We start from the raw sequence: 72,089 nt of genomic DNA on the forward strand, positions 1-72,089 counted from the left end.
CAGCTTCTAATGAGCTTTCAAACCCAAAGGGGACTTTAAAAGAAAAAGGAGAGAACAATTGACTTCTGTCGAATCGCTTCTTGTTCTTAGTGATCACCAAAGGCAAACAAAATAAATCAAACCGCAGGTACAGTTTGAAAGATACTGACCTAATTAAATAGAAATTATAGAGAAGCCACACACAACATTTGAAATGCGCTAGCAGATGACATCAGTGTAGCAAAAGCCAACAGTGACTGGCTGGATTACTTTTGTTAAGGTAATGCAGGAAAGGAGATTTCTTATTCCCTTTGGTGTTGCTGCTTTGGGGAGCCATTCTGAGGCACCACCAGAAGTGCTCCATCGGAGAACCTCCGTGATTGAGGTGGAGTAATAATATCCACTAAAGGCATTTTTGAAATCCATTCGTCTCACAAACATAAGGTGTCAACCTTCACTTTGCCTCATTCAGGGACATATTAGCATCATGATAGCCTGACACATTACTAAAGTTTTAAAAAGACACTTTAATCAGTGATGTAATCCTGGGGAATTTTTGTATCTCATAACCTATTTATGTTGCTATCTACAAGACAAGATTTCTGGCTACAGTGAACCATAATCACCTTGCCAAGACCATGTTTTAACACTAACCTAATTGTGATATGCCATCCCTTCAGGAAATAAGAAGAAAATCCCCTAACAATAAGTGAATTGTAATCTGATCATAGAAAAGGCATTTGTATTTGTTTTTTATTATCTCATAAATGGCAGGAGACCTCACAGAATACCAAGGGCAAACAGTGCCGATTGTCTAGTTCACATGGATACTACAAAGCTTGGCTTGCTCAACTCCTCAGAAGCTGTGACGGTTCCCGGCTTAGTCTCTTGAGTTAAGTATCCAAAACACAGTTTGTTTCTGGTGTAGAGGGAAACCTTTTCTGCTTTTGAATATAAATGAGGGGAGATGGCTGAACTGAAGAATGGTAGCTGCACAACAAAGGGATATACCCCAAAGTTACCTGTCTCCAAAACTGCAAGAGGTAGGCAGAGGTGGCTGTTGATCTGGGATTGTGCTGCTAAGCGTTTTCAATTTTCGATATTGAAATTTGGCTTGAATTTTAAAATAAATCAGAATTGGAGTTGATTATAAAAAAAGAGCAGAAATAACCAAATTAATCAATCAATACACATTGTCTGTTATAACAAGGGGGAAGGAGGATTGAATGTCCTTGCAATCAATATTATTCCAAAATCTTTAGTCTTCCCCCCCCCCCCTTTTATGGTGTTATCAACTTGCTATGTTTAATATTTTTCATATTGTGTTCCCCCTCTAAAACCTCCCAAACTAACAAAAATCAGCTTGGGGAATGCATGAACTTGGATTATTTTTAGGGTTGCCATATTCCAAAAAGTAAAAACCAGGACACACCAAATGTTGTGGACAAACCACAAAGTGGTTTTACAAAAACTCCCCAAAAGAGTGATTTTTCTTGCCTAAGATCCAGGACAAAGCACCGCCTTTTGGAAATCCCACCCCCACCCGGACATCAATTCCGCCTTTGAAATCTCAGTAATGTCCAGGAAATTCTGGGCGGAGGACAGCCCTAATTATTTTGAAAGGAGGCAACCTGTGTAGCTGCAAGAACTTGAGATGCGATCCATAGAGCTTGGTCCAAATTACCGGTAATAACCCAGCAGCTGAGTTTTGCACTATCTGTTGTTCCTGGAAAACCTTCAAAGGCAGATGCACCTTCAGTACATTGCAGTATTCAAATCTGGAACTCTGTATAGTTTTGTCTTAACCCACCCTAATCATTTACCAAAATCCCTGCAAGCAATTATCCCATTCAAAACAACACTATTTGCCTTGCTGAGTATTTGTATGTAAGGCACATACTTGCAAGTGTTCTAAAAATAACACTAATTATCAGGCTTTCATGAATCAGGAAGGTACAGTCGATAAATTATTACTTGTTATAAGTTTGATTTTTTTTATTTAAAAAAGATTATATATAGACCAATAAATGACGAGCTCTTTCAGAGATTAGATCCCATTCATTCTGAGCTCTGATAAGTGACTGTCTTCCTCTGCGGCATCAGAGATGGTCCCAAGTAAATAATGATGGGTCAATCAATCAGCTGGATGGATGCTAAAGGACCACAACAGCTACTTCTCTTTCAGAGACTTGATGAATGGTTGCATTCATGCCCAACCATCACTTAAATTTATAGTAGGGAAGAATTTTTTTCCCTCTGGCTAGACTGACTGGCAACTCTGGTGTTTATTTTTGTGGGAAGAAAAATAGATACAGATCACCCATGTGGGGGTAATTAATAAAAGAGTGTGCTGGACGCCTACCATCCAGAAATGCAGGGCAAGCAAACTCCAGTAAGAAAAAGCCCCAGCAGCAGAGTTTTAAAGTCACAAAAGCAAACAGCATGGGAATATAGGCTGTTAAACCTTTTAAACATCCCATCCTGAGTCTCTACCAGCACTTCCCTGTTTTTAACCCTCTTGCAAGGAACAGATCACAACACTAGTCAGTTCCAACACTTTACTTACAAAACTTACAAAAATGTCAGAGTCATGCATTTATCTATGCAGCAGCAAGTAAACACAGTTTGAAATCTTGGGATACAAAATATAGTGAAATAGCTCTAAGCATATGGCCTGAGCTTATAGTGAGCAAGCTCAGGTATGTTCTATCTCAGTGAGTTCACATGGTGAGGAAAAAGGGCGAACAAAAGAGGAAACAAGAGATGAGGGCCTAACGTAGCTGAGTCTATGAATACAATTCTGTGGTCTTAACCCCTTCATGCATTAACTAGCCCTAAGCTTGCTTGTTATATTGACTACAATTTCCCACAATTTTTACCAGTGACTTGGATATATCTGGGTTTCACCACCTGGCCTTCCCTCCCCCCCAAAAACCCCCAAACTTCTGCTTTGTATTTAAGGCAGACCAAAGGATTTATTACTATAAACCAAAACTGGTGGAATTTATTTCACCTGCCAACAGAAGGACAACAAGGAGGGAGCCAGTCTAGCTTCTCCAGGAAGGAAGTTCCAGGGTCTGGAAGCAGCTACCAAACGTGCCCGTGAGGGTGTTTGGACTGAGAGAAGGGCCTCCCCTGTAGATCTCAAAACCCAGACAGGTTTGTATGAGGGAGTGCCGTCTTTCTGAAAGCTTGGACCTAAGCCGTATAGGGCTTTAAAGGTCATAACCGGTACTTTGAATTGTGCCGAGAAACAGACCAATAGCCAGTGGAACTGTTGTAACAAGAGAAGTCATATGCTCTCTATAACCATCCCCAGTCAGCAGTCTGGCTTCTCTGAGCCAATTGAAGTTTCTGAGCACTTTTCAAAGGCAGCCCCACAGAGAGCATATTACAGGAATCCAAATAGGATGTAGCTAAGGTGTTTGTCACTGTGTCAAATAAATAAATAAATAAATCCAAAGTGTTACATTTTATGGAGAAAGCACTGATGCTCAAAGTTTAATGTGCTTTGCACTTATCCAGACAATCTTGGGAATATTATTGGGATTTGATTTTTCTCAGGAAGCTTAATAGGACTCATTACATGCTTATAATTACATATACATATAAGTGCAAATTTGGATCGGGATCTTCATTAGCGGTTATTGTAAAGTTATTCTTCCTGTTGTTTTTGATCCTTTGCCATTACTTTCAGTTCAACATAACTTTGGTTTCTTTAAAATGGTCAGGTCTCCTGTCAAAATTGCCTTTCTAAGCTTAGGTATATAAGTGTGTGTGTGTGTGTGTGTGTGTGTGTGTGTGTACATGCTGCATATGTCAGTGTACATACACACACTGCTTAAAAAATGTTTTTAACTTTCAAAACTTTATTATGCAGTTAAATTAATAACAACCCAGTAAGGAAAGTAACTCCAAGTCATGTCTCTTATTATTTTTTTGTTGCGTCGAATATGGACTTTCTTTCTGTATCAGGTCGGTTTTTGTTGCAACATCTAATTCACTCCGTGGTCTCTTGAGAATGTTCTTTATTTTATGTGGTAGTGGCTGTGAACCCTGTGGGGGTTCCCCCCTTCTTTTTTAGTTATTTTATTTCACACTTCTTCCTGCTTTCAAGATCTGAGATGCAGCTAGCAAAGAGATAAGTGCTTGATAGTGACTTGTAACCTGAAGCCAGAGTGTCACTTTCCAATCACAAGGCTCTCAAGTTGGGACATGAATTCCATTGAACAGAGATTAATACCAGCTGTCAAAAATATGCCATAAATGAGGGCCCCAATCCCGGCAAATGTGCTTTGGTTTCACTGAACAGCACTGTGCAAGAAAAAATCCAAGTGATTTTCTTCCCGTAGTGAAAATACAAGATTTACAATACAATAGAAAGCATACACAGAACAACTGCATATATATATAGCTTCACTGCATATATATATAGCTGCATATATATATATATATATATATATATATATGCATATATATATATATATATATATATATATATATAACTGCATATATATATAGCTTCACTATATACAGTGGTGCCTCGCAAGACGAAATTAATTCGTTCCGCAAGTTTTTTCTTCTTGCGAGTTTTTCGTCTTGCGATGCACAGTTTCCCATAGGAATGCATTGAAAATCAATTAATGCGTTCCTAGGGAAACCGCTTGCCAGGCTGGCGGTGCGGAGAAGGGCTTTTCTCCCCACCGCAAGCCTTCAGGACAGGTACGGGAACAGAGGGGAAGGCGCGCAGCGCTTTCCCTCTGTTCCCGGGGCTTGCGTGGGAGGAGGGTTTTTCCTCCCCACCGCCAACATTCAGAACAGCATTCTGAATGTTGGCGGTGGGAAGGAAAACCCTCCTCCCACCCCAAGTCTTCAGGAAAGCCATCCGATGCCGGGCGGCGGGAGAAGGTGTCCCCCCCCCCCCCTGCCCGGCACCGGAGCTTCGTTCCGATGCCGGGCGGCGGGAGGAGGCGTTTTCCCCCCCCCCGCCCGGCATCGGAGCTTTGTTCCGATGCCGGGCGGGGGGGGGAGGAGGCATCCCCACCCCCGCCCGGCACCAGAGCTTCGTTCCGATGCCAGGCGGCGGGAGGAGGCATTTCCCCCCCCCCGCCCGGCATCGGAGCTTCGTTCCGATGCCGGGCAGGGGGGAGGAGGCGTTCCCCCCCCCCGCCCGGCATCGGAGCTTCGTTCCGATGCGGGGGGGAGGAAGCGTTCCCCCCCGCCCGGCATCGGAGCTTCGTTCCGATGCCGGGCGGCGGGAGGAGGTCCGAGGACAGTGGGGAAGACGCGCTGCACTTCCCCGCTGTCCCGGAGATTTCCCTATGGGCTGTCGTCTTGCGAAGCAAGCCCATAGGGAAATTCGTTTTGCGAAGCGCCTCCAAAACGGAAAACCCTTTCGTCTAGCGGGTTTTCCGTCTTGCGAGGCGTTCGTCTTGCGGGGTACCACTGTATATGTATATATAGTGAAGCATTTTCATATATAAAACAATTATATATGTAAAACAATTGTAAAATGACAACGCATGTAGAATCAATTCACATCCATCACAGATACAGATAAAAGTCTCCGCTTAGGATTGTTGTAAAGGGAACGTGTTGAAAGGACAATAGAAAAGCATCCAATAATTGGGCTATTGTCGTTTAACCATTTTTTGTTCAGTTCATTTGTATCTTTTAGTTCAAACCCCGCCCCCCAATTTCTCCAAATGGCTAACCAACAACAATTAACAAAATGCCACAAAACATGGTTTTAAAAACAGCGATATTAAAGCCAGCTTCAAATAACATCAGGTATTTAAAAAAATAAAAAATTACAGCTGCAGTTAAAGGAGGCCTCTCCAAAAAGTAATTTACAGAACTAAGTGTGCATTCTCACATCCAAAAAAGCTAAGTTAAGCTTTATACCAGGAGTGTCCATAACTTAAGCTTGTAGGGTCTACTTTGATTTTTACTAGATCTCTGACATCCACCAACCAGAACCAGTGTAAAAAAACATACACCAAAGCCGCAGTCTATACAGTAGTACCTCGGGTTAAATACTTAATTCGTTCGGGAGGTCTGTTCTTAACCTGAAACTATTCTTAACCTGAGGTACCACTTTAGTTAATGGGGCCTCCCGCTGCTGCCGCGCCGCCGGAGCACGATTTCTGTTCTCATCCTGAAGCAAAGTTCTTAACCCGAGGTAATATTTCTGGGTTGGCGGAGTCTGTAACCTGAAGCGTCTGTAACCTGAGGTACCACTGTACATGCTTACCTAGAAGTACAAGACCACCAACAGATGTGCCAACTGGGACCCTTAGACTTTCAGCTTTCTTTTTTTAAAAAATACAATAAAATATGTAAGTCTCTACCCTCCCCCCCCGCCTCAAAAGTTATGAAGCTAAATGTTTAGGTACTCTTCTAAACAAATTGTGTCAGTTAGTCAGCCTGGCTGCTCCCATCTAGCCAATGAGCGAAGGTAGAGCTGTGATTGACAGATGAATTCTGTGGGTTCCTAAAGAGCTGCTGTTTTGCCATGCCTTTTAGTGCAACACACACACCCCTTTCTGGTTTATTTTGCAGTCTGTGGATTTCTGTATTTTGCCCTTCTTTCCCCCTCCCCCTCTAACAACCAAGATGTATCTTTTCTGTGGTGGATTTGTCTGAGATAAGGGATTCCCTAAGAGTTATTTTGTGTTTAGCATGGCTTGCTGACTCCCAGGTTAGTGAGTGCAGGAATACAGCCTAAGCTTTCGTTTAGGTCTGGCATTGGGGCAAAGCATAGTTCCTGGGCATTTAACAGTAGTGTGGCAGGCAGAAATCCAACAGGTTGAGCATCTTCTTGTATGCACATTTATGCACATTTAACTTGCACACATTCAGCTTTACACGCTTGGCAATTAAAAAAAACCTTTTTTAAAAAAAGTAAATAAACAGGTCTTGCTTCTGAGGAGATAGCAATAGGATTGCACTGTTAGAATTACAGGATTTTGAGCCCAGGAATTTGTTGTGCCAGAACTGAACTGATACTGAACTTGTTCTTCCCTGCTTTGAACAGTGTTCAGTTAATACATCCTGACTCATGAAAGGCAAGATACCAAGCTACAGTTGACCTTGGGGCTAGAAGCTCAACATTGTCCATCATGCCTAACAATTAACTTCCAACGAAAGATACGAAATGCTTTCTTAGTACTCTTGTAGTTAAAGGAAACTATGGTGTCTGTTCTGTGTAACACAGCTGGATGTAAAATGATCACAAAGATGAATTTCTCTTTGAGGTAATGTTCCCCTTAAGGCTTAGATGAAGGTAATTTGCTGCCAGAACTCTAAACCTGTGTGCATGTGGCTGTAAAACGTTTGTCCAGAGTTGGATGTAATGCCCTGAAGTTCTATTTAAGGAGTCTGACCACATATGAAAGGTACAGTGTGGCTTCATCTAAAATAACACATAATTTTATTTAGGAGCATATGGTAGGTGGCAGTGGAGATGCGGTGTGTGACCTGAAGAATTACAAAGTTTCAGATATGCCTGTATTTTTTATTAATATACTGTGAGGAATGATCCAGCCCCGCCAAAGCACTTCTGTCACATTGAGAGAGTAATGGAAGAGATTCCATGGGGTCACGAAGAGTCGGACACGACTAAACGACTAAACAACAACAACAAATTCTACTGAAATTAATGCGTTGCAGAAGTGCTTAACTTTGGATAGATGATGCCTTGTCCCCTGTGTGTTTTCTGTTGATTGTGAAAGCCTACAGCTGAAACAGACTATTAAAAAGTTCCTTAGAAATAAAACATCATTATTTTTGCTGGGGTTGAGAAGAGCGCAAATCTGAAGCTATCACCCTAGCAGAAACCTAGAGGTGGCATCAAGTAAATGGATTTTTACACTCTCAGAGTTGATTGTCTGATGTTTATTTTGTTGTTGTTGTTAAGTCGTTTAGTTGTGTCCGCCTCTTCATGACCCCATGGACCAGAGCACACCAGGCACTCCTGTCTTCCACTGCCTCCCGCAGTTTGGTCAAACTCATTTTAGTAGCTTTGAGAACACTGTCCAACCATCTCATCCTCTGTTGTCCTCTTCTCCTTGTGCCCTCAATCTTTCCCAACATCAGGGAGTCTTCTCTTCTCATGAGGTGGCCAAAGTATTGGAGCCTCAGCTTCAGGATCTGTCCTTCCAGTGAGCACTCAGGGCTAATTTCCTTAAGAATGGATAGGTTTGGTTTTCTTGCAGTCCATGTAAAGTAAAGAAAGAACAAAACCCAAACTCCAGTTTTCCTTAATAGACATGACTCATTCTATGCTTGAAGGCTAACAAACAAGTTATGGATTAAGGTGTGCTAGAACCAAGAATGCTAATATTAAATAAATATATGATAAAAAGATAAAGGCAAAGGATCCCTGGATGGTTAAGTCCTGTCAAAGGCAACTATGGGGTTGTGGCACTCATCTCGCTTCAGGCCAAGGGACCTGACGTTTGTCCACAGACAGCTTTCCAGGTCATGTGGCCAGCATGACTAAACCACTTCTGGTGCAACAGGACACTGTGATGGAAGCCAGAGAGAACGGAAACGCCATTTACCTTTCCACCACAGTGGTACCTATTTCTCTACTAGCACTGGCATGCTTTTGAAATGCTAGGTTGGCAGGAGCTGGGACAGAGTAATGGATTTGAACCGCCAACCTTCCAGTCAGTAAGCCCTAGAGGTTCAGTGGTAATACCCTCTTGCGGGTGTCATAGGAAACTCTCTTATACTGAACCAGATCACAGGTATTGTCTGCCCTAATTCCAGGATTTCAGGAAAGTCTTTCCCAACCCAGCTGAAGATGCTGGAGACTGAGTTAAGGATCTTCTGAATGCAATGCAGGTCTTCTATGGCTGTGCTATGTCCCTTCCTCAGAGGAAGGTCAGTGTGGGATAGTGGGTGGTGTGTTGGACCATAGCTGAAGGTTACCTGTCAGAGGACTTCAGTTTCCAGAACCTGTAGCAAACTACAGTTCCCAGGATTCTTTGGGGGAAGCATATGCTTAAAATGTACTGTGTGGATGTGAATTTCAAATCACTGTAGGTGAATCTAGGCTGGTCACTTTCTCTTAACCCAATCGACTCCACAGGCATGGGCGTAGCCAAGAAGGGGCAGCTGCCTTGTCCCACCCCCCCATCAAGTAAAACAATTGAAATACTTAACTGACCAATCACATTGGTTCTGCCCCCCCAAAAAAAGTCCTGTCCCCCCAAAAAAATCTTGGCTACGCCCATGTCCACGGGGTAGTTGCAAGGATAAATTGGGGGTGGGTGAGAGCCAAGTCCTTTCTGAATTCCCTGGAGGAAGTACGGGATAAACAGAGAATTTTAAAAATCTTCACCCCCTGCTCGATTTAAGTGCTGCCTCTTGGTAGCAATTTCTCAGCATTTCCAAGGCCTTGCTTCAACAGGTAATGCATCAAAAGCAGGATGAACTTGTTGGGAAAAAGCACCAAGGCAAAAGCCAGCTCCAGATGGCTGGAATGCAAAACAGGATGTTATGTTTTGCAGATGTACTGTTGGAGAAAAGGTGGAGCCTATTCTCTGTACTGAGCACCGGATGTTAGCTCAGTGTGTCATCTGACCTGTGCTGGAAGTACAGGGGAGGAGTTGTGACTCTTCTGATGGAGACTGAAGGGTGCAGACGCATTTCTATGTACTGCTGAGTGACAGGAATAAAACATGTAAATAGGACTCCTGTCTGTCTCATTTCCCCTCCCTGGGGAGAATGCAGGGAGGTAGAGAAGCAGAGAAGCAGAGGGTGTGTTTTCCTCACATCTAATGAGGGAAATCGCCGGTTTATGATCTAGCCTGCTGGGAGACGCAGCGGAGAGGTCATCAAGTATCTCACTCAGTTGCCCGGGGGAGGCCAGTTTACCTCTGACTGTGAGCTGAGATACTAACAGAACTGTCCGTTGCCACGCTGTTCAGTTCTTTGCAAAGAACACCAAGGACTCAGCTGTACAGCTGCAAATAAAACATTTTAAGCGCAATGTGCAGTGTGACACTGGATGGCGATGGTGAGCCTTATGGAAAATTCAATGTATTTTTTAAAACACTTTTTAAAAAAAGCATTTTCAGAACTTTTTTTTAAATGTGTGTAGATTCCACCCAAGTGGGTCTTTGGAGAAATGGCTCTTGGGCCAAGTTGTGTTTGAAGGAGCACTTTCACTCTGTTTACATCTACTGAGATGTGTCACTGTTTCTCTCTCTATTCTGCTTCCACAATCACATGTACAGTGGTACCTCAAGTTACAGATGCTTCAGGTTACAGACTCCACTAACCCAGAAATAGTACCTCGGGTTAAGAACTTTGCTTCAGGATGAGAACAGAAATCGTGCTCTGGCGGTGCGGCCATTAGCTAAAGTGGTGCTTCAGGTTAAGAGCAGTTTCAGGTTAAGAACAGACCTCCAGAATGAATTAAGTTCTTAACCCGAGGTACCACTGTACTGTACTCCCAACAGCCAACAGCAATGGGAAATGGCAGAAAGCCAGGATCACACCAAAGCCAAAATCCTACGTGAAGAAGCACAAGCACAACTGAACTTGCCTGAGAACACATCCCACTGAATATAAATAAGACTGACACCTGAGTAAACCTATAGAATTGGACAGTATGGCTGCAATCTTATGCATACTTACATGGGAGTAAGCCTCATTAAGGACAGTAGAACTCTGTATGATACAAATAACAATCTTGCTGAAGCTTGTGTGAAATCTATTTAGCAGATGAGTGAAGAAATCCTAGCTAAAATCCTGCCTCACTCAGAAACTCCCCTCTCTGGGGTTGCATTTCCACTACACACTTACTTGGGAGCAAGTCACATTGAATTCAGTGGGGCTTACTTCTGAGTAGGCAAGTCAGTGTGTTATTGTCCCTCCCCCCACCCCCAGCTCGTCAGAGAGAGTGAAATATGAAAGTGATACAAACAGCATAGGGATAATACAGAAGGACAGATCACTAGAAGGACAGATTGTGAAGCTGAGGCTCCAATACTTTGGCCACCTCATGAGAAGAGAAGACTTCCTGGAAAAGACCCTGATGTTGGGAAAGATTGAGGACACAAGGAGAAGGGGACGACAGAGGGCGAGATGGTTGGACAGTGTTCTCGAAGCTACGAACATGAGTTTGACCAAACTGCAGGAGGCAGCGGAAGACAGGAGTGCCTGGCGTGCTCTGGTCCATGGGGTCACGAAGAGTCGGACACGACTAAACGACTAAACAACAACAACCTTTCAGGCTTGTTGTAGCAATTTCTGAGATAATGACTGCAAAGTGTTTTGAACACATAAAGTACTTGCAAGTCCTTCTTGGCAGCCAAAAGCCAAAGTAGAAATCATTTTAAACATAGAATAAAACAAAAGCTTAGCAGTATTATTACTGCAGAAGCAAACAAACACAGGTTCTTATACCAAGGTCTCTGGAGATATGAGTGTCAATGGTACAAAGCATCTTTCTTCCAGCACTCCTGAAGTTGCATTATGTGCTTCCCTAAAATGAAAACAGGGACGCGGGTGGCACTGTGGGTTAAACCACAGAGCCTAAGATTTGCTGATCAGAAGGTTGGCGGTTTGAATCCATGCGACGGGGTGAGCTCCCGTTGCTCGGTCCCTGCTCCTGCCAACCTAGCAGTTCGAAAGCACGTCAAAGTGCAAGTAGATAAATAGGTACCGCTCCAGCGGGAAGGTAAACGGCGTTTCCGTGCACTGCTCTGGTTCACCAGAAGCAGCTTAGTCATGCTGGCCACATGACCCAAAAGCTGTATGCCGGCTCCCTCGGCCAATAAAGCGAGATGAGCGCCGCAACCCCAGAGACAGTCACGACTGGACCTAATGGACAGGGGTCCCTTTACCTAAAATGAAAACAACTCAGAAAAATCCTGAACAGGAAGAGAAACATAAGTATCTGTAGCTCAGATGAGATACCTGGATTCCCCCCCCCCTATAAAAAGTATCCCTCTCTCCCCCAGTTTTTCGAAGGAATCTCATAGACTGAGTTTGGCACTACACATCTGCTGTTATTGCAGCTCTCCATCCTTCAAACCACAAAAGACTGGCACAAAACATTAATTACGAAGAGCAGCCCTGATGATCTCAAGCAGGGAGTCTTGAACAGCCTCTCAAACACACAGAGGGAAACCAAGGAAGGAGAATAATTAGATCCTCAAGACTTGGCTTTATTCGTTTTTTCCTTTAACTAACAGATAAATGGGAAAGCAGTACTGCTCTCAGATTTACATCTGGCATCAAGTCACAGTTTGAAATATTTGCTACAAAGCCTCTTGAGGATCTGTAGCAGTTTTCTTATGAGAGTGATAGGAATAAAGAGAGGAATGAGCAAGTTAATATTTACAAACATTCTGTTGTTTTGCAGTCTGTGTGTGCATTTTTATTTATTTTTTGGTGGTTTTGCAAACACCTGGGGTTACCCAAGCTTTCCAGTTGGGCTGCTTCCCGTTTCTGTTGGCAGTGAATACCTGACCTCAGAATTACAGGGAGTCAAAATGCTCACATTGCTGGGATCTTCTTTAAAAAGGTGCCTTCTATCAGCAACAGAACAGCTACAAGTAGCATGTAACCCTGTCAAGTTGCAGTCCTTTATCATGGATGGGTAGAATCTCTAAAATGTTTCGCCTTGCACATTATATAGGAATGATTGGGTATTAACCACACAACCCGAGAGGTGCTGAAAAGCAACAGTGCTTTTCATTTTAAAGCGCAAGACTGTGTACCTGGCCTGACCAGGGCCGGATTTAGGTTTGATGAGGCCCTAAGCTACTGAAGGTAATGGGGCCCTTTGTATGTCCAGCTGTCCTTTGTCAACAACAAATTGTTGCTGTTTTTGTGTGCTGAATATATGCTAATCTATGGACCTAACAGGTATCTGAAGCCATTTGCACATAACAAAATATGTATTTTTTGGAAACGTACATCCAGGGTTTTTTTCCTTTAAATTTTTTTTTGGGGGGGGGGCTCAAGAGAATGGGGCCCTAAGCTATAGATTGTTAAGCTTCTACGTAAATCTGGCGTTGACCTCCGCAGCGCACCAAGGCAAAGGCAGGAAAACGGACGGGGAGAGAGAGATCCGGCTTCCTCCTCTCGCCCGCAAGATCTCCGGTTGCCACGGGAGCAGCCTGCCGCCTGCGGGCGAGCGCGGTGCCTGCGCCAACTGGCCGCTGCTCCCAACAGTCGCGGGCGGCTTGAAAGTAAGCAGCGCGCACGCCGAGGCGCACCCGGAGGGGCGGCGCGACGGCGGTCTCCACTGATTGGCCGCCGCCTATATAGGCTCGGCAAGCGGCGCCCGGGAGCCACTTCGAGTCCTTGCCCACTAGTCCCCACCTGCGCTGCGCCGGGAAGGAGCAGGGCGCCCCCTTCAGGCACCAAGGAAGAACCGCCCGCGTCAGCCTCCGCTGCGGGTGGGGAAAGGCAGGTGGGCAAAGGCGCGGCGAGGGTCCGCGGGGGTCCCCGGGCAGAGTTCAGGGAGGCGCTGCCAGGGTGGCTGGGTGGGTTGGTAGCTTTCCTGCGGGTGTCTTTGAAGACCGGGCTTCGTTTCGGGGAGGGTCCGAGCGTTCACAGCACAGGTGCCTTGGGGCAATCGCTGGAAACAGTGGACTAGAAACTTGGGAAGTTGGAAACAGTGAACTAGAAACTTGGGACGTTGGAGACAGTGGACTAGAAACTTGGGACGTTGCCTTTGGTCCATGTAGCTGAACATAGTCCATATTTCTAGCATTTCAGATAAGGGAGTGTTCCTTCCCAGTCGTACCTGGAGGGGCTGGGGATGGAACCAGCGGTCTCAAAGCTTTATCATGGATGGGTAGAATCTCTAAAATGTTTCGCCTTGCACATTATATTCTACTCCTGAGCCACAGCCCTTGCCTCACTTAGTGATTCCCAAGTAGACCCGTCTGCAGTTATTGCCTCCAGCAGCCTGTGTAATTTGTAACTGGCGCTGCCTGCAGGCGGGCTGAGATGGGCCCAAGTCACTTGCTCCAGGGTTGTGTGACCACAATGCTATTACAGCTCTCTATGGGAGCACCTGCTCATCTTTCAGCTGCCACAGGACCAGCAGAAAAGGAGCTCTGTTTTTTTAGAAAATGGTGCTGCAGAGTGGAAGGGGGTTTGTGTTTTGAATAATAATAAAAAACTTGCTCTGTAATATCTCTTAATAGAGTTATCAAATCCCAGAACAGGCTTGTGTAAACTTAGTAAAGGTAAAAAAAGGGTAAAGGATCGCTGGATGCTTAAATCTGGTACCACAGTCCTATGTTATATTTGGCAGTAAGTTTCACCGAGTTCAGCAAGGCATGCTTCTGGCAAAGGTGATGCATCCCTTATTTCTCGACATGTTTACTTGGAGGTAAATCCAGTGGCACTTGGTTCTTAGCCTTAGAGTTTGGGGGACCTTCAACTGTGAGCTACCGTTGCTGATTTAATCCCTTTGGTTTCAGCGAGGTAAAGCTATTTGGTGGAAGGATGCCAGTTTTAAAGAAACATGTAATGCCAAGGTTGCTTTCATCTCACAAACCCTTTAATAACTTTCTGGGGGCTAAGGATACTGCAGTATTTTGTTTGTTACATTTATATCCCACCTTTTCCTCCATGGAGCTCAAAGTGGCACATGTGGTTTTCCCGCTCCCCAGTTTATCCTTACAACAACCCTGTGAGGTAGGTGAGACTGCGATGGCTCAAGGTCACCCAGTGAACACCATGGCTGAGTGAGCATTTGAACCTTGCATGATGGTTGTGGCCCAACTCTAATATTGCCAGGGTTTTGTTATTTTCAAACAAGTTGCTCCCCCTGTGCTTAGGGCTTACTGCGCCGAGTCTTGCGTCTCGCACACATTTCTCTGTGTACCTCAGTTGGTTTTATGGAGGGTCACTGAAACACTAGTGAGAGAGCAAAGATAAGAGAAGGCAGGCTTGTACAAACAAAGCTACGGGAAGATTTCCGTTTTCTAAGAGTCAAGTCAGAATCAACTTCAGGGTTGGGTTGCTCTTGAAGGGAGTCCATCTGAGGATATTGTCAGAAATTGGGTGCATTCAGGTATTACATTAGTTTTTCTGATTTTAGTGCTCCCACCTCTGTGCCGTTTCCTAACATACCTTTCACAATGCAGTAACTCTGGCTTTTTGACTGAGATACGGGCATGTCTCAGTAAACTTCATTTACACCAGTGGGGGTGGTGTGACACAACAACAAATGTCATTAGACAACGTTGCTACTCCTCACACTTCCTGCACATGCATGCTTCAGTTTTCTCATGATTCTCCTATGAAAACGGCAGGAAGGAACAACTGTATGCCGCCCCAAATCTTGTCACTGCTCTCGTGATTTTCTAGGTTAATTGGGCTGCAAATCTATTTTTTCCCCCTGGAAGCAATTAATACAGAAAGGGAGCACTAAAGTTCCACTGCATTCTGCCAGGTTTCTGGAAGTGGCTGTCATATTGGGTAGAAGCTCAAATATAATGCAGGAATTACCGTAATAGTTAGGGAAACGGAAAGGACTGCCTTGTGGGTACAGCCTCAATGTGTGTTTCTTTGTCTTTCCAGCATCAGCTGCTGACCCTGAGGAAATGCATTGCAGCAACAATGGTGATGAGAAGGCAAAAGATGAGCTTTGGGATGCCCTGCCGGCTGTTGTACAGCCTCGAACCAATCAAAATCTCCACCAAAGAGCTATTCTGGGGGAGCTGACGGAAAATGGGCAGTGTTTGAGACCCTCTGTCCAGGTAAATCAAGGAGGACTGGGATTCCTGGATAACTCATACGGAAGATTCTTTTATCACCTGGGCTTAGGAAATCAGAGATTTATTTTTTTGGAGTGGTAAAGGTGGGAATAAATGGACCAATGGTCTGTCTGTGTTAGGCAGCTTCCTAGGTTCAGTAGCTGTTTGCTACTTGTTTTGAGGCTCACTAACCAACCTAGCAGTTCGAAAGCACGTCAAAGTGCAAGTAGATAAATAGGTACCGCTCCAGCGGGAAGGTAAATAGAGTTTCCGTGCGCTGCTGTGGTTCGCCAGAAGCGGCTTAGTCATGCTGGCCACATGACCCAGAAGCTGTACGCCGGCTCCCTCGGACAATAAAGCAAAATGAGCGCCGCAACCCCAGAGTCGGCCACGACTGGACCTAATGGTCAGGGGTCCCTTTACCTTTACCTTTAACCAACTAGGAAGGGACAACAACCCTGCAGTTTCATGTTTATCTGCACCCGTGTATCTCTGAAGCACCTCTTCTGCTTACAACTCCACCTTTAAAAGGTTAGCTTTTTTTCAACTGTAAATGAGAACTGTAAGACACTTTCTGTGTTTAAAAAAAGTGTTATGGCACTTTAAATACTAAACAGATTTTCTAAGGGCGTGAGCGTTCATGGACTCTGGGCAAACCTACAGTTTATTGGGGTTAAATCTAGCCAAGTCACACCCTGGAGTATTGTAATCAAGGGACATAACCAACTTAAGTTGGTCATTCTATTGGGTCTGCTTTGAGCACCCAACTCTTAAGCTACAATTCTAATCCTGTTTACTTGAGAGTAAGCCCACTTGAGTTTATTAGAACTTACTCATGAGTAGACATGGCTAGGGTTGTGGTGGTGTTATTGCTAGCACAGCAACTCCTTTGGGCTTTGTATGTTAAAATGCTGTAGGAATGGCAGGTCAGAGAATAGTGTGACTTGAGGTCCCAGCTGCACTGTACACTTAAAGCAGTTTCGAAAAGGTTGCCCTTCCCTTTGGGGGACGCTATATTTGCTGTCAAACGGCATCCTCTGTAGGAGGTACAGAGCAGCACTGTGAGTTGTCGACTCTTCTTTTGCTCCAGTACTACCGACGTATGTTCTTTGGGCTCAACGGCACTCAACGAACTGGGCGACTGTTAAAGGGGTTTGCGCATGCCATGAGCTGTGGAATGTAGGACCACTGGAAAATGCATGCACTCTTTTTAACTGCCAGTGGGTCAAGTACTACTGAAAGGTTCCATCTTCAGTTTCTTGGAAACTTGAAGCGAGGGATTGAGAGGGACTAGAAGTCTTTCTCTCTGTGGTTTTCAGTGGGACTTAAGAATTCAGCATCTGCCCTGTTTTAGAGATATAGGTTTTTGCTGTTGTGCCAAGGAGGAGTGTTGAGCCACCAAACAGTTCTTTATGGGCTAGGCTTCCTCAACCTCGGCCCTCCCAATGTTTTTGGCCTACAACTCCCATAATCCCTAGCTAGCAGGACCAGTGGTCAGGGATGATGGGAATTGTAGTATCAAAACATCTGGAGGGCCGAGGCTGAGGAAGCCTGGTTTAGCATGTTATGTATCATGTTATCAACCATACACCTCTCTGTCTTTCATCCAAGCAAGCAAGAGGTAATCTCAGAGCTCAAGGACATATCCCCGCCAATCAAAAAACTCAAGGATGGTTCAAAGCAGGGCTTGTAGGGAGTGTGGCTGGACGGGTGGTGTCGCCTGGAGAGAGAGAGAGAGAGTACTGAAGGCTAGGTAGAGAGACTTGGAGGACTGCATTTGGCCCCTGGGCATTACCTCCCTATCCATACTCTAGGCCAGTGTTTCCCAGACTTGGGTCTCCATCTGCTTTTGGACTACAACTCCCATCATCCCTAGCTAGCAGGACCAGTGGTCAGGGATGATGGGAAGTGTAGTTCAAAACCAGCCAGAGACCCGACCCAATTTTGGGAAACACTGCGCAGTCTAGGCTGTTATCCTGCCTTTCAAAAGTTTGGCAATTGATCATAACCATGACTTTCAGAGGACTTTATCAGACGCATAGAGTGTTGTCTTCAGAGACATTTTAAGTGTGAGAGGTAATATGTATTATGCACATATGGGGGGAGAGAATTGTAAACTGTGGAGGGTCAAAACACCATGAAATGCAAGAGACTGTGAAAGGGGTCACTTGTATGCAAAGTAAGCAGAGCGTGATGGACTATGTTGAAATGGCAAAAATTAACTGGGAAGCTCAGAATTCAAGAAGCCAAGAACATTAAAAAAAAAGAAAAAGGGAAAAGTTTACAATTTATATATGAGATCATTGTAAGCAGGTTAAAACATTGGCAGGATTTTAACCACACTTGTAATGTAACGGAACGTATGGACAATTTAGAAAGACAAAAAATTGGAGAAGTATTGATACGCAATTGAAAATATTATCAACAGGACCCATGGAAGGGATGGGGAGGAAGTCAGGAGATTCAGAATAATCTCAATATTTGGATTCTGAATTGGTTTTTGTTGTATGTTTATACTTTTAAAAAATAATTTAAAAAATTATATAAAAAAAGTAAGCAGATCTGCCGTCCACAGCCATGTGAGGTTTGTGTAGAAATGCCACTGGCCCCCTTGGCCTTGTGTGGCCTTTTGGCCTTATTTTTTTCTCCCTGTGTGTGTTATAACTATGTGTAAAAGATAAGGTGTTCTGTTGTGCCAGAAGTGGTTTAGTCATGCTGGCCACATGACCCGGAAGGCTGTCTGTGGACAAGCACCAGTTCCCTCGGCCTGAAAGAGAGATGAGCACCTCAACCCCATAGTCTCCTTTGACTGGACTTCACCATCCAGGGGTCCTTTACCTTTACCTTTTACCTATAACTTTGTGTACCAACTGAGGGCAATGCTTCTGTATCGAAATTGTGGACTTCCATTTCCAAAGGTTTGTGCTGCGGTTAAATCCATGTCTTTTTAAGATGCTACAAGACTAGCCTGGCTGAACCACTTTGGCTGAGCTCCCCACCCTCCCACCCCGTCTCTGTCTAGCTTGAAACGCCTGGTATTCAGTCATGGAAATTACGGGCACAGTGTCTCTACGTGCTGAATGGTAAATAGCCACACCATGCAGTGTTCTGTACTGATATGGAGTACTAATGATGGTTGCTTCAAAACCAAAATGTCTTCTGGTGCTGGATTGCCAGGGCTCTCTTGGAATACTGATTTGCCGTTAACTTTAGTCTCTGTTTCTTGTTGGAGTTTTCCAGCTCATCAGTAGGCTGCCTTCTGCTTCAGACTCTTCCCTGCCCACCTTCTTTCGCAATGCATTAACTTGTTATGTACTAAGCTTGGATCCTAGAACAATAGGCAGGTAGGATCCTAGAATGCAACAACTGATTGGCCTGCAGGAGGAGACCAATCAGGCTCCAGGAGGGAAGCAGAATCAGCCAATCAGACAGGACTCATTGTGTAAATAATGTGTATAAAGGCCTGAGGTTTGGGGGGGGAATTGAATCACTGTTTTACAAGCTGCAGTAAAGAGCATGAAATCACTGCAGGACTCTGAGTATATTTCACTTGTGCTTCGGTGTACTAGGATGCAGTTTAAACAAGTCGCACACCCTTTGGTGTGAACAAGCCAAGACTCCTTCCATAGCTTTTTGCAAGCAGCTATGTTTTCTTGCCAATGAGCAACCAAGTAGGAAGCAGCATAAGATTAAAACTCCTGCACTATTGTCAGTGGCGTATTCACTGAGAGATTAGTGTCACAGACTTGTACCTACATTCTGCCCACTCCTCCTTGTATTCTTGCAAGTTCTGTGCAGCTACATTGGAATGTAGGAGTGTTTTTTGGCTTGATCTGGGAAAGACCTCTCGCATTTCCCTTGTCCCGCTGGCCCTCAACAAGAAAGAGCACCATGGGCTCCCAAACTACAGTTTTGGGGAACTGAGGGCTTTCAGAGGCCACAATCCATATGCCTTGCCCTACCCTCCAGCCTTCATAAGGGAGCTGTTTCCAGATGCACTGTGAGAGGAATGAAACTTTGCGCTGGCCATCAGGCAAGGGCTTTTTCTACCTGCCTTGTTCCACCCTCCAGCCCTAGGGGCCTTACGAAGGGAGTTGCTGCCAGGGACATTATGTGTATGTGTCTTTTGATGAATTGAGTGGAAGATTGAGTCGTGGGGGTGGAGAGAGCCAGAGAAATTCAACAGTGCTTAGTTTGTTTTTGGTTGCTAGGCTGTGAATCATAGAATTGTAGAGTTGGAAGAGACCATGGTGGTCATCTCATCCAACCCCCTACAATGCAATGCAGAAATCTATCACCCAACGTGGGGCTTGAACCCACAACCCTAAGATTAAGAGGCTTATGCTCTACCTACTGAGCTATCTGATATCAGAAAGCCAGGATTGTTAAGTTGTGGGTGAACATATCAGACGACACAGTGATTCTTCAAACAGCTCTTGTTTATTCACAGGCCAGAACTGAACAGCACTGAAGGGTTCAGTCAGCCTGCTTATATAGAGCTCCACTAGAACGTAACTGTAACAATTTTCTAAAACTATCCAATCACTGAACATCACTTTCGATCCCTCATTTGCTTAACTATCTGGCCCAGGGTAAAAACTTCAGTACATAACAAGGATATATTGCCCATCTGTTTTAATTGGCCAGTAAAACATTAAGGGAGCCTGACCAACAGAAATCCTGTGAGAGGACTTCCACATGTGCAAGAGAGCTTTCCTTTGGTTAGTATTGCTTTGTGAATTATAAGTGCTGGAGTACTTTGTGAACCTTATAAGATGACTATTGTTGGGTTTGTGCTGCTTCACTTATAATTTTTTTAGTTAATAGGGCTTTATAGAATGTGTCTGTTTTACTGATTATTTGCCGTTGTTTTGCAGATGATCTGTTAATTACTTTATACGATTCGTGTTGTATTTGTGATGTACAGTGGTACCTCAGGTTGCATACGCTTCAGGTTCCATACGCTTCAGTTTACAGACTCCGCTAACCCAGGAATAATGCTTCAGGTTAATAACTTTGCTTCAGGATGAGAACAGAAATCGTGCTCCAGCGGCGCAGCAGCAGCAGCAGGAGGCCGCATTAGCTAAAGTGGTGCTTCAGGTTAAGAATAGTTTCAAGTTAAGAACGGACCTCCAGAATGAATTAAGTACTTAACCCGAGGTACCACTGTACTATCACGTTGTTGCTATTTATTATTTGCGAGCTGCTTTGTGATTTGTGCGAGCAAAAAGTGGCATAGAAATATTGTAAGCGAACTGAACTGAAACGCGTCTTTTCCTGCACTCCTTGAAGCAGGAATATAGGCTGTCCCTACCAAGAAGATTCTCATTCTTCTTTTCAGGGAGCAAACAGGCTGAGAGGCTTCTCTGGATCCGAAAATGTCTGTCCTGCTTTAACTACTGGCAAGAATATGATGCCCGCCTGCGTGGCATCCAAACAAAGTTTTGCTGTTTACAGAGATGAAGTGGAAGGGAAAAACAGGTACAGCTGTATGGCTGTGGAAGAATCCAGCATGTGTGAAGTTGATACCTGCACCCGAAGACCTAACATTCACCTGCTGCTAAGCTTGAGTACAGGTACGTCCAATGGCCTAGCAGGGGCAGTGTTGGTGATGGTAGAAACCTGTGACCCTCCAGAGGTTGTTAGCCCTTGGCCAGTAGCCATTCTGGCTGGGGCTGATGTGAGTTGGGCTCCAACAATATCTGGAGAACCATCGCCTACTAAGCCTTCTTTTTAAATTACAGTGTATGTTGCCTATAACATCCAAGAAATCTAAGGGTTTATGACTTCTGCTGATGGAAGCATACGCTGAAACTAATGGCTAACTTAACATTTTTAAAATATATTTAAAAAATCATTCTTCCTGGTAATTTGTTGGTGAATCCAGGCTCTCCGATGCTGGTGGATAAGTCTTTGCAGTCCCAAGATGAGGATCTTCAGTGTTATAAAGAGGACGTCATGTGTGCTGCGGAATATGCAGAAGATATTCATCGCTACTTGAGAGAAGCTGAAGTGAGTGGCGCTTTTAAGGAGCTCACTGTATGTAGCCTTGGCTCAGAGATAGCACCAGTGCAACATGCACACTGCATCCTCCCTTCTTTCTGATATTCACACCGTGAGTATGTACTTTAGCTTATGGAGCCTAAATTGCACTCAAATGCAAGTTTAGTCCTGTCCTCTGGACTCAGTTTAGTATCATGGACACCTTGAATTCAAACTTCCTGTAAATTAACTCACAGAGGGGCTTCACACACACACACTTACACCTCCTTATTCTGAGGCCGAACTCTTTCCATGCAGGTGAAATACAGACCCAGAGCATGCTACTTGAGGAAGCAGCCTGATATCACCTCAAGTATGCGTGCAATCTTGGTGGACTGGCTGGTAGAAGTCGGTGAAGAATATAAGCTTCGTACTGAAACGGTGTACCTTGCTGTGAACTACTTGGACCGGTTTCTCTCTTGCATGTCTGTCCTCAGAGGAAAGCTTCAGCTTGTGGGAACAGCGGCAGTACTCCTAGCTGCGTAAGTAGGCTTGGCGTGAGCAAGCAAACCTTTGGCAGATGACAACTGTTTAGGGCTACCTGGTGAGACTTGTCTGGATCTGCCTCTCGAGTGCTCACGTGTCCTAGCAAAGGCAGGAAGCCACTTTTTCCAAGTTAGTCTATCTAGCTCATGGGTGAAGGGACCTGCAGCTCTCCAGCTAGACTCCAGCTCCCATCATTCCTTGCCACTGGCAATACCGGCTGATGCTGATGAGAGCTGGAATCCGTGTAGATGGCTGCAGGTTCCCCACGCCATTCTAGGTCATTACTGGCTACACCCCTGTGTTACAAACAGGGCTATTGTCCAGGCCAAATTGGGAGATGCCAAGAATTGAAGCCTGGCACCTTCTCCATTGTGCTCTGCCAATGGACTACAACCCTGTTTCCCCATAGAGATACTTGGAGAGTGGGCTAACAGTCTTAAATGTTGAAGGACAAAATGGGTTTTCACTTGCTTTTTCATTGGCATTGGCTCCTGTGAGCAGGTCCCAGTGACATTCTGCTGCTGCTGAAATCACTGTAGGTACATTTTTTTTTTTGCAAGCAAATGTTTCACTTGCATCTACAACCTTAATCCACCTGAATAGCTTGTGGATCCCAAGTTCAGAGAATGAGGAAATCAAATGAGTTGGTATGCTTTAGCTATTTGTGTGGGGATTAGCCCGGGAGACCCAGAATCATATCGCTGCTCAGCCACAAAACTTACTGGATGATCTTGTATCAAATTGCTTACCTCTTGGTCTAACCTATCCCACAGGGTGGTTATTGGAATAAGGAGAAGGAGAGACAATCATATATGTCAACATGAGTTGCTTGAAGGAAGTGCAGAATAAATATAATATAACTTACTAAGGGTGCATTTATCTTACGTAATGTTGTTATCGGTTTTGTGAGGTAAAACTCACATCTGTACAATTGGTCCATTGTTCTAACATTCAATGGGTCGTCTCTTCCAGCTGGTGAATGAAAACTTTGTTCAAATTCTTAAGGGTGTTTACATACTTTAAGATTGGGACCATTTTATGGTTAGCATCCAGATGGTTCAGTAACAGGTTTATATAGGGACCAAGACATATTCCAGGAGCCTGGCATAATGTTATCTTGGTCTGAATGAAGTCTATTCTGAAAGGTATAAACAGATTCTTTTGTCTAGGCCATAATGATAACATAATGCATGTGCTGGTGGTGCAGTATACAAATCACTTGGAGTGGTTCTGAAAGTGTGGGACCACCACTGAGAAGGCCCTGTTTCTCTTGTGCCTGGCAGTCTCAGGATGGTGATGCCAAGGGATTAGCTTAATGAAAAAGAATTCAAAATATGCAGTAAGGCTTTGTAGGTTGCTATTTCTCCTGATTCCCCAGGAAATATGAAGAAATCTATCCGCCAGAAGTCAAAGAATTTGTGTATATAACCGATGATACCTACACTAAAAAACAACTGCTCAAAATGGAACACCTGCTCCTCAAAGTCCTTGCGTTTGACTTGACTGTTCCAACCATCAACCAGTTTCTCTTCCAGTATTTGCAACTTCATGGTGTCAGCATCAAGACAGAGAACTTTGCAAGGGTAAGGATATGACCTGTATGGCAAACACTTCAAAGGACACCCAGACCAAGTAATAATAAAAAAATCATTAGCCTAACTTCCCTGATGCCAGTGCCCCTCCAGCTGCATTTTCTCTAGAGAAGGATATGTGTCGTAGAATAATAGAATTGTAGAGTTGGAAGGGACCGTGAGGGTGATCTAGTCCAACCCCCTGCAATGCAGGAATCTTTTGACTAATGTGGGAATCAAACCCACGACCCTGAGATTGAGTCTCATGCTCTACCAACTGAGCTGGTTCAGTTTCAGTCTTCGCCTGCTGCCTCTGTTGTGCCCCTGTCCAGTCTTCCATCTGTCTGTCTGCATTTCAGTGGTGACCAGCATTCTTGACCATTCTTGACTATGGGATAGACTTGAATCTCTCTTGATTTCCCTGTGATTAAAATGGTGTCCAATTCTCTTTAGTATGTAGCAGAGCTGAGTCTCCTTGAAGCTGATCCATTCTTGAAGTACCTTCCCTCACAAATGGCAGCAGCTGCTTACTGTCTTGCAAACTACACCGTGAACAGGCATTTTTGGGTAAGCCTGACTTTTGAATATTAACCAACTCCTTACAGCTTGCCGGCTCCCGGTGTGTTCAAACCCTTCAAAGAATGAAACTGGATACAAAATGGGAAGATGCCTTGACCCCAGGTTTAGCTGGCTTTCCCTCTTTTTTTAGCAACAAACTTAAAAAATGGCTGATGCAGTAGAAATCCTTCAGTCCGACACAACTACATTTTTGTCACTCGGGAGGCTATTAACTCTGCAGAGAGATGAACTCCGGAGCTTTCTGGGTTAAAAACAATTATGGGTTTAGTTGACCTTAATGCATCTTTGTTGCTGCCGCTGTTCTACACCTGCTATCTTATTAACTTTATGGGTATAAATGAGATTTTTCACTGGCACCTTCTCTGATAATTATCCCAACATCTGATTTGGGAATGTTGCGAGGTAAAAGATATGGCTGGTATCAAAAATAAATTTTTCCCAAGCACTCATGAAAGCACAACTCTGCAGTGTCTCTTCCTGGGCAGTGCACTTTAGTATGGGCTGCTTCTCATGAAAAGAGCCACCACCTCCTGTGTAGGGCGGTGGAAAACCAAGGTTGCATTGCGTACAAGTGGAGCATACGGAAGCTGCCTTATACAGAGTCAGCAAATTGATCTGAATAGCACAGTATTGCCAACGATGGCTGCTGGTGGCTCTTCAGAATTTCATACCAGAGTCTCTTCTCCCGCACTGCTTGGGACCTTCTGCACCCAAAGTATGTGTTTTGCCACGGCCCTTTCCCCTAAAAAAGTGTTCCCCAAGCTTAGGTCTCCAGATGTTTTTGGACTACAACTCCCATCATCCTTAGCTAGCAGGACCAGTCGTCAGAGAAAACAGCTGGAGACCCAAGTTTGGGAAACACTGTCCTGGAATAATGGGGTAGGGCGTCTACCTGATGTGAGTGGAGTATCTCTGCTGGATTTTGCTCTGTGCTTGCCTATTCAAGCAGCCTTTTTCCCTTGTACCCAGCAGCAATTGGTGAAAAGTTGAAACAAAGCTACTGAGTGAGGTCTCTCCTAAACTTGATGCTGGCTCAAGGCAGGAGAGTCTCTTTCCAAGCGTATGTGATTGTGACACGTTCTTACCTGAATGGAATAATAAAACTCTAATCTCCCTTCTTCTGATCAGCCAGATACCCTTGCGGCCTTCACTGGCTACTCACTAGGTGAGATAGTGCCTTGCCTAAGTGACCTGCACAAAGCCTGCCTTGATGCTCCACACCGACCACAGCAAGCGATAAGGGAGAAATACAAGCTGGCTAAGTAAGTTCTTGGGCCAACAACTTCTTTCTGAACACCTCAGCAGCTCTGTAAAATTGTGACCAGTGGAAATAAGGGCTGTTAGAGGAGGAAGAAAGCTGGGCAGCATGTGGGAATATAATAGAGAGGTTGCAAATAATTCCAAACCGTAGTTTAGCAGTATTGCAAGGGTGGGAAACTAGCATTGCACCTGGCCCTTGGCTCAATTTCAAAAGTCCTCTGTTAGCCCTCTGCTTTTTCCAGGCAGTTGAATCATCTGTCTTTTGCCCAGTAGCCTACTGGTTAGTGAGGAAGAGGAAGGGCAGGAGGGAGAGAATAATGAGAGAAAAGAGGTTGCCCTCCCTACCACTAACTTTGACCCTGTGCAGCCCCTGGCAGATTTGGCCCGAAAGGAGTGCATCCCTTCAATGAGAAAGAGGTTGCCCATGACTCACTGAGGAGGATGAGCCACTGATAGCTTTGGGCTCATGTGCTCCCCTCTCTGCCACTTGCAGAGGAGGAATTTGGACACTTCCGTTTCCATTTTATATTGACTCCAGCTCTGCCTGCCTCTGAAACCCCTAAACCGTGATTAAACGTGAACAACGGCTCGTTCGGACAAACCAGCTGCTTAACCTGTGGCTTGAAATGGCTTGTTGAAACAAGACAACAGCTGGGATTATCCACAGTAGTTTGGATCCGAACAATCCATGAAGTTCAAAGTTAATCCAAAAACAGGAGGGAGAGCTTCCAAACTCACTCTGAAGCAGCCACCGGAGGGAAGATTAGGCGATGGGTGAGCCTAAGGCTTGCTGCATCTCATCCTTATAACATTCTGTCTTAGCATGACATGCAGCCCGGCTCAAAAGCGTGGGCAGGATGTATATAATGAGTGCCACGCACATGCAATTTAAACTTTGCACCAAGAACAACTGATTTTTGTCAGACGCATGAAGCTTTCGAAACTGTTAAATGGTAGCTTCCCCTGTGACCACAGGAAATCTGTTAAGAATTCCTCTCTGATATCTCACTTGATGTTGCCTATATGCTTTCAGGCTTATTTTCTCCAAGGATTTTTTTTTATAAAAAATTGGAAATTGCTTCTCCCCTGAGGATGCTCCAAGCGATAACCAATAAGAACACAGCTGCCGTCAGAAGGGCCAGAGACACAGGCGTGTTTTCTTTTATAGAAGTAGAGATTCCTAGGCACTTGCAAATAGCAAAATAAACCCCACAGTCATGGATGTGACTCTTCTCTTTTTTAACTTAAATCCAGTGCAGATTTCCCAATCATGATTACGCAATCTGCTAATCTCGAGTACTTGAAGTGCTGCAGAATTATCAATGGGGCGTTTGCTAACTCTTTGTACTGAGTGGTTTCTTCCTTCGCAGGTACATGCAAGTATCCCTCCTGGAGCCCCCAGCCATTCTACCTCTGCTATGAACTGCAACAGATGCCAGTAAATGCACAGAAACTGAAGCACTTGCCTCCTGATCAATAGAGTTGATCTGGCCAAATTATTATGTTTTTAATAGGGCACTGCAGGTCATGTGTCTAATCTTGTTGCTTGAACTATTTTTAGAGGACCTTTAGTATATAGCTGTACTTTATCACAAGGACTCGGGACTGTAGTTTTACCACAAACTAAAAGCACTTTTAATAAACATCTTTTCATTTAAAAGAACTCTTGGTGTCTCTGCATGTGTGAATTGTTCTGAATTGCCATGTCTGCGTGACGGCAGCCTGGAGAATGAACACTAAACTTCCCAACAAAATGAAAAGCAGGAATAGGAATTGAAGAAGCTGCCATATACGGAGACAGACTGTTGGACAAGCCCTTCTGATCGGCAAGCCCAAGAGGCTCAGTGGTTTAGACCACAGTGCCACCTGCATCCCTATTCTACCTTTACCAACTCACAATTTCAACATGTCACTGGGAAAACTGATGATGGTGTACATTTTAAATATACCCGCAGAAAGCCGGGAGCATTGCTATAACTAGAACAGACGAGAATGCTAAATATGAGGTTGTCTCTTTGCCATTATAGAACAGTGCTGTTAATTCCAATATAGCATTGTAGAACTAGACTAAAAAGTACTTGAATGGTGGGCCAGCGCTGGGACTGATGGCAGTTGTAGTTCGAAACATCTGGAGGGCACCAGGTTGGCGCAGGCTGTTTTGGGGGTACACACCAGAACTTTGAATTGGGCCCAGAATCAGATAGGCAGCCAGTGAAGCTGTGGCGACTGGTGAGATGTGTTCGGAGTGAGCAATGTCCATTGCATTCTGCTTCAGATTAGTTGTCAGAGGCAGCCTGCATGATGTGTTGTGGTAAGTGAGTTGGGATGTCTTCCTGTCCGACTTAAGACACAATCTTGTTCTTGATCTAGGACTGAGGAACATTTGAGGTCCAGAACAACACAACTCTTCCTTCCTTCCTTCCTTTTCTCTCTCTCATTTTTAATTTTTTTTTTAAATGATATTTATTAAGGTTTCCAATAAAAAAAACACATCAACAAAAAATTAAAAAGAAAAAAGAAAAGTACACAATTCAAAAATACACAATACATAATCCAAAAAAGAAAACAAAAAGCAAAAAAGAAAAAAGAAAACAGTTAAAAATAATACCACCTTTTCATCACCATTTTTAAATTTACATATTTTCTGGACCTCCTCATACCTCCCTCTTTTGTATTCCAGTTCAATTTGTTTGTCCAGCAGTTTCTTTCCCTCTTTTTTAATCCCAATCCTTAATCTTGATATAATATAACCTTAAATTTTTACCTCTTAAAAACCAAATTTCCATTCTCTCTCTCATTTTTAATAAGCCAAGTACAGTACTACAAATATGGCACAGGAAAATACACTGCAGAATCTTAATAGGAATTAAAGTACATTGGTCTGATTTAATTGTGATACATTTGGTTATTATCTTATGTGGCAAGAGAACAAATGCTGAATGTTTGTCCCCTTGGAGAAAAATAGTTCCACAAAGCAATCTGCAGTGTAATTAACACCAATGTAAAGGATGCACTCCAGAAAATGCAAAAAAAGAAAAGAAAACCAGGCCTTTAGAATTATAATAATGGAAGCCTGTAAATGAGATGGGAATGCTGCTGTGGTAAAATTAGGACAAGCCCAAATGGTGTTTGTAAAGTACATAGGAAGTATAACATAAATTCTTATTAAAAAAAATCCTTCCAGTAGCACCTTTAAGACCAACTAAGTTAGTTCTTGGTATGAGCTTTCGTGTGCAAGCACACTTCTTCAGATAAATACTTATCTTACTGTTTGGGCAGGGGGAAGTAGCCTGTATGCCAAGACCCCTCTAATCCCTGGATCTACCAAGTGTCAGAATTCAGTCAAGGCTTTTAGTTCTTGGAGTAGCCAAGCTAGTCTCCTGGTGAGCTGATAGCCTGAGTGATGAGCCATTAAGGAGAACAAAGGAAGGGGCTCTGTGGAAGATTGCAAATGGGTGGAACCCCTCCCCCTCCCCTTTCCCCACTCCCTAAACTCATAGATGGTAAAAAGGACAAAAGCCAGGGTTGAGAGTTTTTTTGGGCATTGATGTGACCTAAGAAAAGGTAGCAAGTTGGAGAGAGAGTCAGAGCAATGTCTGAGAGCAATGTTTGATTTCTGTTTAAATCCAAGGCTGTTACTATGGGAGAAACAAGACCCTCTTGGGATGTTGATGCTGTGAACCCCTCCACTGTGGGCTCAGGTTGTAAAAGGTAAAGGGCCCCCTGACCGTTAGGTCCAGTCGTGACTGACTCTGGGGTTGCGGCGCTCATCTCGCTTTATTGGCCAAGGGAGCCGGCATACAGCTTCCTGGTCATGTGGCCAGCATGACTAAGCCGCTTCTGGCAAACCAGAGCAGCACACGGAAACACCGTTTACCTTCCCGCTGGAGTGGTACCTATTTATCTACTTGCACTTTGACGTGCTTTCAAACTGCTAGGTTGGCAGGAGCAGGGACCAGGCAACGGGAGCTCACCCCATTGTGGGAATTCAAACAGCCGACCTTCTGATCGGCAAGTCCTAGGCTCTGTGGTTTAACCCACAGCGCCACCCACGTCCCTGGCTCAGTTTGTATATGTGTGTAAATAAACTCGTATCATAAAGACACCACAGTCTCCACTTTGCCTCATTTCCAAAGGAAACACGAACCCTGGGTAAGTGCATGGAATCTGGCACCACTTGGAGACGGGTGGTGTGTAACACTTGAATTTATACCACACCCTTCCCTTTTCAAGGAACTCAGGGAGATATAGGTCCCTGTAGGTTCCATCTGAAGTTTCTAGTCTTGCTTCCTTGTATCACATTACAAGCAACTCAAGTAGAAGCAATGTGCTCTGAACTGTTGCCAATAGCGGGTTATTTTTACGGTACCACCCAAGCGTGTAACTTTTTTAAAATAATAAAGCAGATTAGCCTGCCCTGAGGGGCGTTGAATCTAGAAATCAGAACAGGCAAGACAACAGTGCAAGGGACTGGGAAGGAAGCCTGGGATAAAGAGGAACAATATGCAGTCATTTCAGAAAACACTGGGGTCAGGGGTGGGCAATGAAATAGGAAGGACCTCAACTCAGTGACTGAGTTCATTTGCTTTGAATGCAGAAGGGCCTCGATTCAATTCCTGACATCTCCCAGATGGGCTAGGAGAGAACTCTGACTTTAATCCTGGAGAGCTGCTGCCATTTAGGGCCCCAGCTGTGCTATTTGCACGGTGAGCCTTGTACAGAAGAGGGAGGAAGAGCAGCTTGACTTCCAGAGCTGTCCCCAAGTTATTGCTCCCAGTGGATTTCAAGGGCAGGATGTCCAACAGGTTGATCGCGATCTACTGGTAGATCCCCGCGAGGTTTTGGTAGATTGTGGTCGATCTCAGGCTCCCTTTCCTTAGTGTCACTAAAATTGACTCCTGCCCTGCCCCCTCCAATGTTGTTTGATCTCTAGAAGGGAAGTCGGAGCTTTCATCCACAGCGATCTTTTTGTGGAATTCCCCCCCCCCCAAAAAAACCTCTTTTTCGCCTCCCTAAAAAAAGCTCAATAACTGAACCCCTAAAAAACGGGGCTTTCCTCCTGCCTAAAAAAAGCCACTCTGCTCTTCAACTGCAATACAGACCTCTGTCTCAGAGTCTGGGTGAGGCAGTTGCCTCATGCTTTCTATGTGAACCTGCTGCACTCAGGTAAGATAGAGGATGCTGTTGAGATAACTGTCAACTGCTGGTCTTAGTGGCTCCTGTACCTGAAATGGGGAAATTGCTATCTTGCTATCTTTTGTCTCAGGCAGCAAAGCCAGTGATGCAAGCAGCTTGATGACATCATCTCCCTTCAGGGAGGGAGAAGCTGTGGAAAGCAGCCTCTCAGAAGGAATCTCTGTTCCATTTCCTTAGTTATGCAGACAAATGCATCATCTCATCTCATTACATTGCATATATATTATATATACCGTATATATTATTTTGTGATCTGCTCTGAGATCTTCGGATGAAGGGTGGTATATAAATTTAAACCACTGAGCCTCTTGGGCTTGTCGATCAGAAGGTCGGTGGTTCGAATCCCTGCGATGGGTTGAGTTACTCTGTCCCAGCACCTGCCAACCTAACAGTTCAAAAGCACACCAGTGCAAGTAGATAAATAGGTACCACTGTGGTGGGAAGGTAAACAGCATTTCCGTGCGCTCTGGTTTCCATCACGGTGTTCTGTTGCACCAGAAGTGGTTTAGTCATGCTGGCCACATGACCCAGAAAACTGTCTGTGGATAAACGCTGGCTCCCTGAGCCTGAAAGCGAGATGAGCACCACACCCCATAGTCACCTTTGACTGGACTTAACCATCCATGGGTCCTTTACCTTTTTTTTTTTTTTTTTAACATTGCTGTCCAGGAGGAAAGAAGCCATGTTTTTGTCCTAAACAGGGTAGCAAGTTCTTGCTATAAAACATCACTCCTTTTAGAGCAGCGGTGGCAAATTAGAATGATCCCAAAGACTGAACATTTCCGTTTTCTTAATAAAGAAACTGCCGATAAGACTTTCTTTGAGACACCCCCCCCCCCCGCTGCACAATAGAGTATCACATAATTATTCACCAGTTTCTTTGGCATGAATTTAATTCCAGCATTCCAGTCACATTGTCACCGTGGATACTAAGAAACAGATCGAGTAATTTAAGTTTTACTGAATTTGGGTGCAAGTTCCTCGCCCGCTTGAAATCTATTATTTCCTTTCTTAGTGCATATGAAATGAACTGGCAAAGTTAGGAGTTCGTCATGCATCAATGATGAAGGGTCCCCAGCAAAACACAACTGGAATGAAAATGAGGGGGAAGCCTAGTATTATTCAAGGAAAAGGTTTCCATCAGTAAAAGTTACAGAGAGCATGCAAAGGGAATGACTGGTGTACTGGAATGCTAGCAGTTTGCTAAGAATAACCAGCATTTCTCTACCACATACTGGATATTTATATAATAAATAAAAATAATAAAATTTTATTTATATCCCACCCTCCCCAGCCGAAGATTACAGTTATATGTAATCTTGCAACTTATAAATTAAATCAGCACTATACAAGTGGGAAGGGGGGGGGGGACTGTTGCAAGAGATTCTTGCTCCCTAAGAGAAATATTCCTATTTAGGGAGCTTGCCACATTTAAGGAACCCACAAAGATGCCCGGGAGCTGTAATTTACCTCTTACAGAGTTGCAATTACCAGTACCCATATCAAACTACAGTTCCTAGGATTCTTTGAGAGGGGAAAAATGTGCTTCAATAGAATGTTTGCTGTGTTTGCAAACATTGTAAGCTACGAGGGGCTTAAGGAACATAGAAAAAACTGCTTTATAACAAGTCGCACCATTGGTCCATCCAGCTCTTAATAGATTGCAGGGATGGGGCAGGATGTAGGGGCCCAATTCACATATCATGAACTGGGCCCAGGATATCCTCTTGAGGCCCCTGCATACCTGCTTCAAGGGGTTTGTGACTAATCTGATTTTTGAGCTGGCAATTTCTGACTTGCCCTGCATCAGCTTTTAGGCTGTGAGCCGAGTTCAGCATCATTAGTATGCATGCTCTGCTGTGGCTCTCCCAAGCAAACGGTTTTGACTGAAATGGTGCTTGAGAACAAAATGTTGCCATCATTAAAAGCCACAGGTTTCAGGAAGAGGTTCATATGTAGCAGCTGCAAAGGCAAGCAGTGTCCCTTTGTAAGAACAACCAGAACTTGCAGGTATTAAATATGTTACTTTCTTGGCCCTAGCTTTCCTTAATCTGAACCACTGGGACTGCTGGTTACTCAGGTGTGTGGGGAAGACACTTCACGTATGTTCATAATCTTATCTATTTGCATATGTCATATTTTGAAAGGAGTCTAGTCTCAACACTGGGATACAAAGTGGCAGGATGGCCTCAAATTACATGCTATAATTGTCTAAACGGCAGAACAACACTGGCTCTCACCTACATCTCTGAGCTAAAACCACTCAGATCTATTGTCTTAGAGCCTATCCCGGGTGGTAGGCCTCAGTGGCATAGCGTAGGTTGCCAGTGCCCGGGGCAAGTATTGCATCCCCTAACATGTGGACCATTAGCATAGATGCCAAGAGGCTGCACCACAGAGCAAACACCATGGAGTGCATGTGTACTTGCCACTCTTGTCCCCCGCCCCCTCTTGCACCTGGGACACTGGGACGCTTACGCCTGGTGCCACAGCCCCTCTGTCCCCCCTCACCCAACACTATGCCGCTGGTAGGCCTGCCCTTGCTTACAAACACCCCCAAAAAGCAGCTACTCACCAACAACAGAGGGTCACATAAACAAGTCCCAAACACAGGGGCCAGACCCTGCAACAAGCTCAGATGCCAGCTTTGTCTTTATGTCTCCTCAGACAACATTATTTCAGTACCCAATAATCCCAGCCATAAGACCACAGGCAACTGAATTAAATGCAGGCCTGTAGCAGCTTCGAATATGCGTAAGCTGTGCACACTTTTCCTGTGATGTTTGAGGAAATGCTTGTTTCATAACTACCCAGCAGGGCATTATGCATTTTTTAACTTAGTTGTTGTTGTTTTTCCAATCCAAGATTTTTCCCCCAAGGCTCTTTTAGGCTTGAGGCTTCAGTCCTGGCAGGGGGAAAAGCAGTAACCTTTCAGACAGTCACCAACAAGAGTTTGGCTCACCATAATGAATCTGGCTGCAATAGCAAGTCTGATGTTATGAGCAGTAAAGGCGCAGTAAAATCTCAACTGTGTGGTGGGCAGGTGCTTGTGTTGTTGGCACTGAGGAAAGCTGAAGCAGCTGCTCACATGGGAAGCTGCCTCCTATCAGATCAGGTCATTTGTCCGTTCAGTCCAGTATCATCTATTCTGATTGGCAGCTGCTGTCTAAGGCAGAAGTCTCTCACCTGAACCCTGATCGTTTTTAAAAACTGAAGATAAGAATAAAAGCCATACCTTCCAAGTGCCTCGATAAAAAGAGGAACATCCTGTTTTTTCTCGCAAGATCTCGGCAGTCATTTTGGGTGCCTCAATCTCGTCCTGCACAATCACTCCTCAAAAAGCACTTTGTTCAGGGTGAGAGTGAGGCTTGAGTCACTTGACTCACCGACTCTCCAGCATTTCTCCGTTGAAAATAGGGACGTCCCAATATACCCCACACATCTTACTGGGTTGCCCCAGCCACTCTGGGCAGCTTCCAACACATATGAAAACATAATAAAACATTAAACATAAAAAACCCCTTCTCTATACAGTATTGCCTTCAGATAGCTCAGGGGTCAGGTAACTCCACCCCCTCCAACATTTTGTTGGGATACTGCCAGGGAGATAAAGTCCAGCATGGCCCCCAAGCCGGCTGCCGGACGATCCATCGATCTCCCGTAGTCACGCAGTATCAGCAATTAGTGGCATGAGTTTCTAGAAAATATCTTGTCACATTCCAGAGCTCGTGCACACTCTATCAGCAGATAGTCACAGCAAAAGTCGCACTCAGGAGAGCATTATTTACAAGTTTATTCAGCGTTGATCAGAACACAGAAAAACATGACTGCCTGCTTTAGTGTCTACGACACAGAGAGAGAAACGAAAGCAACAGAAAACATAAACATCCTGTGAACAGGACATGCACAGACTCTGACTCACAAAGCCTGCTCCCTTTTAAGGTGGAACGGAAATATCCTAACACATTTATCCAATGAAAATAGGGACATCCTAAGGAAAAGTGGGATATTCTGGGATCAAATCAGAGACCGGGACAGCTTCTCTAAATCAGGGATGCCCCTGGAAAATAGGGACACTTGGAGGGTCTGGACTCGCCCAGGAGTGCATCCTGGAAGTGTTTGATAAGTATTGTATACAAATGCAGATTAGTTTGCTTTTTTGACTAAGTCTTCTGCTGTTATTTTTATTCTTATCTATTAAATTCAACCTTCAACCGGCATCATTTAGCATTAATGCAAGATGCATGTTTCCTATTCTCCTGTGGACTCTCCTGTGTGAGTGTCTGAGGGCCCTGCTCCTTCCTGCCACTCACCATCTGGCCTGGGGCGGGGCCTGAGGCCTCATAAGGACTGCTGCGTTCTGCTGCCCAGGAGGACTCTCCTGTGTGAGTGTCTGAGGGCCCTGCTCCTTCCTGCCACTCACCATCTGGCCCAGGGCGGGGCCTGAGGCCTCACAAGGACTGCTGCGCTCTGCTGCCCAGGAGGACTCTCCTGTGTGAGTGTCTGAGGGCCCTGCTCCTTCCTGCCACTCACCATCTGGCCTGGGGCGGGGCCTGAGGCCTCATAAGGACTGCTGCGTTCTGCTGCCCAGGAGGACTCTCCTGTGTGAGTGTCTGAGGGCCCTGCTCCTTCCTGCCACTCACCATCTGGCCCAGGGCGGGGCCTGAGGCCTCACAAGGACTGCTGCGCTCTGCTGCCCAGGAGGACTCTCCTGTGTGAGTGTCTGAGGGCCCTGCTCCTTCCTGCCACTCACCATCTGGCCTGGGGCGGGGCCTGAGGCCTCACAAGGACTGCTGCGCTCTGCTGCCCAGGAGGACTCTCCTGTGTGAGTGTCTGAGGGCCCTGCTCCTTCCTGCCACTCACCATCTGGCCTGGGGCGGGGCCTGAGGCCTCACAAGGACTGCTGCGCTCTGCTGCCCAGGAGGACTCTCCTGTGTGAGTGTCTGAGGGCCCTGCTCCTTCCTGCCACTCACCACCTGGCCCAGGGCGGGGCCTGACAGGCCTCACAGGGACGGTTGTTGTCACTGCTGCTGCGACCCAGGGGGATCCGGAGGGGCGCAGAGTTTGTTTTAAAATGTTCCTTTTCCTTTCATTTTTTTGTATATGCGGGGACGGGGATGGGGGTGGGATGGATGTTTAGTTGGGAATTTGTTTGATTTTAATGGATTTGTAATTTTTATAGTTTTTCATTTGTATTGTTTTTTGTTTTCTGGGGTTTTTTATTGTTTTAAGGTCTTATTTTGTTCTTAAGGGGAAGGGTCAGGGCTGCCGGGGAGTGGGTCCCAGCCAACAAAATGGCTGGGGTATGTTCCACGGAGGGGGATGCGCTGGGACAACCGATCTCAGTGATCACGGGTAGGAGGAGGAGTTACGCTAAGACCAGACCATGTCATTACAGAGGAGGCAGGTTTAGTCGTTGTCTGAGGACTATCCCTGCCTCCGGGTCTGGTCCTGTCCGGACGGATACTAGAATCAGCAAGGGATACCCACATAGCCTGAAGGTGCTGCTGTGCAATGCCAGGTCAATGATTCATAAGACCACTGCCATCCATGACGTGATCATGGATGGAGGATTTGACCTGGCTTGTGTAACAGAGACTTGGTTGGATGAAGCAGGTGGGCCTGTTCTTGCCGCTGCTTGTCCACCAGGTTTCTCTTACGCACAGCAACCCAGGCCCTGTGGGCGGGGAGGGGGGGTTGCAGTGATTTTTAGGAAGTCATTAGTTTGCACCAGGCATCCTATTGGGAAGACCCAGTTCTCTGAGTGCATGTTCTGGAAGTTGGGCAATAGGGGCAGTACAGGATTCCTTTTGGTGTACCGACCTCCCCGCTGCACCAAGGATTCCCTGCCCGAGCTGCTTCAGGTCGTGGCGGATGTTCTCCTGGAGACACCTAGTTTGGTTGTCCTAGGGGATTTTAACATCCATGCCGACACGACCTTACAAGGGGCCGCTCGGGACTTCGTGGAAAGCATGGCCTCCATGGGGCTGTCCCTGAATAAGTTTGGCCCAACCCATAGCCACGGACATGCCTTGGACCTGGTGTTTACCTCCATGGATGTTGGTGTTCTGACACTAAGTAAAAGCGAAACAAAAGAAGTGCCATGGTCAGACCACTTCCTGGTGCAACTTGACTTCTCCGCGACCCTTCCCCTCTGCAGGGAGGTGGGACCGATTCGGATGTTGATGGCCTTTCAGCTGATTCCCTGGTGGCCCGCTGGAATGTGGAGTTAACCAGGGCTATTGACTGTTTGGCTCCGAAGCGCCCTCTCCGATTGCATGGAGCCCGGATGGCCCCGTGGTTTTCCACGAATCTGAGGGCAATGAAACAATCGTTGAGACGGCTAGAGCGCCGGTGGCGGATGACCCATTCTGAAGCTGACCGGACACAGGTTAGAGCTCAGTGTCGAGCCTACCAAGTGGCGGTAGCAACGGCGAAGAAGGCTTTCTTCGCCGCCTCTATTGCATCTGCAGAAAACAGCAGCAGGAGACTTTTTCAGGTGGTCCGCAATTTAGCGGAACCACCTGCTACATCGGGGCCCAATACGGGCCACAAGATCTCCTGCAATGATTTTGCAAAGTTTTTTGCAGATAAAGTCGCTCAGATTCGGGAAGAGGTAGACGCCACCGTGGGAGCAGGGCCGGGGCGGGGGAGTGCTAGAGTCCTGTCTAGTCAAATTGTGTGGGATCAATTCCAATCTGTTACCTCCGAGGATGTGGACAGGCTGCTTGGACGAGTGAAACCAACCACCTGTCTCCTTGATCCTTGCCCATCCTGGCTTATAAAAGCTAGCCGGGAAGGGCTGGGCGATGGGCTTCGTGGGGTGGTGAATGCTTCCCTCCGTGAGGGAGCCTTCCCAGACCCGCTGAAAGAGGCGGTTATTAAACCGCTTCTTAAAAAACCATCTTTAGATGCGGCCACGATGGCCAACTATCGCCCAGTCTCAAATCTTCCATTCTTGGGCAAGGTGATTGAGCGAGTGGTTGCTGAACAACTCCAGGCACGCCTGGAAGAAGCGGACCATTTGGATCCCTTCCAATCGGGATTCAGGCCTCATCACGGGACTGAAACTGCCTTGGTCGCACTGGTTGATGATCTCCGGCGGGCTAGGGACAAAGGTGAGAGCTGTTTCCTAGTTCTGCTGGATCTCTCAGCGGCGTTTGATACCATCGACCATAACATCCTTCTGGACCGTCTTGAGGGGCTGGGAGCTGGGGGCACTGTCATACAGTGGTTCCGCTCCTTCCTCCTGGGCCGTGTTCAGAAAGTGGTGGTGGGGGATGAGTGTTCAGACCCTTGGGCTCTCACTTGTGGGGTGCCTCAGGGTTCTGTCCTCTCCCCCATGCTTTTTAATATCTATATGAAGCCGCTGGGAGAGATCATCAGGGGGTTTGGACTGGGTGTTCATCAGTATGCAGATGACACCCAGCTCTACCTCTCCTTTAAATCAGAACCAGTGAAGGCGGTGAAGGTCCTGTGTGAGTGTCTGGAGGCGGTTGGAGGATGGATGGCGGCAAACAGATTGAGGTTGAATCCTGACAAGACAGAAGTACTGTTTCTGGGGGACAGGAGGCGGGCAGGTGTGGGGGATTCCCTGGTCCTGAATGGGGTAACCGTGCCCCTGAAGGACCAGGTGCGCAGCCTGGGAGTCATTTTGGACTCACAGCTGTCCATGGAGGCACAGGTTAAATCCGTGTCCAGGGCAGCTGTGTACCAGCTCCATCTGGTACGTAGGTTGAGACCCTATCTGCCCGCGGACTGCCTCGCCAGAGTGGTGCATGCTCTGGTTATCTCCCGCTTGGACTACTGCAATGCGCTCTACGTGGGGCTACCTTTGAAGGTGACCCGGAAACTACAACTAATCCAGAATGCAGCAGCCAGACTGGTGACTGGGAACAGCCGCCGAGACCATATAACACCGGTCTTGAAAGACCTACATTGGCTCCCAGTACGTTTCCGAGCACAATTCAAAGTGTTGGTGCTGACCTTTAAAGCCCTAAACGGCCTCGGTCCAGTATACCTGAAGGAGCGTCTCCACCTCCATCGTTCTACCCGGACACTGAGGTCCAGCACCGAGGGCCTTCTGGCGGTTCCCTCACTGCGAGAAGCCAAGTTACAGGGAACCAGGCAGAGGGCCTTCTCGGTAGTGGCGCCCTCCCTGTGGAACGCCCTCCCACCAGATGTCAAAGAGAACAACAACTACCAGACTTTTAGAAGACATCTGAAGGCAGCCCTGTTTAGGGAAGCTTTTAATGTTTGATGTATCATAGTATTTTAATATTCTTTTGGAAGCCGCCCAGAGTGGCTGGGGAAACCCAGCCAGATGGGCGGGGTATAAATAATAAATTATTATTATTATTATTATTATTATTCAGGCACCTATACCAGAGCAGTACGGGGCAAGAGAGAACCGGTTGTATTCATGGCAGGCATTGATTATAACTCCAGGTTTCTGTAATACATGATGTCCCAAAGTCCCAAGGTCTTTCAAATGAGCTGTCAAAAAAATAAATAAAAATTCAATGCTCTTAAGTGACAGACAGCAAGTGATGTGGACAGATCCTCTTGCTGGCAAATTCTTTCTCCTAGAATGCACCATCCACAACTGGAGCTGGAAAAGAAGCAAATCTAAGGCAGAGACAGTGCACTTCAGTTAGAGATTGTTTGTGATACCTGCTGTAATCAGACACAAGGGTTTTTGTTTTCTCTCCAAAAAAAGTGGGATTGATATAATCATATGTAGTGACAGTGACCCCAATTTTCTGAGTGCTGATTTTTATATCATGAAAATGACCTCACCCACGTAGAATAGGAAAGTTTCCATATGCTTCAGGAAACCCAAAGGTCTGCAGAACTACAAAACACACACATGAAAGCAGAGTGGGGAGATACCTACATAAAAGCCACCTAAGGAGGACTGAGCATGCTCAGTGGGCACAGAATGCTGACTGACTGTTGAGGGAAAGGGAGATGGAAAACTGATGGAAGGGGAAATGGGATGGAATGTCGGGAGGCCTGAGCAGAAGCACTCTGCGCTACAACATTTTGTTGTAGATCGTGCTTGTGTTATCCTATTCAGAGAAGCATGCTTTCATTATAATGGAAAGCATTACTGCAGTGAAGCTATTTACAAACCATTTCCCTTTCACAGTGGTATATATGCTCAATTGGCATTTCTATAAATGGAAAAGAGAAATGTGACGATAGCAGGAATTTCTGGAAAATGAAAGGGAGGCATAGCTTGATGTCGGGATGCCAACAGGAATTCCTGGGTCTGGTACACTGTATGTGGATTGGGACCCCTCTATCTCACCTGCCCCTCCTCAAACTATTGACAAGAGCCACTGCTTATGTACATATGTTAACCTAGCCTACCTCACAAGACTGTTGCTATAATATGGGGGAGGGGTGGAATATGTATAGAACCTTGAGCTCCTGGATGGCTTTTAAAGAGGTTTGGATAAATTGATGGAGGATAATCAGAGGGCTGCTAGCTACAATGCCTATGGTCTGTCCCCTCCAGTTGGAAGGGAGGTCCACATTCCTTCCTTTGGTCCCGTAACAGCAATTAAGCAATTAGGTGTCCTTAGCAATGGTGCTGCCTGCTGAGGGCAGAGGCATTACAGCTGCCTCTGCATTTTCTGCTTTAACTTTCTTCAGAAATGTCAGATTGACTTACTTTTTTGAAAATAAAATAAAAATAAAGCTAAGTGCCTTGGCTCAAGGATCCATTAAACCCTATACCAGCGGCCCTTGGCTTAATGGCAGAGCTGAGCACATGCTGTTCATCTAGGAGGTCTCTGCTTCAGGCCCTGGGATCATCTGGTGAAAAGGCTTCATGCAGACAGAGCCTGGAGAGGCACCACCAGCCCAAGGAGTTAGTACTGGGCTTGGTGGCAGTATGATCCAATGTAGCTTTAGCATATTCTTCAGATGGTTAACTTCTTATCCTGCAATACAGCGTAAGAGGAATGACATCAAGATTAATTGATTCAACCTGGTGTGAGTCAGTCCAGGACACAGAGCTTGCAGAGGAATGGCGCCTGCATCACAAATGTGCACACAACTAATATATACCGCACAGGCATGAGCTGAGCTGGGGCATGACTCATGTCCAGACCCTGGGGAAAGTGCTTTACTCACCAAGGTGCTATCTAAATCAGCATCTGCATACCTCCTTGATTAAATATATCAGGTGCCATGGGGACAAACATTCCGTTCTGCAAGAAGAAATGTTGGAAAACTTCCCAGTGCATCGAGCCTTTAGGCTGTTTTGTTTATCTTTGCAAACAGGATACTGGCCTTCTAATATAATTGATGTTGCAGGACAACAGAGCTTTAAACATCTGGAGAGACATAGGTTCCTTATCCCCGCTCTACAGCATTAATATAAAATACTATCTAAAACTTATTTCAGATGTGTCTGATTTGACGATTTTCATAAGCAAATCTCACTTTTATTTAACAGATTCTTTGTTTGCCCTGGGTTGTTCAGATTCTTTCACAACTCGAAAGCCTTGACCAATTATTTGCAATGGGTTAGTCCGCTGGGTCCAAGAATGATGCTGAGAGTTACACATAAGTAGAGTCATGCAGAACAATCTCTGGACCGTGACTGGTAAGAACGGCTGAAGACCCAATACAATTTCATCGTGTAACTGTATTTGTTATTTCTGTTTTTTTTAAAAAAACAAACCAACAAACCTCTGATTCCGGCTCTTGATGAACTAGGTGCACCAACATTTCCATTTGATATTCTCTCATACAACCTGCTACTGTAAACTTCTCAGCCATTCCTTTTGAAGATGACACAGTGCACTCTGCACTTGAATAAAGCAGAGGTGCTTTCTTATATATATGCTTAAGAGGCTGACAGAGGTGCGTGTCTAGCACAGAAGATAAGCAGGAATAGAAGCTTGGGGGGTGGGCAGCATAGTTGTAAGGTGAGCCCTGTACAGGCTTAAGCAGTGGCCATGTCAGTTTCTGTGTCATCCCTGCTCCTCATCCAGTTGTCTTTGAGCTGGAAGGTGGGAAACAGCAGCAGGCGATACACATCACTGCATAGAATCATAGAATTGTAGAGTTGGAAGGGACCCCGAGGGTCATCTAGTTCAACCCCCTGCAGTGCAGAAATCTTAACTAAAGCATCCCTGACAGATAGCGGAATGTGCAATCTTGATTGTCTTATATTAGTTAAGCGGATTTTTTAATTTTTTTACACATCTGCCAATTCACATTTTAAGATCAGGCTGTGCTTCCCCATTTTAAGCTCAGGCTGTGCTCAGACATATTGAAGCCCCAAAGCACAGGTGGCTTAAGATATTTTATTGCCTTTAGGCAGATGTGTCTCTTTCTCCCAAAGAATGGTGCAATGTCAGATTCCCAAGCACACAGAATGGACAACAGTACCTTTAAATCCTTTTTAGTGGGGTGCAGTATCTTGTGAAAATGGTCTCAAACTTCATCTGAGCTCTGTTGGAATGGCTCTGGATTTAATGCTAAAATATGAAGACTCTTCACAGAAGACTTAGGATCAGTCTTTTGGAAGGCACAAAATTCCATTCTTTTGCTGGAACTTACGCTTTGCCACGGTTTAGAATCAGGAACAGCTGGTCACCATTCATTTGGTCCTCTCACAGGGTCATTGTGCTCTGTGACATTGTTCATTGAATATGTCTGTAAGGCACCTTTGATTGGTTTTTGCTTAGAAAGGCAGGGTATACATTTTGGACTCCACCAGGGATTGGAGATGGATTCCTGAGCCCTTGCTCATGTGCCTACCTGGAAGGGAAGTCCGGCTAGTGTCTACAAGGAACAGAGCCTTTTCTGCTGGGGCCCCACAGCTCTGTCATTCCCTCCCCTGAGGCATAACAGCAGCCACTCCTTGGCAGTGATTAGGTGGGCTTTAAAAATATTTGGGATTGCTTCCAATCTTCTTTGGGTATGGAAATATTTATATACTGACATTGTCATTGTTACAATGGAAGGCAGCTAGTAAACATTTTTAAACAAATTAATAAGCACAGCCATATCATCACCAAGGAGACAAATCAAACCAAGCAAAGGTGGGGGAGGATCCACCACAACCTCTGAGCAAAGTGAAGGAAAGCCGTCATTTCCATTGCAATATGCTTTTCTGAGTTAGAATTAACCTGGTAGTGAACAGCAGGTGACAGCAATGCACTGGCTTAATACGATTTACGCACCAATGGAACACTTGAAAAGGTGTCAGGTAGCTTTCTTTATCAAAGTAGAGCCTTGTCATCCGAAACCCCACTGGGCGGCTTCTTGAACATCAGCATCCTTTTTGCTGCAACGATTTATGGCACTATGACGCATGTTTCAAGCATCCGCCTATAGGAAGCCTTATGTCTCATCTCTCCCCCACCCTGATGTGCTTTTACAACTCAACACTTTTTGTTTCCCCCCGGTTTTACTAAACAGGGGGGAATAATTTGGCTTGCAATCACCGTCACCCTCTTGCCTCGGCTATGTACACGCGCCAGCTCTGAGTCCTGTGAGAGCATTAAAACTCACAGGCCTCTCCACTTCCCTTTCTGGAAAGATTTCTAGCAGAGGAAAGAGATGATGGCACTCAGGACTTGGGTGGGGGGGTGTAGGGGGGACAACTCCTTGTCCCTATAGCGGAGGAAAGGATTTACACATGGGGAAAATGCTTACATCTCTTGCTGGCTTAGGGCAATACTATTTTAAAACCTGTGTACTGAATTGAGCGATTGACCCAATGCCTGCTGAACCTGTTTTCTTTAGCTGTGCTTGTCGAGCATGTTTTGAATGCTAATCTTAGCCAATGGCAAGGAGTATTTTCTTATCTGCATTCCCAGGAAAAGCACAGCAGCAAAGCCCACCTCGTAGCCCCTACATTGAATTTTAGCAACCACCTCAACTTTTCATTCAATTCTTATGTGCCAATTCGCTTCTTCTGGGCAAACTGGACTGGTAGATTTCATTGTCTGTTAATTGCAGCAAGGTGATGGGCTATTTATCTGATTTCCTTATTTCTCACTTTAACTCTTTTACCGTGTGTTTTTTTTTATTATTATTCACAAAAGCAGGGCTGCCATTGGCAGAACACACAATCCTTTTGCAGTGGGATTAATTTGCTGTATTGGCTGCTCACCAGAGATCGCAGGTTCATTCCCACTAACAGTCAACAGCTGGGAAGTTTGGAGTTTTGTCAGCACAAGGGAGATGAGTCATCTGTGACAAATGGTGGTTCTCTGAGAGGTAATAAAAAGCACAGGGAATGGATCGAAGTTACCCAGTCTAATGAACTAGAAGATTCCATGGGAACAATAGTTAGCTTCAATGATCCCTTTAGCTACAGCTGAGTGTTTGAACAATTCCCAGAGATAAGTCCAGTAATGGGAAGGAACAGACTGCAAGTGTTCATAAGGGAGTCATTTCGCTGCCTTTCCTCATATTTCCAGTTGTTCTTCTGTGCTCTGATCCAGGTTCTCTTTAATTCTTGTCTGCACCAGATGTGCCTAGCATGTGGCAATATCTGCTTCTCTCTTTGTCCAGAGAATGTCTGCAAGCAGTTTGGCATCTTCTACTTCTTCCCAGTCTTTGCTAATTTTTTTATATATAGTAAAGCTTTTTAAAAGGACTTTGTAGACTTTGTTGCATATGTTCCAACAACTGTAAAGTGCAGGCAAAAATCACAGATCACGTTAGGTGGAACACCTTGACTGAAACAACTGATACAAAACACTGGAACACATAAGGACCCTTCTTCAAGCACAAATGTTCAAAGCAAGAAAATGGATAGTTAATATGCCATGACTGAATATGCAGATCACTCTTAAATTACAGTTAGGAACTGAAACTGGAGGCAAAAGGTGCAATTGCCCAGAATGTTCTCAGAAAGAACTATAAATAATATTCACATTATACTTGCCCCATGGACAATGAGTGATGTGTGATGGGTATCAGGTAAAATTGAGGCTAGAATAAATAAAGTTTCCAGTAGTCAGCAAAGGACTCTGCAGAGTTCTCTGTCCTTCCCCTTGACTAGCACAAGCAGAATAAATTATCCCAAATATACTTGGTTTACTTATGCAGATCACAGAATTCAGCTTTCCTTAAGGCAGAAAAGGACAAAGTACACAGAGTGCTGTCCATGGTGCTTAAAATGCAATCTGGATGTTGTTCTGTATCCCATCCTTCTGTTCTGCTTCAATACTGTGAGCTCAGTAATCGTCTGTCGTGTAGGCTTGAAGGTTTGTGATTCAATGTAAATCTCTAATTAGTTAAATATCAGTTTGCATTCAAATAGCCCACACATTCAGTGTAATGTAACATTTGCACAAAGCACGCACGCAGGTTATTCCCATGGCTAATTGCAAGCAGAGAACTTCATTTAAAGTCTGCTGTGGGCATTCATGCACCATGAGCTAGCAGATGCAAGCTGTTAGCAAATATAGATATTTGGTGCCCTTTCTATTTATACAATTCCACCAGGAACATCTGCTGTAAGAGCCCCTTTGCAAGAAATGGATATTGCATATCATAGTGAATTGTACATATACTATGCCCGGATTTAAAGCAATAATATGTAAAAGAATAGGAGCTATAAGAACAACATAATTATATTTTCAGAAACTGTACATCTGTGCAAGGCTGAAACTTAACTTAGCTCCAAGGTAGTTACTCCATGAAGAAAAAAACAAACTGCTGTTTCTCCCAAATTTGACTCCCCCACCCTTCAGTATACTTTATCTCACAACAAACCTGTGTAGTGGATTAGACTAAGAGATTGTGAGTGGTCCAAGGTCATGCAGGGAACTTCATGATGGATTTGAACCTAGTTCTCCCTGATCTTCTTGATCAACCACTGCACCACTCTGCCTTGATTTATTTCATACATCGCTGAAAACCTCAGAGGTGAATTGTCTTCCCTTCACGAGAGTACAAAAAAAGCAAGCTGGCTGGCAAGTATAACAAAATGGTACAGAGAAGCATTTCATTTATCTTCTAAGATAATTAATGCACCCCTTTTTGTTAACTGTGACTAAAGCTTTTTTGGTTTTCAAACAATGATTATTAGCGTGGGTTCTTCTTATTATCTTTTCTCCCCTAAGGAATTGGTCTTAATGAGTATGAAGATAATATTTTATTTTCAAATCAAGAACTTTTAAATCAAAATCTTCCTAAGAGGGAAGCTCTGAACATTTTAAAAACTAGATACACAGTGTGCTGTGGCTAAACTAGACGCAATGCTAATTGTGTGGGTGCAATTAAAATGTATGGTCTGGCGATTAGAAGAATAAGAAATATTAAATGCTGGTAGGTTAAAATCCAGACTCCCCAAAATGAGTTAACAAATTCATTCATTTCAGTAGAGTTGGATGTGCTGAGAGTTGCCTGCTCCATTGAAGTGAATGACAAAATCTGCTGCATGAGAGTTCCATTCATGAAATGGAGTGACTCCTATCAGAGTCCTATCTCAAGAACAACCCAATTACAATGCCAGCCCATTACAGCTGAAAACCATGAAAATAAGGCAGGTGTGCAGCACCATTGCCTATATTTGAACATTACCTATCTTGCAGTTACTATTTTGTGACTTGTTTCCATTGCCAGATTGGTGTGGTTGCCAGCCAACACAGCATGACCCAGTTCCACTGAAATCAAAGGCTTAGTCATGTTTACATTCCATTCCATTGCATTCATTGAGACTGGATGTAAACACATTTCTTCTAAGCTGTGCCTATCTACTGAGAAACCACAAGCCAGCTATGTGGTATTATGGAACACTGAAATATAATTCTTTGTGTTGTTTACTTTTTAATAATACATGGAAGATGGATCTCCCTTGGGAGGTTGTGGACTCTCCTTCCTTGGAGGTTTCTAAGCAGAAGTTGGATAGTCATCTGTCATGGATGCTTTAGCTCAGTTTCCTACATTGCAGGAGGTTGCACTAGAAAGATGACCTTTGGGGTCCCTTCCAGCTGCATGATTCTATGTGTTTCATTATGTCATTTTATGTAATTGTATTTTGTATAAATTATAAAAAATATAAATAAAACATGCTCTATTTACAAGCAAATATTTTAAATAGCTACCTTTATACTGGTAGGACGGGGGGCATGGGTGTAGCTAGGACTTTTGTTAGGGGGCAGGCAGAACCTCTGATTTGTATTGATTTGTATTGACTTTTATTTATTGGGGGGCAGATGTCTCCGCCCCCCCTTGGCTACACCTATGGGGGGCACAGAAACATCCTTAGGAGTTGCCTTGCATCTGGCTCATAATGAATGTTCCACAGAGAGCTGTCCAGAGTTCTGATCCCAGGTGACTGGACAGTTCTCTTGCTGAGTCTCACCAGCACCATTACAGTGGTACCTCGGGTTAAGAACTTAATTGGTTCTGGAGGTCTGTTCTTAACCTGAAACTGTTCTTAGCCTGAAGCACCACTTTAGCTAATGGGGCCTTCCGCTGCCACCACCACGCAATTTCTGTTCTCATCCTGAAGCAAAGTTCTTAACCCGAGGTACTATTTCTGGGTTAGCGGAGTCTGTTACCTGAAGTGTCTGTAACCTGAAGCATCCGTAACCCGAGGTACCACTGTATAAGGTTCCAGCCCTGAACAGGATGCATGCAAGGACATAACACATGCACATGTTATTGAAAATATAAATTTCTCATGTGCACACCTTGTTTTGTTTACACATAAATTCCACAATTTAGTACAGAGATAGGTGGGCTTGAACCAATGGATGCCAATGCATTAGGGCAATAATAAGACATTGTGACACCTTAACAACTAACCAATTTATTTTAGCATGCAATTTTTTCTAGGCAAAAGCTCATTGAATCTGATTTCAGGCACAACTTAAAAATTGCCCTTCACTTTTTGTTAATGAACCCCCCCCCCACAGGAATACAGGTGAGAGAAACAGGTGCTTTTGTAAACTGCAAGAAGGTGGAGGCTAAAGGTCTATGTTTAGCAGATTTGTATAAAAATGCCGCTAGTAGGGAAACAAATGTGGTGTTCAAGAGCGTCAATATTTGGTTTTTATAAAATATTGCTGAAGCTTTAATGGGGAAAAGGAGTGATTCTTCTGTGTGCTGAAATCAAATACTGACAAGGGGGAAAGGATGAAGAATGGGAAATTAAAGGCACCCAGTCAGCAATATGTCATTAACACATATACTAGTTCAATGCAGGGTGGCCCATTCATCCATCTCTGTGCAATTTGCAAGCAAGATGGATGGGACTGTAGCCTACAGAAGCTGCATTCTGTGTCCTCATCATTGTACCACTTACACATCTGTGCAGTAACCTTGAAATACAGATTTCAAAGGACTTTTCCAGGATCAGTGCATTCAATTCAGAAACTCTTAACACCAGCCCTTGGTTGAAATTACTTAACTGTCAAGGATTTGTAATATGTGGCTTTACTATTACACTGTGAAATACACACACTACAAATGAATGTTGATGATGCTGTGTAGACAGCACAGAAAGCCGATGGGCAAATGATTTTGATTTTTTAAAACGTTATGCAGGGTAGAGTGGGAATAAATTAGAGCAGCTAAAGTGCATGGGTAGCATCACCTTTCGTGCGCTTCAGTTTGCCTCTTGACACTTGATTATAAGTAGAAAAGTGAGGGGAAGGAAGACAACAGATAGCTGTCCTTTATTTCTTATGCGGCTTAAAGTTAATTCACACTACAGTGCCACAAGTCAGATGTTGGGCAAATGGTTATTGTCCTTGTTTTCCCCTAGATCTCCCTCCTATGCTGTTTTGATCCTAAGGATGGGATGAGGAAATTTCATCAAGTTTTAAAGTCTGATTTTTGATAGATTAAGATTTAATTAACACACCCATAAAGGGAGGGGGGGAAGAAAGGTGTGATTTAAGATAACCTATGTACAATGGTGGTTGTCAATGATCATCACCATAACAAGCTTTTTAAGGTAAGTGAACTCCAGACTCTTTCAAAAGTTTTGGATGAACCCAAAGGGACTTGACAAGCTCTAGCAACTTTAATAGAGGCAGCATGGCATAATGGTTAGAGTGTTGGACTAGGAACTGGGAGAGCAGGGTTCAAATCCCTACTCAGCCATGAAGCTCAATGGGTGACCTTGGGCCAGTCACCTTCTCTTAGCTGAACCTACCTCACAGGGTTGTTGTGAGGATGAAAAGAGGAGGAGGAGAACCATGTACATCACCTTGAGATCCTTGGAAGATAAAGGTAGTATAAAAATGTAATAACAAATAAATAAATAGTAGGGGTCACTTAATTTACTGACATTCCTTCCACACCAACACTTTTTGTGATTTCCCCCCACAGGTTTCAAATGATCTCATATATTAATATCAACAACTTTGTCATGAACGTGCAGTGACAATATATATGCTTTTCGACAACAGAGGAGAAAGGATGAGGACTTAAGGATGTAGAAGATTGTAATCAACTAATTGATACACCAACATCTCAGTTGCTAGGCCTGACTCTACTGAATGAAGGCCATTGGATATTATGGTACGGTTGCCATACTTCTGGAATTTCCCAGACATACCCAGAATACCATGGTCAGAAGCAATGTCTGGGCAGGAATTGCTAAAATGCCCAGGAAAATCCTGATTTTCAGTTTGAAATATGGCAACCCTACATTATGGAGATAAAGTCTTTATAATTCTGCCTCTCATACTATCATAAATTTTACATTATACATGTCAATGTAAAAGTAACACTCTGTCCTAGACCAGAGATATTGTTTTTAATGTGGGTTATAAAACATACATAAGTGGGACAAATATTTAATCACACATTACACTTCTAATGTTTTTTTAAAAAAATATTTAGTACCTCAACAAGTAATACAAAGTCATGGGCTGTATCCAGTGGTTTTCCCCCCACTAGTGCCAGGGCTCTTGCACTAGTGAATGGGTGAGTTTTAATTTTGCACACCAGAGGAATTCAATGTAACAGTTGTGATAGGAGGAACTCATTGCAGAACAAATTGCACAATCCATTATGCAACAAATCACCAGCAAGTTACTTATGCTATTATTATTGTCTTTTATTAGCATAATAATAAAAAAATTTATTTATACCCCGCCCTCCCCAGCCAAGGCTGGGCTCAGGGCGGCTAACAAGCAATAATAAAACAAGTTGAATGAATACAACTTAAAAACAAGATTAAAATACAACATTGAAGCATTGAAACATTAAAATGCAGCCTCATCACAGGAGGAGAAAGGAAAAAAGAGAGGGGGAGGGAATCAAATTGATTCTAAGCCAAAGGCCAGGTGGAACAACTCTGTCTTACAGGCCCTGCAGAAAGAAATCAGATCCTGCAGGGCCCTGGTCTCATGAGACAGAGCGTTCCACCAGGCCAGAGCCAGTGTTGAAAAAGCCCTGGCTCTGGTTGAGGCTAATCTAACTTCCTTAGGGCCCAGGACCTCTAGGGTGTTGCTATTTATGGACCTTAAGGTCCTCCGTGGGGCATACCAGGAGAGGCTGTCCCGTAGGTATGAGGGTCCTAGGCCGTTTCTTATGCATTATCTTATGCAACTATATTCTGCAGATACAAAAATTTCACCAATGGGACTTTCACCCTCTTGTTTTTCATGATTGGCATTAGTAAAAACATGGCACTTTCATAAACTAGATACAATCTTATTTTGGTCTGGTATTCTTTAAAAAACCGCACCACAATGGTATTTTAAAAAGTTCAGAATGGATGGGATAATTTGCAGAAAGCTTGAATGAAAAGCTATTTGTTTCAGCTTTGTTAATGATGCTTTCTATAGTCATGTCCTAAATGTGCTGCTGTCTCCATAATAAACACATATTCAGTTGAGAATTACCTCCGAGCTTATTGTCAGTTTAAAGTTCAGCAGATGACTCATGTTCTAGATGAAGGTCTCCATTCGTTCAAAAGGCAAATCCACACTCATCACTAACTGATGACTTGAAAAACCTGCCAAGCATGAGTAAGCTCTCAAGTGGAGTCTCTCCAACCTTATACATATATTATTAAGCATTAGGAAATGCCTTGGGGTGTCTTAAATGTCTACTGTTGAGAATGAGTTAGTGAAGCTGACATTATTCCTGGCTTTAATGAAACAGAACTCACTGTGTCTTGAAGACCCCATCTCCAGAAACGTTGTGTCTGAGATATTTCTGCTATTAATATAAATGAATCAAACTGCCTTAATGTTTTATCTCATCATTTGTTTTCTATCTTGCAGGTAAAATTCAGACAGGATAAATACGGAACAGAATGCCCAGTAGGAATACTGTCTACACAGGAGTTCATTTTTTATTTTATTTTGTCAGAAGCTCTTTATTTCTCCTCAGGTACAAATTCTCAGCACAAAACAGGGTGTTTTGCAAAAACCTAATAGACAGGAAAAAGTGTGAGAAATCATTCATAAAGTACAGAATATGACAAAAGATAAGACAAAGCACTGAAGAAAACTTTGGAAGGCTTCATATTAAGGACACTTAGCTGGGAGTAAGTCCCACTGAACTGAGGAAAACTTAATCCTGACCAATCACACAAAGGATTGCGCCAAAAATGGACAGAATTTTTCTTTCTGTAACGGGAAGGCTTACAGATCCCAGAGAGAGCTGCATTATGACAGACACATTGTATAAGCGGATAATACGAACACAAGCACCGCCTTGGAGAATTCGGAGAGCAGGATTTGCAGAGTTCATAAAAAGGTGCATCCGCAGATAAACAATGGGGAGGAGGCCTCAGTAGAGACAGGTGTGCTTGCATAAGTTAGAACAGCAGCAATGTCATGTGGTAAATTAAAGGAACAGTGAGGTACAATTGGTGCAAGGGAGGGAGATGTGCGGTGAACAAATACTATTTCAATAATGCAGATAGAAGAAAATGCAGCGGGAAGAAATGTGAGGGAAGCCTGAGAAGACAGCAAAGCCAAATACTGGACCTAGCTAATGTATTATTAATTTTAATATGCATGGAAATAGTAAAATATAATATTGTGATAAACTTTACAGCTGAACAATATTGCGCTCTCTTGAGAGTGGGAGTGGGAACGGAGGTGTTAGGTTTTCTGATTAGAAATGGTTTTTATCCCCTCATTCCTCTCCCATCTCAGCAATATTTGTAATCAGAATATTACATTTTATCATTCATTGTTAAGTTACATTTTGATAGCTGGATCATGGGCCTGTCTGACTGTAGGGCTTTAGTTGATTAACTGTCTTCTGCTTAGCTATCTAATTGGATTTGTTATCTGATTAGAATAAATACAAGAGGGTTTTTTTCCCCCTTTGGAGATTTATTGAGGATAACAGTTTATAGTTTAGAAATCATCCGAATAAGAATGTTAGAAGTGCCTGCTGCACCAGGCTAATGGCCCATTGAGTTCAGCATCCTCTTCACATAGCGGCCAACCAGATACTGTAGGATACCTACAAGCAGAGTCCAAGCACAAGTGCACTCTCCATCCCACCTGGCTTACAGCTGGGATTCAGAAGCATCACTGACTGTGGCCATGAAGGCAGAGCGTAGTCATAATATCTAGTAACCATTGATAGCCTTAGCTGCCGTGAATTTGTCCAGTTTATGGTCATCTAGGTTAGGGGTCATCGCTGCCTCCCATGGGAGCGAGTGCCAAAGCTTAACTATGACCTGTGCGAATATGTTATAATATTACTTAAAAAAAGATGGGCATGCATATGTTTCCTAAATACTCACCAGGCTTCCTCCCCCTTTTTAATGGATTGAGGCCCTGTGTTTTTAATTTCTGAGTTGCACACCAACCCAAGCAAGATTCCAAGGTTTCCAGGCGCTTATTCAGGTTTGCCTTCCTGAGAATGAGTGACAGCGGAGACTGTGATAGCTGTATACAACCTAAGAGTATGGTGGAAGGGCTCACAGCATTCACACCTTTTGCTTCTCCCATAGCCACAGCCTTGGATTCAAGCAGAAATCAAGCATGTCTCTCCCTAAGAGGCTTCAGCCTGCTGCCTGTGTCTAGCTTCTGGCTCACAAACACCTCAGCATACCCCATATTAAATATGAACTTTGCGTCAAGAGTGTGATGATATATGTGTGCATGGCCAACTCCCTACGTATCCTCAGTCTCACTGGATGTAAATCTCTCCTGCTCTGTTTCACTCTTTCAGGATCAGACAATGTGTTGCATGACTTGAGTTTTTAAAGAAGCCTGTTTAAACTGGTTGCTTTTTATTGGGGTGGGGTGGGGCTTGTAGTCCAGTTTGTGGTCCAAATCCAGACCAGGAACCCTGTCCCAGTTTCCTGCTGAAAGCCACCCCCTCCTTAGCAGCTCTTTGGCCCTGAGGGAGGAGCAATATTCTCCAGGAAACTGGTGCTGGGCCCCAATCCATTTCGGGCAGAGCATAATGCCAGACTGAGGATCTGCAGTGGCTTTTCCCTCAAAATAAAGTGGCAAGTTTGAGCACACATTTAAAATGAAACACAAGAGAATGAATAATGCAGGAGTCTGGCCTTCGGTTACCCACTTTAATCTAGACTGTGTTGGAATTTGATTGAAGGTTACTCTTCTGTTAATGCTTTGGTGCATCTGCCTGATTCCTGACTTTTGAGGGCAGACGTTTATATCTCAGTTGCATGAATATGTATGCCCCATGGTAAGAAGCTTCTTTCAGTTGTTTTTTTAGCTGAATTGTGTGTGCTGCTCTGAAACTGATATCAAACCTGGAGAATGCAATGGGTATCTGCAACACATAGTTGCATTGTGGGATACTGTTCAACATTCCAGGCTGCCAGCCTTGCCCTTCACAAAATGCTCCATTTCTTTCCTTCTCCCTCCAATTTTCCACCTCACAACAAGCAGGCGGTATTCCAACTCTGTCCTGATTGGGCTGTTCTGTTTTGGTTTTCCCCTCTAGATTTCTTTCTTTCTTTCTTTCTTTCTTTCTTTCTTTCTTTCTTTCTTTGGAGTTGTGTACTTTCTTTGACTTATGGAAACCATGGAGCTCCAGTAAGCCTACTGATGCACTCATGTGCATTGATGGTGACATTTTGGCTTAACGTAAGTAAATGTACGAGTCTACCATTAGTATATAGGCTATATGATGATGTGGTATGGCCCTCTAGACAACACATTGACCCAGTTGGTCATTTTATACCTTTTAACCCAAAGCAAATGGATCAAGCAATCTGAAAATGTTTGGCCAGGGAAACTGGGCCACTGCAATGCAAATCGAGCATCTTTTGGTATCTTATCTTACGAAGGTCTTCCTCAAGGCGACCTGCAGTGTCAGACATAAGCCATGTTCTCTCACTATAGTTCAGTTTGATGGGGTTGTATTCAACAAGGGATTTCTATCTGTGAATCTTTGGTGGATTACAAGTAGCACCCATAAAAATGGAGATATTATGGCACCCCTCTCTTGCTCTTTCAAACACACAAACATACAGAGAGAGAGAGAATAGTAATAGCTGCAGCAATTGTACCAAGAAAGCTAAAGACCCACTAAATGTTTCTGCTGACCCAGAGAAATGTGTCATAGCTAGCCTGCAATCATTTTTGCTGGGTCAAAGTATCATGTCCAGGAAAAATAAGGTTATAATTCTGTCATGAATAGATATATCTAATTAAATCTTCAGCTTCCCACTGTAAATGAATGACTGATCCTATAAATGATCTGGCAATGCTGTCATGGACTGTCCGTTCTCATTTTTGTTTTGTTTGAATGATATTTTGTCAGTGGTGTGTAGGGCCTATGAAAAGGATTCACAGAAGCCCCATTAGCCCACATAAAAGGGATTGGACTACATCCTTTTCACCACACTTGAGGGCAGCAGACTAGCTGCAGGGATCCAGGGCAGGCTGGGTAGCACGCACTGTTTTGTACTCCAACAAAGGGGCTCAGGAAGAATGCCTGAGACAGCTGCCTCAATTTGTCTAATGGTAGGGCTGGCCCAGTTTGGCCTTATCATTGCATGTATGTTTTTTGTTTGTATATCGGAAGGATTTGGAGAGTGGTGAGGTATTTGTTCAGGCCAATGTACAACAGGGAGATTAGTTGTCATCCTTTTGTCTTAGCTCTGGTCCTTTGATTGCAGGATCTTCACCCCTTGTGGAGCTCCTGATGGCCTCCTTCATCTCACTTGCCTGCATATGCCAAGCACTCACTCACTTTATCACTGCATGTGCACACAGCAGTCGGTGATAATCATAAATCTGATCGTTAACTCTCTGAAGTGTCAAGGAATGACTGCTTTATTGGATGCCTTCTCTGTGGAATAGTGAAAGCTGGGGTCTTAAGTGTGCTGTTCAGACGCAGCTATTACTTCTTAATGAATGGGTAGAGAAGGTCACACTGATGAAATCATTTATTTGCTTTACTTTGAGGAGGCTGGAGAGGTTTGGGTGCAATAACGATCTCGGTCCATTTATCTCATATTTCATCATTGACTGACTAACTGACCTCTCGGTGCTTCAGAATGAAGATAGCTTCATAACCTGCTCTCAGAAGTCTTTCCTTGTTTTCTTTTCAGCTTCTAAATATACAGGAAATGGTCTCTGTGGGGAGGAGGTTTTAAGCAGCAAGAAAATCCTTATTTTTCCTCTGTAGTGCTAATAGCAGCTTCAGGGAAGTGACTGCTGTGTACACACACACAATACTCTTCAAGTACATTTGAAGCACACTCTTTTCCCTAAAGAATTCCGGGCTCTGTAGTTTACCCCTCACAGAGTTACAGTTCCCAGCAACCCTCAGCAAACTACAGTGACCAGAATTCTTTGAGGGAACAAAATTGCTTCACATAGGCTGGACAAGTGGTAGAAAAATACTTTGTATAATGTCTCCAGGGCCAGCCTGCCCATGAAGTAAGGTGAGGCAGTGTTAGAAGCCAGAGTCAGGAGTAAGTCGGCCATAAAAAATACTGGTGTCAGTCCAGTTAACTCTTTATGCAAGCAAACTAAAACAGTGCAGGCCATGTGAGCACAGAAGCTCTTCCCAGTAGGTCTTGTGCCAATGAGGTAGTTCTGAGAAGCCTGCACCTTCCCCCGGCATGACGGAGAACAGCAACAACCGGGAAAAGATAGACATAATATTTTACAAGGACAGGAAGAAACATCACGGACAGAATAATTGCCACACACAAGAAGAACAAGGATATCGTTTGAGTGCCTCACCCATAGTTGTGTCAGTATGAATGGAGGTTGTTAATATTGCAGTTGTTGTATAAGGGATTGTTATTTTGATTGGAGTGTAATTGAAATTAATAAGATTTTGGAACACAGAAATAAAGTAAATCATCAAACCATCAATAATTCTAGCACACCGGGGAGGGGGGCACCTAAATTATATAATTCGGTATCTGAATTATAGGTGTTAGTAATTGTGTTATAATTTGGCATTGTTATAATGAGGCTATTATTGGATTATTGTAATTGAAAACTAATAAAAATTATTATAAAAAATAAATAAATTCTCGACAGGCTTTGCTGCATCACAAGATTTTGTAGCCATGGGGGGGGGGGGCTTATCTGTGTTTTTTTACTTGTATGAACACTTACTCAATGGATTTCCTTGTTCCAGCTTCTGCATAAAAGTTATATGATTTTTAAAAAAAATATGAATGTGTTTTAAAGGTATAGTGTGTCTGTAGCATTAGTGGACTACAGTTGGCAGGTACATGAGACAAGACTTTTTGGGTAGTGGTGCCCCAGTTTTGGAACTCCCTCTTAAGAGCAGATAGACTGGCTTTGAAGGGGTAGACTGTGATGTATTTTTAGGCAGATAGTTTAATCTTGCCTGTTTAATCTTCCCTTTAAAAAAAATATATCATTTTTATTCTGCCTTTTTAATGCTCCCCAGTTGTGTTGAGATTTGAATTGCTGTAAACTACCTTGGAGGCCCTTTTGGGGCTGAAAAGCAGGATGGAAGCATTTGAATAAATGTTATCTATGCAAACATTCATATTCTGCCCTTCTGGAGCAAAAGCACCACCCAGGGATGCAGCTTTCAAACCATTTCAAAATTACAATTTCACAAAAACATCAATATCCACAGAGAAAGAATCATGTTGCATCCGCTTGGATCTGTTTAGAAAGGAGCCCAAGAATTCTATGCTGATGAAAGAACCCTAAACTGTTTAATTAATGACTGTTTATTCTGTCAGTATCCCACAGTTTCCAAACAACCTGCTGTCTTCAAGCGATGTTGGTCTCTCCAACAGCTGCAATGCAAATTCACAGTGGGGTTCAGTGGGCTGAGTAAGGATTACAATAGGCACAAGGTGTCATGATTCATTACACAGACTGATTGTTGAGATAGATGGGGGGTCCCAGCTTGCCATTGTCTCCACAGACTGAGAATTTTAATGAGTCCTTCATTGCTCATTGCAAAGTGTGATTGAGTAGGGGGCATTCGGCAGTCATCAAAGAGCGAAATTCAGATTCTTTCCAAAGGAAGAAGAACTGGGTTATACCATCACAATTTGACCAAGATCACAAATAATAGAAATGAAATTAAATGGTGTGAACTCTGTGGACACTTGCGTTTTTATCTTGTGAACCACTCTGAGATCTTTTGATGAAGGGTGGTATATAAAGCTAATGAATAAAAAATAAATAAAATAAAAGTCTTGAGTTGACTGTGGAACTCACTCCCACCAGAGGCATAGATGGCCACAAACTTGGATGCTGTTTATTTTTTTTAAAACGGATTGGACAAATTCATGGAACGGCTACTAGCTGCAGTGGCTAAGCTTGGCCTCCATGGCTTAGTGTGAAGTGATCTAAGTGTCTGAATGTCAAGAGAAATGGAGGCAGAAAGAGTTCTGTGTTTTGGGCTCTCTAAGCACCTTAGGGTGCAGGCTATCTCCTAGAAATCAGATATGGGAACAATGGACCTTGACTGCCTGTTGGAGTGCTTAAATTGTGCCTCGGCTCAACCTATATATTTGCATATAACATATATGCAAATATTATAAAATGTCAAAATTGCCTTTGGAAATTCTTACTGCTTGGAGAAGTTCTATGTGTGCAACAATGCGGTGAAAACTCACATTATAAATATTCAACAGGTTAGGCATGTAGATTTTGAGACATGGACTTTATATATTTTTTTTATCCAATGGTTATCAGAATGTTCTGCAGAGAAAGCTATCACTTAAAAGGTGAATCTATTCTGTCTGGTGACTTGAGGTTTTATTCACGTATTGTCACCTCAGGATCTGAGCATGACTCAAAAGCTCAGTGCTTGAGGAAATTGCCCTTTCCTTGGGCCAGCTTCTGTATTACATACACACTCTCTCTGTTGTTTACCTTTAAAGCACAGAATCGTTCTGGGATCAAATCAGAAAACAGGATGGCTTCTGTAATTCTGGGACTGTCTCTGGAAAATAGGGACACTTGGCAGGGGTAAAATGAGGCTTTATTTCACCTGGGTCAAAGACCCAGTTTGGCACACACCCAGGCAGAGGGCCTTCTCGGTAGTGGCACCCGCCCTGTGGAATGCCCTCCCATCAGATGTCAAGGAAATAAACAACTACCTGACATTTAGAAGACATCTGAAGGCAGCCCTGTTTAGGGAAGTTTTTGATGTTTGATATTTTATTGCATTTTTAATATTATGTTGGGAGCAGCCAGATGGGCAGGGTATATTATTATTATTATTATTATTATTATTATTATTATTATTATTTCCACATTTGCATACACACACACAGAGGTTGGGAGCCTCAAGGACGCCCCTGTGGAGGCTTCACCTGGGGCAAAAAAACCTGGCTAGCCCTCCCCCCCCCATTATGGCTCTGTGCCCAAGTGAATGAATTGAGCCTGTGTACAGGACGAGTAACCCAGTGGCACAAAGGGAAGGTAGGAAGTGACTTGGCAAACAGTGGAGGGACCAAGCAGGAGGGACACGGCGCGTATAAAGTTTGAGGCTGGCATGTTAAGTAAAAGAATTTGGTTTACAGAAACATTGCCTGATTCTTTAGTGGCTGCCAGCAACACCACTTGGAAGCACCTGGGCTCAGCATGCTTTTGCGCATGGCTCCTGTTGATGGATCTTAGGATTTTATATATACACATATAAAAACAAAGTTGAACCTGGAAGCCTGGAGCCTGGACTATAATCATTAGGCAGGCTGATGTCTGGTGTCTGCCCTGGGTCCCCAGGGCCTCCCAGCCGCTATTTAACTTTCCCTCAGGGTCCCCAGTGTAACATTGTTCCAGAGTATTGTGCGGAATTAAAATAGCAGCTCCCACTCTGTGCTCTGATGAGGCCTCCCACCAGCGGGTAAGCTCAAGGATGTCAACCAAAGATAAGAACATAAAGCAAGCCTCTAACCAGGCCATCCCAGTCTCCCAGTGGCCAACCAGACGCCTGTGGGAAACCAGCAAGCAGGACACGAGCCAGCGCCAGATTTACGTATAAGCTAAACAAGCTACAGCTTAGGGCCCCACTCTCTTGGGACCCCCCCCCAAAAAAAAAAAATTAACGGGGGAAAAACTTGATGTACATTTCCAAAATATAAGATTAAAAAACAAATAAAAAACCCCTACGTACAGCAACAGTGTTTTGTGTTGTGTAGGCTCCTACAGTGGTACCTCGGGTTCCAGATGCTTCAGGTTACAGACTCCGTTAACCCAGAAATAGTAACTTGGGTTAAGAACTTTGCTTCAGGATGAGATCAGAAATCGCGCAGCGGCGGCAGCGGGAGGCCCCATTAGCTAAAGTGGTGCCTCAGGTTAAGAACAGTTTCAGGTTAAGAACGGACCTCCAGAACGAATTAAGTTCTTAACCTGAGGTACCACTGTATTTGTTATGTGCAAATGGCTTTAGAAACCTATTAGGACCATAAATTACCATATAGCATATATTCATACCTCATGTTGCGAATGCTGTGGGTTACGTCTTTTCAGGTTGCGTCCTGCGGCGACCCGGAAGTACCGGAAAGGGTTACTTCTGGGTTTCGCCACTCGCACATGCGCAGAGGCACAAAATGACGTCACGTGCATGCGCAGAAGCAGCAAATCATGACGCAGGTTGCTTTCCGTTCAGGTTGTGAATGGGGCTTCGGAACGGAACCCTTTCACAACTAGATATACCACTGTATATTCAACACAAAAAACAGCGACAATTTGTTGTTGACAAAGGACAGCGGGACATATAAAGGGCCCCATTACCTTCAGTAGCTTAGGGCCTTCTCAAACCTAAATCCAGCCCTGACCTGAGCACAACAGCACTCTCCCCTGCTGTGGGTTCAAGCAACTGGCATTCAGAAACATTACTACCTCTGATCACGAAAGGTCTTGCTCAAACCTGGAAGTGACCCAGAACAGTGGCCTGGAGATGGTAGATGGGTGCCTGGAGCCCTAGGAGCAAGGGAGCTGTAAGGTCTCCCTGAACACAAGTATGTTTCATCAGCACCTTCTTTCTTTCTACTGACTGTGGTTGCAGGATTTGTGCAAAGTGCTTCCTTTGTCCAAAGTGCTCCATCATCAAAATCCTCCTGAGCCTCTTTGTTTAAAAAAAACCAAACAAACTCCTGGCCCTCCTCCAGGCTTTCCATTTTACTGTCAAGATATAGAGCCATCATTGTCTGCTGATTGGACCCTAACCTCTCATTGCGGTGTGAAAACTAATATTAAAAATACATAAGCCAAGTCTGGGAGGGAGAGGACTTTGAGAGACACTTAAAACCACCCCCAGTTTCCTTTCTCTGTGCTGCAGAACTATTATGATGTGCCATCTAATTGAGCTGGCTATGCAAGGTGTTGGCATACTTCCAAGTTACCGTAAATGTCATATATATTTGCATAACCCAGCTGGCAGCATTATAATTGGGAGAAAAATAGCCATTTTGTTTGAGCAAGATTGCTGCAAACAAAATATGGGAAATAGGGTTTCTCCACCACCACTTTTATGAAGATATCCTCTATGTTTGTTCCACGGAATAACTATGATACTCTCCTGTCTCTTTGCAGGGCTCCACACATCACCCTAAAGTTGTTATTTCAGCTGATTCATGGATCACCTGTGACTACAATGTACGGAAATGAGTTTAAGAGAGGTATAAATTCCAACTATGGTGGGGAGCTAGTAAAATTACATCCATTAGATCTTCTAAGTACAAAACTGAAAGGTTCAAGGCCCTTTTGTACCATAGCCTTTTTGTGCAGGCTAAGGGAAATCACGTTATCTTAGCAACCAAGGTTGTAAACCTATGCACTAGTAATATGCATCATATTTGGATTAATCCCAAATCAAAATTGGGGAGCTTTGGAGGGATTGAGGACTTGTCAGAAGAGAAGGGTGATCTGCACAAGGCAGTGACTACCTCTAAATCTCTTTGTGATACCTTGACAATTAAGATGCTTAAAAAAATGCAAAATGGGAATAACTCCAGGGTTGGGGGGGGGAGGGAGGGGGGAACAATACCAACAAGAAAAGAGAGTAGATAGATAGCTCAGTTGTGCCTGACAAATCAACCTTGTAATTAGAGGGAATTATTTTACCTGAAAAGCAAATCTTTTTTTTAAAAAAAAAACTCCTCCCAATCAACTTTGAAGGTGTGTTGCACAAGAGCCCTGATGTCGCCTTTCTATTAATTATAAACCCCGATTATTACTTACAGGCCAATTTCTTACCAAAGGTTAAGTGGGTAAAGCGCTGCAGCTAACCTTTTGTAATTTGATAGGATTAGCATCCTTAGAAGGAGAGATTTTGTAATTTCTATAATTTCCTGCCCCCAAATCTAAAAGTTATAGATGTTTCCTTTAAAAAGGGGGGGAAAGAACATTTAATTGCCCAGCACAAAAACCATTAGAGCTATTTTCTTGTAATAGTGCAAGAATAGGTTTTATCTACTCTAGCAGGGATGCCATGCCTGCAAATTTCAGCCACTTTTGTCAAAAGGAAGAAAATGCTACAACCATTTTTTAATTTCCTGGTTGTGAATTGGGGGTGGGGGTGGGGTTGGATAATGTGGACTCAGACAGACCCAGATCTGAACAGGACAGCCTTCAAAGTGCTCAGCTTTTCCAAAGCACTGAATTGGAGTCTGAACTGAATCTTATAGTTGGTGCCACACCCAATGGGGCACATTTGCATGGGAGCAAGCTTCATAGAAGTAGAGCCTGTTTAGTTCGGACTCAACCCACAAAGACAGTGCACTGTTGAGTCCCAACTGTAGTATGTTCTCTGAGTGGCTTTGCACATGTGGCGATTTTGCCTTTGCCGTGTTCCTCTACATCAGCCTTTCTCAACCTGTGGGTCCCCAGATGTTCTTGAACTACAACTCCCATCACCCCTAGCTAGCAAGGCCAGAGCTCACGGATGATGGGAGTTGTAGTCCAACAACATCTGGGGACCCACAGGTTGAGAACCGCTGTTCTACACAAAGAGGTACGCATGCAAAGGACAGTAACACATCTATTTTTAACAGCTCCAATAAAAAGTGTCCGTAGGCCTGTTTTCATTGGCATGGTACCTGACAATGTGTTGCCTGGTGTTCCATGCAGGGGTGCAAGTTGGAAAAAACCCCAAAGTCCTTTGCCAAGCTGCCTAGAGGTGTCCTGTTTGCTGTTCCTTCCAAGGTGGTGGAGGTCCTGGTTCTGTTTTTTTTTTTTTTAAATGATATTTATTAAAGTTTCACATGAAAAGAGACACATTAATAAAAAAAAAAGAATTTAAAAAGAAAAAGAAAAATACACAGTACAAAATACAAAAAGAAAAAAGAAAAAACAGTTAAAAACAATTCCATCTTTTCATCACTACTTTTACATTTACTTATTTCCCGGACCTCCTCATACCTCCCTCTTTTGTATTCCAATTCAGTTTGTTTGTCCAGCAATTCCTTTCCCTCCTTTTTAATCCCAATCCCTAATCTTAATATAATATAACATTAAATTTTTACCTATTAAAAACCAATTTTCCATTCTTTTAACCTTTTTAGTCCTAATCCTTAATCTTGATCTGTATATAACTTTAAATCCTGTACAGCAAGAAGCCACTTAATTTCAATCCATCATCACTCTAACATTCTTTAATTTTGCAATATTTCTGTAAGTAATCTTTGAATTTCTTCCAATCTTCTTCCACCGACTCTTCTCCCTAGTCACGGATTCTGCCAGTCATTTCCGCCAATTCCATATAGTCCATCAATTTCATCTGCCATTCCTCCAGTGTGGGTAGCTCTTGTGTCTTCCAATACTTTGCGATGAGTATTCTTGCTGCTGTTGTTGCATACATAAAGAAAGTTCTATCCTTTTTTAACACCGATTGGCCGACTATGCCCAGGAGAAAGGCCTCTGGTTTCTTCAAGAAGGTATATTTAAATACCTTTTTTAATTCATTATATATCATCTCCCAGAAAGCCTTAATCTTTGGGCACGTCCACCAAAGGTGAAAAAATGTACCTTCAATTTCTTTACATTTCCAACATTTATTATCAGGCAAATGGTAGATTTTTGCAAGCTTGACTGGGGTTATGTACCACCTGTATATCATTTTCATAATATTTTCTCTTAAGGCATTACATGCCGTAAATTTCATACCTGTGGTCCACAACTGTTCCCAGTCAGCAAACATAATGTTATGTCCAACGTCTTGTGCCCATTTAATCATAGCAGATTTCACCGTTTCATCCTGAGTGTTCCATTTCAGCAGCAAGTTATACATTCTTGACAAATTCTTAGTTTTGGGTTCTAACAGTTCTGTTTCTAATTTTGATTTTTCCACCTGGAAGCCAATTTTCTTGTCCAATTTAAATGCCTCCATTATCTGATAATAATGAAGCCAGTCTCGCACTTTGTTTTTTAATTTTTCAAAACTCTGCAATTTCAGTCTATCTCCATCTTGTTCCAAAATTTCCCAATATTTCGGCCATTTGACCTCCATATTGAGCTTTTTCAAGGCTTTCGCTTCCATTGGTGACAACCACCTTGGGGTTTTGTTTTCCAATAAATCCTTGTATCTTATCCAAACATTAAACAATGCTTTCCTGACGATGTGATTTTTAAATGCTTTATGTGCTTTAACCTTATCATACCACAGATATGCATGCCATCCAAATACATTGTTAAAACCTTCTAGATCCAAAATGTCAGTGTTTTCAAGAAGCAGCCATTCTTTCAACCAGCAAAAAGCTGCTGATTCATAATAAAGTTTAAGGTCTGGCAGGGCAAATCCACCTCTTTCCTTTGCATCTTTTAGTATTTTAAATTTTATTCTGGGCTTCTTGCCCTGCCAGACAAATCTGGAAATATCTCTCTGCCACCTCTTGAAACAGTCCATTTTGTCCACAATTTGCAGTGTTTGAAACAAAAACAACATTCTAGGCAATACATTCATTTTTATCGCAGCAATACGGCCCAGCAGTGAAAGCTTCAAATTTGACCAAATTTCTAAATCTTTTTTCACTTCAGCCCAACATTTTTCACAGTTATCTTTAAATAAATTCCCATTTTTTGCTGTCATGTTAATCCCCAGGTATTTAACCTTTCTTAACCACTGTTAAACCTGTCACATTCTGAAACCTCTCTCTCTCCATTGGTGTTAGATTTTTCTCTAAAACCTTAGTTTTTAACTTGTTCAATTTAAATCCTGCAACCTGACCAAATTCTTGAATCAGTTCTAAAACCGTTTTGGTACTAGATTCTGGCTCCTGTAACATCAGTACTAAGTCATCTGCAAATGCTCTCAATTTGTACTGTTTAGCTCTGACCTGTATACCTTTAACCAGCTGGTCCCTTCTAATCATATTCAGAAAAACCTCCAGGACCGAAATAAAAAGTAGTGGGGAAATTGGGCAACCTTGTCGTGTCCCTTTTTCTATTTTAAGTTCTTCCGTCACCACATTATTTACAATTAATTTAGCCTTTTGTTCTGAATAGATTGCACTTATACCATTTTCAAAGCCTTGGCCTACCCCCATACCCTGTAGGTTCTTCTTCATAAAGCTCCAAGAAATATTGTCAAAAGCTTTCTCCGCGTCCACAAATATCAAAACCTGGTTTTGTATGGTTTCCTGAGAAAAACTTCCTGCAATCTCAGCTCACGTAATTGTTGGCAACATGGGAAGGAGCAAGCACTTTGAGAAGTAGGCATCTGATTTACTTTATGGACTCGGAAAAAGGCTGCAAATCTGCTGACTGCAGGTCTATACTGTGATCACCACCCCCTGCAGTGTGGACAGAAGAGAAATGGACCGAGTGTGCAAAGTGGTTGCAGGTGCGCTGTGAACTGTAGGACATAGATATACTACTCCTTTCAGAGCCCCTGTGGGCAAGAACACGACAAATTGGGGAATTTTCATTTCAGGACTTAACATCCAGGCAGTTTCTTGCTTCTTAACCTTTATGTTCTAATTTATCTTAAAGAATCAAACTGCAAGATGGGTGCTATTACCTTTCTGTGCTTCTGCTAAGGGCTACATGTACGAGGCAAAGTGACAGAATCAGGGCAAAGCTCGCAGAAGCACTTGATGATGAAGCTTCCTCTAGGAAAGAGCTGAAAAAGCAATATATATATATATTCCAACTTGATACCTGGGAAGCTTTTAGCAAGGCTTCCAGAGAAATGTACGTCTCTCCCCCCCCCACTTGCAGTGGTAATGCTGAGATAGCAGCTCTATTTTTTTTTTTAATCCTGTGGGTCTCTGTGGCAAGTCTATTCCTGTTGTCTTGGGTCAGCCTGAAGGGAGAAAAGGTAACAGAACATTGAGGGCAAAGAGGAGGAGCAATGTGGCCATCAGCACAAAGTCACCAAAGATCTTAAAATGATAGAATTGTATAGTTGGAAGGTGCCACGAGGGTCATCTAGTCCAACCCCCTGCAATGCAGGAAACTTTGGTCTAACATGGGGCTCACACCCACAACCCTGAAATTAAGAGTTTCATGCTCTGCCGACTAAACTATCCCACAGGTGAGAGCCATGCTGAGAGCCATTTCCCACAATAAGCAGAGGACCAGGTTGAATTTGCACCAGTTGATTTCCAAGGCCAGGGCTTAACATAAAGTTGAAATTCTGAGAGGGAGAGAAAATGTTTGTTTGAAGTGCATTGTAAAAGTTGGGTTAAATAACTTGCAAGTTTGAGTGTTACATGTTGAGTTGATAAGAAGAGGTTGATGAAAAACCTACATATTCATCCCCTTAAAAAAACACACATCCCTCCTTTAATTGTTGAACTATCACTGTGTTTCACACAGTTTCACTTCTGGTGCTTCACAGACTTTATAATTAATCAAGTTACAGGCTAGCATATTTGCAGTGCATAAAGCTATTTTTTAATGTATTAGCCCAGCTGAGATATCCGGAGATTTCTCACATTCAAAAAACGTTCCTGTCTTGCACGTCATTCTAAAGATAGTGAGAAATAATAATTTCCTTCTAGGGTAAAAGAACACACACACACACACACACACACACACACACACACACACTGGTATAATTTAATTCAAAATATGGTCCTAGTAAAATACTCCTGAATGGAGTAGTTTTCTGATGGTGTTTTCCTCTGTGTAGTCACATTCATTCTTGATCTTTTGCTGCTATGCCCCTTGAGCAAAGCAGTCCCCTTCTACCAACTTATATTACATCATCTTATTTATATATATATATAAATTTATATACTACTATGTACTCTACATGGGGCTACCTTTGGAGGTGACCCGGAAACTACAACTAATCCAGAATGCGGCAGCTAGCCGTGTGCCTGGGAGTGGCTTCCGGGACTATATAACACCAGTCCTTAAGAATCTACACTCATACCCTCCAAAATTTCTCCGATGAGAATAGGGACATCTATTATTATTATTATTATTATTATTATTATTATTATTATTAATTATGTATACCCCGCCCATTTGACTAGGTTGCCCCAGCCACTCTGGGCGGCTTCCAACATATATAAAAGCACAATAAAACATTAAACACTTTAAAAAAAAGCTTCCTTATACAGGGCTGCCTTCAGATGTCTGTTTAGGATTGCTGTTCTGAAAAAATGGAAGGCCACAGCCACATTGCATTTGATTGCTTTCCATATTACAAAAGATGTGATTCCTTCGGAGACAGCAGCCTTTCACTCTTCTTGTTTCCTCAAACTGTAAGTTCAAAAATTCATCAAATAGCACCAGCCATACCACTGAATGCAACACTGCATAATACATACATGTACTAAAAATGACGAATAACACTGATTTGCACATAAGGAAACTCTTCAAAATATTTCTTTCTTAATAGTCTAATAACCTTTCCACCACTACATTAAAATATACACCAGGAAAGTCTCCTTTTTATTCAGTGTTTTAATCGATTTTGGGATCAAAAGGGAGGACTGAATTTCAGCTGTGGAAACTCAACAAGGCTGTGTATGAAGAATGTTCCCTCTGGATTATTTGCTTTTAGTGGCCAAATATTATTCCTTGTACACAGAAAATCATTTCAGCTCCCCTAAGGCTGCAGGTTAAAGGGCTTGGGTTATGAAATTTACTGGTACAGACTGAGCTAGATGCTATAATTGGTGCTCAGGCTGTGAAACTTCACTGATGGATGGTCCAGAGAGAGAGTTTAAGGAGCCCTCAAAACAACTTTCTCCCTCAATATATTATAACCACTTACAAAGTAGGTGGTCCTGTTCATGCCACATCCTCCAGATAGTAGAGGCAAGACAACCTATGTTTCTGACCTCACCATTCAAGCTCAGCTTTTCTCTGTGGGTTGAACCACACCCATTGCTTCCCATGTTGCTTGTGTTTGCCCTCTGGAACTCATTCAGCCATCTGCGGCAGTAGCTTGAATTTGAAGTCCAGAGGAAGGTAACCGGGCACATTTGGGTCTTCATATTGTGCATAGAATCAAATAATCTGAATCAAAGAAGAAAAGAAGAAGAAGAGTTTGGATTTGATATCCCACTTTATCACTACCCGTAGGATGTTGGTTTCTGCTTCCTCACTGAGCAGCGAATGCACGTCACAAGACATTGTTTTGCATTCCACAGTCCAAGTTACTGTTGGGTTCCCACGGGGATGGGAGACTGGATGTGACGTACACTGGTTTCTTGTTTTTCAGTGTTCTGTCCGTTTCTTTGTTAGAGACGGGAGTTGCTTCTCTGCTCTCACAGAGGCAGGATGGATGTTTGTATTCTCTCAGCATAGAGTGTAAATAAAAGTTAGCATGTAGCACAATACCTGCTTATCCTTTCGTTCTGCGGACTGGAATTCTGCTCTGCTGGGCTCAAAGCAAGATGAGCCGTAGTGTCAGCTCCAGATGGGCCGGAGCTGGCCAAACAAACTAACATAGGAGTCTCAAAGCGGCTAACATTCTCCTTTCCCTTCCTCCCCCACAACAAACACTCTGTGAGGTGAGTGGGGCTGAGAGACTTCAAAGAAGTGTGACTGGCCCAAGGTCACCCAGCAGCTGCATGTGGAGGAGCGGGGAAGCGAACCCGGTTCCCCAGATTACGAGTCTACCGCTCTTATCCACTACACCACGCTGGCTCTATAAGCTGATAGTGACCTGCTAATATAGGAGATCCTCTCCTACAGCATCCCAGAAAGGTGTCAGCCAGCCCCAGTTTACAAACCTCTTAACAAAGAACAATTCTGCACTTTTTGAGGCTGCCGGTTCCACTGTCTAACTGCTTATGGTATCAGGTGGTTCTTTCTGGTGTTTGGCCATATCCTTTCTCCTATAATATGATCCAACTGATTTGGGTCATACCCTCTAAAGCAACAATTTGCTCCATTGCCTATCAGACAGCCCTTCAAACAGCCAATAAATAATATGACCATATTATTGCAGATGTGAAGTAACAGGATGCGGGAGTGCAAGGGCACCCTTAACTGCTAGAATGAGTGAATGTTAGAAATTGATAAATGGTAGAATTTAGATAATATTTGGGGTATAGAAGGGAAGGTGCCAGGGCTTCACCTGAGATAGAAGTCATTAAGAATGACAGGAGGAGCTTGGAAGCAAGTCATTAAGGCATCAGTGGAAACCATCAACCAGGCTGGTGAGGGGATGAGGTTGCCAGGGTGAGAGGGACATGATGTCACACAGGAAAAAAATGTTGTCTTTAAAAAACAACAACAACAGAGGTCTGGATAAGGGGGTAAGCAGACAGATGGGGAGGAGTTGCTCAGGGCAGGCGTTCTTGAGAAGAAGAAAGGAAAAGGACAGAACTTCATGAGTGGCTGAGAAGGCCAGAACATCTTGCCAGGCTGGGACAAAAGCCCAGAGATGACGTGCAGGATGATGATGATGATGATTTATTGAATTTATATACTGCCCTATACCCAGAGGTCTCAGGGTGGTTCACAGAATAAAATCAAGATATAAAACCACAAAATACCTAATAAAAATAAAGACAACAACCCAATAGCCCCCCCCTCAAAAAAAAACACATTTTAAAAGGGCATAGGATGTAAATCGGATCAACCAAAAGCCTGGTTAAAAAGGAATGCTTTTGCCTGGCACCTAAAGGTGTATAATGAAGGCGCCAGTCGAACTTCCCTGGGGAGAGCGTTCCACAGATGGGGAGCCACTGCAGAGAAGGCCCGTTCTCGTGTTGCCATCCTCCGGACCTCTTGAGGAGGAGGCACACGAAGAAGGGCCTCAGAAGATGATCTCAGGGTCTGGGTAGGTTCATATGGAAAGAGGCAGATGCCTTGGAATCCAATGCTGCACAGCGGTGGGGAACAATCCCCTCTTGAAATGTAACGCTCTGAACTCTCACCAAAGTAGACCCAGGTGTATATATGTGTACAACAAGCCATATTTCTTAAAGGCCCTAGTTGCCGCTGTGCTTTGATTTCACAACAGAAACACAACCCTGGGCGAGTGCCTGGAAACCCTGGAATCTTTCTACCACTCGGCAGAGATTGGGGGTGGCACACAGCCTTTGAAACAATGCCATCACTCAACTCCTCCAGCCAGTGTGGTGCAGTGGTTAAGAGCGGTAGACTCGTAATCTGGTGAACCGGGTTCGCTTCCCCACTCCTCCACATGCAGCTGGTGGGTGACCTTGGGCTAGTCACACTACTTTGAAGTCTCTCAGCCCCACTCACCTCACAGAGTGTTTGTTGTGGGGGAGGAAGAGAAAGGAGAATGTTAGCCGCTTTGAGACTCCTTTGGGTAGTGATAAAGCGGGATATCAAATCCAAACTCTTCTTCTTCTTTGCCAAACAGGAAGGGCTAATCTGTTGCCCTCCAGATATTGCTGGACTACAACTCCCAAAACCCCTGGCTATTGGCCATGGGGCTGATAGGAGTCCAACAACATCTGGATGGCCATAGGTTAGCCACCCGTCATAGGATTTTATAGGCTCCCTCACCATATTTGTCACCCTTCTCTGGGCATGGCCCAGTTTGTTTATATCAGGGTTTCCCAAACTCGGGTCTCCAGCTGGTTTTGGACTACAGTCCCCATCATCTCTGACCACTGTCCGGCTATTTAGGGATGTTGGGAGTTGTTGCCCAAAATAAGCTGCAGACCCAAGTTTGGGAAACCCTCGTCTATATCTTTAAACCATGGAGCATCTTACCTGCCCACTGCCCTGCTCACCCATTTCATGCCCTGGCCCTGTCCTTGCCCAACTTTGTTGCTGCTAATAAATGTGGATGCTGGAAAAAGCCAGGAGAACTATGTCTAACATTGAGACATATGGCAGTACGTCCCATGACCGTATATTTTTTAAAGAAAGGTACAAGGTTGCTATCTTCTTAGCATGCTTTAGAGCCTGCTAGCACCCCTGATATCAGCAGAGCCTGCCAGGATGACAGAGTTAAGCCCCCCCCCCCCCAATAATGCTTGCAAATATCTGAGATGTTAGTGCTCTCATTCCTCCCCCCCCCCCATTAATATTCTGCTGATGGAAGTAAGTCAGCAGGAGATAAGAGGCATGATGGCATGTTGCGGCTTATGAAAAGAATATCTGAAACTGAACAGCCTGCCGCACATGAATCCTCATGGAGATGGGTGGTTTTCTTGATACATCAATTCAGGGTTTTAGCTCAAATTGCCAGCAGTGAGCAGCGCAGCCCATTAGTTCAGCCAGCCAGCTCTGCTACAGATTTCCTAGGTAAGAGTAGAGGCGTTCCAACTGTAAATAAGTGCGACAGATGGCATAAAAGCAGCAGTATACAATGGCAAAAGCATACAGATATTAGGCTGTGGAAAACTCTTCCGAGCATGAGCTCAAGGCTCCAGCTTTTGCACCTGGGTAGACGTCTCAGAATTGATGGACCTATTTGTATTCCAAAAGAACTTCTGTCAGACTTGGAGCAAAAGCAGCCTGCTTTGCTATAGAGATCTTCTCCATCGCACACAGTTTTACAGGGAGTCCATAATGACCAGCGCTTTGTGGCTAGGTCAAACCCTTGGCAGACAAGACATGTCACAAGTCCAAAATGTATCATGCTGGTGCATAAACAGTTGAGTCTGGATAGACTTAGAATCAGAGAATTGCAGAGTTGGAAGGAACCACGAGGGTCATCTAGTTCAACCCCATCTAGTCTAATCTCGAACCCACAACCTTAAGATTAAGAGTCTCATGCTCTACTGACTGAGCTAGCTATCACAGTTAGACTTATTGAAACACAACACACACTGCTTAACAACCATCATCAGCATAAATTACGACTGCAGATTAAAAAATTATAATTGACAGCCCCTCTTGTTTTTTTAATATGAGAGCTTTGCCACAAGCAACATATCATGAATGGCTAATGCAGGGGTGGACCTTCTAGTTAGAGGCTTGATATGGGTTAGAATCCGTGTGATGGGGTGAGCGCCAGTTCCTGCCAACCTAGCAGTTCGAAAGCACATCAGTGCAAGTATATAAATAGGTACCACTATGGCAGGAAGGTAAATAGCATTTCCGTGTGCTCTGGCACTCGTCACAGTGTTCTGTTGCACCAGAAGCGGTTTAGTCATGCTGGCCACATGACCAAAAAGCTGTCTGTGGACAAACGCCGGCTCCCTTGACTTGAAGCGAGATGAGCACCGCACCCCATAATTGCCTTTGACTGAATTTAACCACCCAGGGGTCCTTTACCTTTTTTTTTTTACCTTTACCAAGGGTCATTGTGAATATCCCTGTCCTCCACTACTCAGAGCTGGGGTCACAGGGTGGATTGTTCCACAACCATGTGAGGTCCATCTGTCTAGCTTGAGGTGAATACTGAATGGTCCAGGAGCCCTGTGCTCTTACTTGAAAGAAGTCACTGCGGAGGGGAAACTAGTGACACCATGCACAACCTACATCCCTCC

At 43.9% G+C, this 72,089-nt stretch overlaps 1 protein-coding gene across 3 annotated transcripts; it reads left to right on the forward strand.

Moving 5' to 3' along the window:
• The first annotated feature begins 897 nt into the window (after positions 1-897).
• Positions 898-27,320, forward strand: CCNA1 (cyclin A1). 3 transcript variants are annotated; one of them, XM_081004172.1, is made up of 9 exons: positions 898-1,022; positions 15,544-15,722; positions 21,061-21,295; positions 21,607-21,731; positions 22,020-22,243; positions 23,626-23,830; positions 24,272-24,385; positions 25,526-25,659; positions 27,028-27,320. In XM_081004172.1, the coding sequence occupies exons 1-9, from the start codon at positions 947-949 to the stop codon at positions 27,077-27,079; spliced, it is 1,344 nt and encodes a 447-aa protein (XP_080860298.1). In that variant the 5' UTR covers positions 898-946; the 3' UTR covers positions 27,080-27,320. The 3 variants fall into 3 exon arrangements, with proteins under 3 accessions (XP_080860298.1, XP_080860300.1, XP_080860299.1); XM_081004174.1 differs by lacking the exon at positions 898-1,022 and adding an exon at positions 13,045-13,193; XM_081004173.1 differs by lacking the exon at positions 898-1,022 and adding an exon at positions 13,226-13,417.
• The last annotated feature ends 44,769 nt before the right edge of the window (positions 27,321-72,089 follow it).

This window comes from Podarcis pityusensis (genome assembly GCF_964106645.2).
Source record: "Podarcis pityusensis genome assembly, chromosome: 4".
NCBI lineage: Eukaryota > Metazoa > Chordata > Lepidosauria > Squamata > Lacertidae > Podarcis > Podarcis pityusensis.

Coding starts and splice junctions, on each gene's coding strand:
- CCNA1 (XM_081004172.1), top strand. CDS start 947: ATGGCTGAACTGAAGAATGGTAGCTGCACAACAAAGGGATATACCCCA. Junction 15,723..21,060: donor GTTTGAGACCCTCTGTCCAG/GTAAATCAAGGA, acceptor TCTTCTTTTCAG/GGAGCAAACAGGCTGAGAGG. Junction 24,386..25,525: donor CCGTGAACAGGCATTTTTGG/GTAAGCCTGACT, acceptor TCTTCTGATCAG/CCAGATACCCTTGCGGCCTT.